The 72089-nt window shown below is 34.3% G+C and overlaps 1 protein-coding gene across 1 annotated transcript; it reads left to right on the forward strand.

The window, feature by feature from the left end:
* The first annotated feature begins 5153 nt into the window (after positions 1 to 5153).
* Positions 5154 to 59031, forward strand: ralylb (RALY RNA binding protein like b). The gene is made up of 7 exons (XM_088918908.1): positions 5154 to 6540; positions 35072 to 35147; positions 41939 to 41986; positions 46937 to 47100; positions 53898 to 54011; positions 54748 to 54917; positions 58049 to 59031. The coding sequence occupies exons 1-7, from the start codon at positions 6507 to 6509 to the stop codon at positions 58088 to 58090; spliced, it is 648 nt and encodes a 215-aa protein (XP_088775034.1). The 5' UTR covers positions 5154 to 6506; the 3' UTR covers positions 58091 to 59031.
* The last annotated feature ends 13058 nt before the right edge of the window (positions 59032 to 72089 follow it).

The following is a 72089-nucleotide window of genomic DNA, read 5'->3' on the forward strand; positions in this document are numbered from 1 at the left end:
AAAACATGACTTGAGCTTTAGAAATGAGATCGGAGCCCCCAGACCAAACTCCTCCATTTCTGAAATCTGACATATGAGATATAGACATCAGAGGGTATTTTCAGTTGTGGTATTACATCTCAGTTACTTTCAGATGCAGAAAAGAAATTGAATCCCTCAAAGCATGTTTAATCTATATTTTTTAGTTTTTCAAAATGAACCTGTTTAAAGTGATGGTGAAAAGAGGTGGTTGTCATGGAAGAGATCTACTAACTGTGGAGCTTTACATTTCAATGCATATGCTATATTTAATACCTACAAAATAAGTGTTTATATGAAAACAAACTTTGTAAACATTTGGCTTACTACTAAGAACGACTTTCATATCACACTTTAACCACCTTTCATGACAGTAAGACAGATGGCTTGGAATAGTCTCTTCACTATTGCTTGAAGAAGTTAGACTCCCTTTTAAATAATATGCTATTGCTTTACATTTTATTTAGAAGGTCATTTCAGGTTTTCATAGATTTTAGTTAAATTGCTGTACATTTAAAGTCAGTGTTTTTTTCCTAAATCATAGAATAACTTAGGCAACACAATGGAATGTTGAGTTTGTATAGAACATTATGACTAAGAAGGATAAAGAAATGGCAATTTATATTCTTTTTCCAGCAACATCATCAAAAAATGTTATTGATGACCACAAAGCATTTTTCAATGCAAGTCCTTTTGTTTGTTTCTTATTTTTATGTTTCCTGTCAACAGCAGGATGCTTGATGCAGTCAATAGCTCTGCAAATCCCTCTGGAGAGGAGTTCTGCTTGACAATTCACACCTAAAGGAGATTAAATAGGCTGGATAACATTATAAGTTACTGGCAACAAACAATGAAAAGTAAAAAAAACTAGAAACAATGGAAAAAATTAAAATGAAAAGGACAGGGAGGCTGTGTTTGCAATTGATTGAGTTGAAAGATAATGAAGGCAGAACGGACAGAACCTATTAAGCTTTCCAGATACTATACAATTTATGTAATAACGAGCAAGGAGCAGGTAAAGTTTTCAAACCTAACAGAGCAGGGAGGACTTTATCTTTACTGTGAGATGAGTCAAATTTGTCAAAGGCACAAAAGGTTTAGTTATCTGTAGACAGCAGTGCATGGTTTCAATTGAATTTATGAAGGAATTTAGCTTTTACTTTTCACATCTGAAGTGAAAGCACATAAAAAGATAAATAATGCATTGAAGAACTGAAGTGATGGTAAGGGAAAAGGTGTAATATCATTCCTAACGGTAGGGCAGGTAGGACATAAACTGATGTTTTTGCATCTTTCCAATGCCTACATTTTAAGCATTTTTAATATTTCAGAAAGCTGCAACTTGACTTTTTTCTCCTTGCTGCTTTCATTTTAGAGAATATATTAAATATGGCTTTGCATAAGACAATATTGTTGCATGGTTCTAAGTGCCTCAGATACTGAAGTACTAACTTTACCTGTGTCTAATTTAATTAGTGTATCCGATGGCCCTGTGAAGGGACTACAGTAACAATGAGGCCACTGCTAGAGCCTGAAAAGTTGTTAACTGGCTACAAAAGGAACAAAAAACTAACTTCATGTGTGAAAGTACCTGTTCACAGAGGTGTGTTTATCCAAATGCTGATGCAAAAATGCCACTTTTTTTCAAACAGTCAAAGTTCGGTGGCAGAAATGTCCAATAGATCACGATAGGGATGCAGTGATCACTTTCAAAAGCCTGAGGAGTGTTTTTCATATCCTGAAACTTTGAGTTTCATTAGTCTGAGCACTGTAATTCAATTAGCTTCATTTCAAAAGACTAAAAACTCATCTGCTACAACACTGCAAAATCCATGTCACCTCACTGGTATCAAAGCTCTTTGGTTTAATCAGAAAAGAAGAGTTTAGGCCAAAATGTTGGAAATCCTGAAATTCATTCATATGTGAATTGGCTAGAAACCTTTGCAACCCATTTTCATCATGCATGCCGAAGCATGCCAAAACCTTCCCGTGGCTTAGACAATGAACTATTTTCACTACTGTAGTTATCACATTACTGTATTAAGCTCCTGGCAAAAAGATTTTCCTGATGAATAATCCAGTGAAAATCTACCATAGGGAGGCCAATGTGATCCACAATGACCTTTTATGAATCCGTTCTTTTTTCCGACCATAGCAGGGCACTGTCGTCTGTAACAAAAACATTTTCTTGATGTCAATTCCTTTTTCCTCAAAAGTAATAAACCTTGTAGCGTTATCTTTCCCTGTAGTTGTGGCATGCATGGGTTTTAGGCAGCATAGCTCTACTTGAAATCCATCTGAGTCATAGTATCTGACAAGAATTGCTAATTGTGGTTCTTTCTTTATGTCCACACACAAAATTAAATGCTTTAACATCTTTTAACACTCATGTCTGTTGTTTGTTCTTTAGACATTTCATTTATATGTCTTTGGAAAGACATTAAACAAAACCTCCGAACAACTAAGAACGGCCTCTTTTATACTGCATATTCCCCATCTGTAAATGGCTGTCCGTGTTTCACAACAAATTGATGAATTACCTTTTTTGATAATGATTCTAGAAACCGGGTGAAATAACTGTATTTTGATTATACAATCCATAGCCCATACTGCTGTATGAAGTTTTTTGTTCCTAAATCATTGGTGCTATGAATACATCTGGACGGTATCATATATAAGGTGTGTTTCAGGTTTATTTATTGGTGGTTCAGACTGCCACCTAACAACATGTTATGTGCTCATGGCAAAAAGTGGTGCAAGGTTAATGGGTCCTTACCAAAATAATGGAATGGTACCACTTGCAGTTCACTCTGTACTGCCTTTATTCCATTATAAAGCATCTTTGACACCTCTACCAGTGGCACTGTACTTTATGAGAGAAGGATTCTGCTTGATATATTTCCTTGCACCCAAAAAGATCCTTGATCTATGATGGCTCAAATACTTAAGTCAATAGGGTTTCACATGTTCACAATGCGCATAATGACACATTAAAACAAATCTGGCTATATTGGTTGTGGCAGTTACTGTATTAACAATATAACAAAAATATAATCAGATCAACATAGCATGAACTTCTTCGTTTACGTTCACCTCGTTCTACAAGCTAAACATTATGGATACAGCATGACGCTCTGTGCAACTTTAGCTTCTTCTGTTGGCCCTTTCATTGATCCTTCTGCTCTTTAATTCCCGCATTGTGACCTCTATCATCCGTTCATACCTACCCTTCGCAGTGGTTAGGGTATGTTGGTTCCCTATTCAGTAATGATTGCAATCCACTTTGAAAGGGAACAGTAATTACTTCTTTACACAATGGGTTGTTGGCTTCTAGAATAAAGTAATTACACCATGTTATTGAAGCAGATTTTCTGTGACCCTTTAAGAAATGGTTGGTTGAAATCTTGAGGTCACTAGGCTACTAGAAAAAAATGAGCAAGATGGGCCCAATGGCTTCCTACTTTTGCAGTCAGGAGTTTGTCTCATGATCTTAGCACCACACGCTTTCCTGCTGCCTTGTCACAAACCCCAATAGAGTGGAGACCAGAAAGCTTGACAAGTTATGGAGCTAGAATTTCCATGGAAATTCCCATGTCAGCCCATGCCATCAATGCTTTTTAAAAAAAAAACAGAAAGCAGAAAGGATAAAGAGAAATTGGAAGGAACTGTATTACAGTTTTTGAAACCTATTACACTGCTGGTTGCCTCCTTTGTAACCAAAACATAACAGTTAAGTACTTAAGGGACTAAATGTAGAGAACAGTGTTATATTTTTCATATTTGTGGATCTATTTAAATTTCCTTTTTAAATTTCTCAGGTATTTATTTGAATAAACTATTTTTCATTATTTCATGTTGTATTCCCTCACCAGAGGGAAAGATGGAGTATTTAGCTTTTCTAAATTGCTTGTATTGCAAAGCAAACAATTTTAAAATTTCTGTCATCTACTAGCACAAACTCAGAGAAACTATCCATAAAAATGTTTGTTTGCAACAATAGTTTGTGTACATTTAGTTAACAAAACATTTCTCTGTCTCAGAAAAGTGTTAGGTTCCCTTCCCTTACAAAATTAATTACATTTAGGTCTTTCGCTTATTTGTGATTCGGTCTGGCCAACAGGTTTTTTTGAATGGAAGAAGAGCAGAGTAGGATGAAACAAAGCTGAAGGTCGTTAAGCACAACTTTCAAATTAGCCGCACAGCAGACTGGGGTTGTGAGACGAATCTAGCTAGTGAGTGATCCTCACTCTGTCCCCTACCCACTACCCAGCATCCACATCTCAATGTCGTCTTGCTTTTGTATTGTAATGAACACTCCCAGTTTTGTGTTGGCAGCATGGGGAATGACTCTACAGGCTCACTAATAGTTTTGTTGCCCTTTTCAGTACAGTGGGGCATGCTAGTCATGAAGCAGGTAAAATAGCTGGGAAGGCAAAGACAGCACAGGCATGCACTGGATGCAGATTCAGACGGATTCATATCTGATTTCTTTAATTTTGTGATTGCTGCCATTTGTTTTAGTTGAATTTAATTAATTTTAAACCAATACATTAGTACTTTGAATATCATTAAAGGGAGGCTTACGTCTTTTAACCATACATCTATATGCTGTAGTAGTGTACATCATATAGGGGTGGGTTTGGTTATATGCAAATTTGGCTATTCACACTGGTTCTCTGCACTGAACACCCACAAATGTCAAGCTCCTACTGTACAGTGATATTTCTATGTGTTTATTCACCCACTGTTCACATCTCAGGAGAAAAAGTATTTACCTGATTATTAACTTTGAAATGCTAATCATAAATTTTCAGTCTACATAAGATTACTTATGCACTTGTTCTAATTAATAAATTTTGGGAAAACAGGCTGCCTTAATATAGTGAAAATAAAATTATTTTACAGTTGCTTCTGTTTGTTCAGTATAATATATAGTCTTAAAGTGCCACACTGTGGCACACATTGTAATTACAGGGGTACAATTTTATGTTTTTTTTTAATTCATGGTGACCAAATGTTTAAGCTGGCCTGCATGTTTTTTTTCCATTCAATATACAAGTGTCTCAAATAATTATCCTAAGTTTTAAAATGCTTTAGAGTACATATTCTTGTGTTTCTTATCTTCCTGTACGCAGATTCTTATCTTCCTGTACGCAAACTGTCAGCTCTGTAATAAATTAACCTATTGATGACTTCCCATTTAAATAAACTTGCATCTGGATATTTCCCTGTGGTATGTCTCAGGCTTTTATGTGAGTGTATCCTTTCAATCCTTTTCCAGAATCTGAAAGTTCACCGTTTTCTGATTTGGAGTAGTTTACAATGTGACACAAGAAGTAACTGTTGTAGGTAACTGGGAACCTACTGGGAACTGGGCATGCTAAAACAAGAGATTGTTAGAATTGTACAATGCACTTAATACAGTTACTTAATTGTAATATTGTGTTCCGTTTTGGTCATTTTATTACAAAAAGATATCACTGCTTTAGAATCAGTCAAGAGAACACTGACATACATTTCTGATCTTAAACAAATGACCACATTTGACCTATCTTTTAGTCTTGAACATTAAATACTACAAAGGGGCTTGATTCTGAATATTCAAAAACAATCCACTGTCAAACTAATGAATATCTTTAGAATTAATAGTGAAAAGCAAACCAGAGGATAAAGGTGGAAACAGCAGCAAAGAATATTTAACAGTAGGAACAGGAACCATTTACACAAATCATTGTGTCAGTCTGAATAAAACTATTAAGCTGACACCCTGGCTCCTTTTAAGAAATGGCTAGATGAAATCCTCAGATCAAAATGCTGGTCATAACCAAAAGAGATAGATGGCCCCATCTCCTTTTTATCCTTTCTTGTATTCCTATGTTTTAAAAGTAGCCAAGGCAGATGGGGAAAACAGCTGAAAGAGAAGACAGTGATTGATGGTTCAAATCTGAGGCTGATTCTTAATGAGCAATAAGGCTGCTTCTGAATTCCACATTTTGTTGGAACAAAGTTATTAAAAATGCTTAGAATGAGCATTAAAATATAACGCAGCGAGGATCAGTGAACTCTCCAAGTTCCTAATTTTACCTTTCTAGTCATGATTACACTGATCTCTCTATCTTTGTCATTTCACAGGGATTCAAGACTCCTACTCCAGAAAGACGTCAGAAGCCCAAATTAGTTTCATACCTTATTCCAGCTCACAATGGCCATCTAATTTCCTTCTAATTTCTCCATTCATTTTCACATTTTGTTCAGCACATGCCCTGATATCTGTTCCCATTTCTTTGGACTCACTTTCTCACCACTCCCTCCCATTTTCCCACTCTTTCTTTTGTTCTTCTTATCCCTCATTTTGTGTTCTCTGCCACAGCCAAAACATTGTGCTTTTTTTCTTTTTACTTTTCAGCATGGAATCAATCTCTCCTTGGTCCTTTCTACTAAAACATGAAGACTGGCTAAAGGAGCTATGATGAAGAGTAGAAAGACAGATGAAACAAAATCTAAACTGCCCTAAGAGAATCAGTGAGTAGAAAATCAGTGTATACAGTAGCTTGACATCATGTTGTCTACTGCTGTCAGTGAAAGACAGATCTGGCAAATGGAATTTCTGGGGTCGGTTTATAAGTAGGACGATAGAAAAGTAGCTGGTAGAGTTTTCAAATAGTGACCTGTATGGTGGAGTGTAGTAAAAAGAATGAAACTCCAACCTGCTACAATGGGCTAAAGTTGCAAATAATTTTTTGCAAAGGAGTTGTCACTCAGGAATTATAAATATCTCAAAAGAAATATATATATATATGCCATTTCAAGTACCATAATTCCAGGACACATTATATAACATGAGACTTGATTTGGCACCCCTGCTGCCTCACACTGCTCAAATTCACTCTGCTCTTTGCATGAGTGGCTCCTTCAATAACTTCGCCTGGGTAAAATTATATAACGCAGACAGTAATGTATTCTGAACAAGTTTATTTAAAAAATATGTTTTCTCTTTGCTGCTTTGTGTCTGCACATCAAATATTACTCTTCTGTAAACCACTGGATTATGAACATATGTTAGTCTGCTAATTTGAAGTGAAACAAAACAGGGGTAAAACTAACAGAGAATGCCTGTCAGTATTTTCATTTTAGAAAAATAAATAAATTTGAAAGCTCATCATGTGTTCTCTCACATATAATTTTTTTTTTATTGAAGTACATTTACAATATATATCACTACTAATGGCAATTCATATCTGAGTGATTTTTACAGCCTCCCATTAGGCTTAAACTTAGCCTGATATCTAGATTACCTCCTGTTTTAATTAGAGTTGAATGAGATAATTAGGGGTTATTACCATATGCTTTATGATTTGGTCAGTGAATTTCCTCTAGTTTATGTGGCTGTCAACTGTTTACTGTAGGTGTCCATTGTATAATTAGATCTAGCCTGGCATCTAACCTTCATAAAAATGATCCAGATAATATCTCATCCCCAAGCATCTCAGCCCTTGCAACTATTACTATGACCAAATGTAGAAGTGTATTTTAGTGTATGCTATATATATGTATTTTAATCTAAAAACAATAACTATACTGTCTCTTTTTTGCCTCCACGACTTCAAAATAGGGTCTGTTAGACTTACATGTTAATATTCATGTCAATGAAATTTTCAAAATGAATAATACAGGCCACCTTTTCTTTTAAAATATGTTTAGTCTCTCTGTCAGTAGACTACAGCACACCACAGTTGCTCATTAGATCGCCATGCCCCCTGGTGTGCCTCCCATGTCTCCAAATAGGACCTCTCAAAGACACCAGCAGTAAAAGTCCTCTTTTAGATTGCACATCCAACTCTGTAGTGTGGACTTCTCTGATCTGAAGATTTGGTTTGGGGGTTATTTTAGCTGTAGTGAATGTAATTCCCCAAAATGATGGGGAGTTGGCTGTACGAGCTGGTTGGGCTTGAGTCAGCCAGGCTAAGCTCGGTGGGCCTCAGGACAGTGATCCATGACTTGTCAGTCACCTGTGATATTGCAGATTTGCCAGTGACAGTGGTGACCACTTCTTCTGTACAGACACTGCAAAACTCATAGTGCGTAAAATAACAAATACTGTACCTGCTCTTCCCCTTATGGTGGTGCAAGGACTTTGGCAGAAAGAGGATTGCAAAGAACAATAACTCCTTTTTTTCCATAACAAAGACAATAAATAAATAACAATTTTCTCCAATAGGACATAACATTTTTTAACCCACCTCCAGACAGTGACACAGCTGGTGTTTGGAGATGTGGTTGATGTGGTAAGAAATGAATGGGACTAATATCTTTCTTTAATTGCCTCATCTTTGCAAGAAAGTCCAGGATACCCTGTGGGGATAGCTTCCAAAAAAGTCTCACAAATGGGGGATATCCACAAATACTTTTCTCTGCCAATAGTAAAGACATTTGCAAAGGGTATTTGCTACTGACACAAAACAATCCCAGACCTACATTAGAAAGTTAGAAAATAGATGGACGTACATTTAATGTAATACCCCTCTTTGTCTTAATGTAACATAGGAGAATTCCTTTTATGTCCAATTGTGACCCTAAGACTTCTTTTAGTATGTAATTGATAGATATACTCCAGCCTCCAAAGTACCTCTGGGGCGCTTATTTACTTGTCTCAGCCTGATTTTGAGTTATATATTTTGACACAATTTTTATTAGGTCATGTCTCACATCCCAGTAGCATGCTTACATGCTTACATAGCTTATAATAAAAGAATTAACATTTTGTGAGTGACAATATCAAATGGTTTCTAAAAAAAACTTTTTTTCCAAGGCTGAAAGTGGAAAATATCATTGATGATATATTTCGCACTGACACCAAATGTAAATAAGGAAGGATTACTATGTTGAAATAATGATTCCAATTATTCCAAATATGTACATTTTAAAACAATTTACCAAATAATTAGAGTTAATATAACTACAGTCTGGAAAGTCTTGCATTAAAAAAAGGCTCGTAAGTGGGTATTTGAGAGGTCTTGCTGTCCTGCATCTGCTGTCCCTACACTTGTCATGAGTTGTTTTTTATTCAGCCATTTATCTCTGGGTATCTTGAACTTCTTCAGACTGTACTTAACCTTTACTGTTAAGCAAAGGCCAAGTCTGCCTTTTGTGCAAGGGCAATCTTTAAACTAGCCAATAAATACAGGACTTTGGCACTTTTATTACATTACACATATTCAAACATAGCCTGGCCAGTGCAACCTTCAGGCATCCCACAATGTTTGGATTCATTAAAGGTCTGTGATTTGGGGGACTTGGTTGTCTGTCATGTCCTTTGTCCATTGTATGCCCAGAACTTTGCAAAGACGGTGAATATGGAAATTATTTGATCTGTGTCCATGTGCCAAGCAGGTAGCTCAGATTTCAGATGAGTAGAGTAACTCACTCACTCAGAATGGAAGCTCTGTAGACACTAACGTTTGGAAATATGAAAAACCCTGTTTTTCCAGGCAAATGTTAAACTTGCCACACATTTTCCAATACATGAATCAAGTTCAAGGTTAACAGGATTGGCAATGGTGCATCCAAAATGGCAAAATGACTCAAAATGATTTAAAAAAAAAATATTTTTAAAAGTTTTCAAAACCACTTTGTTGTTGTGAATATAAGGGGGTATCAGTACCCTGTGATAACAACACAGTTTTTTTTACCATTTAGTTTTCTTGACCATTCCACATTTTGTCCATACTGTATATCAGAGAACTTATCCATCCATTGAGGCAGTATCATCTGCGAAAAACAAGTTACTGACTAAAAAGGGTTACACATTCAGCTTTTTTGAAGGAAACGTCTTCTGTTGAATGAGCCTCCGGCTATCCTAGACGTGATAAGGATCCAAGAATCATCAGCTCCAAGTGCCTATCTGAGAAGGAGAGAAAAGAAAATGCCAAATCCTGTTCATGCTAGTATTCAGTCCTGTTTCATTGCAGTGTCTAGTCCAAACTCAGGAAATAGCTATTTTACATTTTGTGTTTGGCTGTTTGCAACTTGTAAAAATGCAGTAAAACATTAGCAGGACAACACATTTTTGACAGTAGCTTATTAATTGTCACTTCTGATGACTAGATCAAAGACATCTGAAGGTTAATAAAGGCATATCTGACATTCTGGAGAATTCAGCCTTCATGCAGACATGCAAAAGTTTCATTAGGTCTTGTCTGAGCAGCTCTGGTGGAAAGCCATCATTTGCTGCTGTTTTGTCAGAGGTAAGATTATCCATAATATTTTCATCCTGACGGAATTTTTAACAAGGTGCACAAGTACTGGAGATCTATCAGACTATAGAAAAAGTGATGTCTGAAATGATAGTGTTATGTGAATGCAGGCAGCAATTGTATCACATTTAATTATCTATTGTTGCTTATCATTATTGATGATGCCATCCTCAGAATGCTGACATGTAGGGCATGTCTTTGTAGTTTCCTAAAAAAAAGACCAGAGTGTGTTCACAAAGCTTGTTCCACGATTTCTGAATATGTTGCCTTGTTTCTCACTGAACAGCAGCTTTGGCAGTTACATTATCCAGTGAAGCAAGGTAGTATTCTCTTTTTTTCAATAAGTTGTGCTAGGATGTGCTGTGAAGCAGAAAACCACTTATGTTGTTTCTTTTTTTTATAGTCCTGATGCTCATTAGATAGCACATTGTTTTTTTTTTGCAATATCTTACCACTAGTTTAGCAAGAGACACTTGTGACAGTTTTAACTGCTGCTTGCTGAAAATTGGCTTTAGCAAAAATGGCTTTTGCTAATGTAATTGCTAAAACAAAATAGATTTTTTGATTATTTAATTTGTATTACATTTTGGCTTTACATTTTGAATGCGTTCTATATATATTATGACAACGCCAATTCAAGTTTGCCAAATATAACAGTCCAGAAAAACAGCCTTTTGTGTTGTGAAAGATATTATTACTTTATCTGTATGTAGCAGGTGGGGGAGTCATAAAGACAGCTACAGTATAGAGGATACAGTATAAATAAAATAGGAAAAGGTGTTCTCAGTGCATACTTCGGTTCAGTCCACCAGATGGAGTGCACTAGCTACTAGCATGAGTGCTACAGCTGTACAGAGGCAGAAGTCATTAATTCCCTGTGATGAAACTGCAGGTTCAGTGGTTTCAATTTTTCAGCTCAATTGCTTACAGTTTTCTTAATGTATGGCTTTTAAATGCAGTCATGATTCATTTGAGTTATGCTTCCTGTTCGCAATACTAATAATGGTAATGACCCAGGTGCAGTAGCACCTGTTTCCATGCATAATAATGTTGTTCTCTGTAATGTTGACAAACAGAATAATTTTTTTCATCCATTTCCCCTGCTTCAAGAGCATGATAAGACACCTGCTCCTGAATATTTCTGCTTTGTCCAAACACTGAAGGCTTTTGCCAATTCCTGCTACAGTTCTTGAAATTAGTGAGTAAAACAAAGTTTATTACAGAAGCTTGTAGTACTTAAACAATTGTATGAATCACAAGAAATAATACAAATGTTTAGAGACCTTTCTGCTTTTTATTTGAATTTCCAGTAGTAGAAAAATACAAACAAAGGTGGATTATAAATTTGTGGCTTATATTGGAGGACAATATTTCACTTTGCAAAGTAAAATTTTATTTGCTGTTTTTGTAATCTTGTACCACAAAAAACCTCACTTAAGTCATTTCATTTTAAAGAAGCAAATTTATGCATTCACCATAATATTAAGGTATACAATTACTACTGTATCAGAGTTGGAAAGCAGTATGTCGAGAAAGGTATAATATACTTTAGATGTCTGACTTGAATTCACACTAAAATAAATTTTGTTTAAGCTTCTATAATCTATTGTAAAAATCATTGTAGTTCCCCGGAATTGTCATGCCAGATTAGGCCAATATCAAGAGGTTAAATATGAGATTTATATATGTGTTGTTATTATTATGAACATGAACCAATGTGATGGATCTTTCCCACTTTCACAGATGTTTGGAACTTTTGGCATTAGAATTTGCTTGTCTACTTCGGTTTCCACCCACCTATCAAAAACATGGTGTGTAGGTTGATTAGTACTGTATCTTTAATACGTTCCTGTGTGCTTGTCAGTATATATAAATCTGCATGCAGCACTAACCAGAAATAGTCTTTCTGTTAATGGATAGATAATTCTATTGCAATTTCTCCATAAATAAATTAGCATAATTAGATGCTATTTTTTACTTCATCGCGGTTCCCTGAATTTAGAAATTTTGTTTCTCATGAAGTAAAATATATATATATATATGTTTTCAAGTTAGTTTCTAATGTAATCAAAAATGAATTATAAACGGTCTCACAGTTGTCATTTTGTGGAGACAACCAGAAATAATTGATTGTTGGTGTTCATATATAAACTACTGTAGATACTTCCATATAAATGTATATTGTGGAAATGTAGGTTTTAACATGATTCTGAAATGAGTAGTAGTTTTATATATGAAGATAATTATTCTGTTTTTAAATAATGCATTTTATTGTTGGCATATAATTAATTTTAAAAGAGTTAGGTGTGTTTTATATTAACTGCTCTCACCTAGGTTGCATTCCTGCACCTGAATGTTTTTATATACAGTATATATTGCTACATCTCCAACTCTTCTTTTCTGTCTCTCCAGAATGAAGCATATTGACTAGAGTTGTATTTTTCACCATCATTCTCTATTAGCAATATTTCAGGTACTGTAGTTCATTACATTTGTATTACACTGAATCACCTGAAACTCACGTTAGACCAGTCACTTCTATTTCTTCTGTTTCTTGCATTTTTCCCCGATTCTCCTGGCATGGTAAAAGCATTTTATTACTTCGTTCATTGTTGTTTTGTTTTTCCCTTGGGACCTCTGGGCAAAGTTTAGTTTATACTTCTCTGCTTATGAGAAAAGGGCTCGTTCTTTTACTTACTGTATTTCAGCATATTCATCATTGTCATTGCACCTTTTCAAATGTTACTCTGTTTATTTCCTATTAAAGATGTTTTTGACCTAATGCTTGAAATCTGTTCCTATTTCCTATTTTAAACCATAAAAAGGTCACAAAGGGGGGGAAGATATTCAACCCTTCTCACTCATTTGGTCCCTAGCATTATAAAAATGAAAGAATTCCATCTATTTTTTTGTTAAAAGATGCCTTGAAGTCTTCCACTCATTTCCCTAGTCTCTTCTATTGTCTGTGATCTTGAAATTCTCAGATTTGGCAATGCCTTTAATTTTATATTCTTCATAGTTCATGTGGTGTATTTGTGTGTAATATATAATAATATACTGTAATATATACTGTATATCAATATGTAATTATTGGTTAATAAGTAATTAAAGGTATCGTTTGTTTCCTTCTAATAGGACGTTCCATTGTACTTCTCTTAAACTCTTATTTTACCGCGTCAAAGCCTGCTTTCCACAAATTGTAAATCTTAAAACACATACAGTTTTAAAGCATACTTCTGAGCACACCATACCTAAAATTACAGCTCCCAAATGGTTCTTTCACTTCAGTTCTCCTCACTTTGTCTTCATTGTTCGTGTGACAGCATACCTTCACACAGCCTGGAACAGACTTCCATGGGCTAACTGAGTTATAGCTCTGATTTGAAAAGATATGGCTGATGAAAAATAGCCCTCTTAGCTACAACTGGAAGGTGCAATTGAGAATAGCAAAGAAAAAGTCTTGTTTATATTTGTTAATAAGTGTATTACTGTATTTGTACGCGGATACTGTTAGGCTTGGCCGGAAGGAAGATAGTGCAACATGGTGCTGAAACACAGACATAGAGATGTGTCTATAGTTGAGTTCTGAAACTTAAATAACACCTTTTTGGGTGTTGGTGTGCTTCCTGAAGATTTGTGTCTGTGTTTCATCCATTTCATGTTTTTAATAAGAATTCTGCACTGTTGCCGTTATGGGCATGGCCTTTATATGTGTAAATATTGTCCTGGAGACCAACTTCATTGTCTAGCTGTAGTAACACTGTGATAACTGTTCTAATTTGTGCCGCTGTGTCATAATAATACCACCTGTTATACTTGAGAGTCCTTTTAAATAGGGCCAGGAAGCGTCACTCTTTCAGTTTGCTGAGTGAGCGCAGCATAATGTTGATTATGGTAAAAGCTCTTTTATTAACGACGCTGGCATGTGTTATTGACTTCCTGACCTTCCTGCTGTGAAATCCAGGAGAGGTATTGCACTGGTCTAGTAGTTTTTGAGTACCACCGAGTTAAAATTGATTACATCTTTTCTAACTGATTAAAGCTGTGCCATTGCTGTGTTTTAATAATATCTAATGTGTAGTGCTCTAAAGATGACCATGACTGTTTGTGCCTTACTTTGATCTCTCTGGATATAAATCAATGACTTTTAAGTTGGATGCAACTAAAACAAAATCGATGTGAGATAAATGATTAATAAATTGCACTGGATCTATTTTTAGTATGCTTTTGGTAGTATGATGATGAATACTGTATACTGTATATATAGTATGTTCATTAATGTACAGGACTCACCATACATAGAAATACAATACATGCCTAATTTACCTGCATTGCTATCTACATACTAGGAGAAGCAGATAATAAAGAAGAGAATAGAAACTCATTTGGAAATAAGTTTCATTTACCATTTACCATAAGAACATAGGAAAGTTCAGCAAAAAAGAGAGTGACATTTAGCCCATGTTCTACTTAAGATGAAAACGATGAAGATGAAGTTCAACATCCATTCATCCATCCATTTTCTAACTTTTTCACCCAAGTCAGAGCCTATGCTGGCAAGCAAAGGGCACAATCTGGGGTATACACCTTGGAGGGGATGCCAAGGCACACAGTCATACCAGTGCTAATTTTACCAGTATATCTTTGGACTGTGGGAGGAAGCCAGAGCACCCATAGGAAACCCATGTGAACAAAGGAAAGAAGAACATAAAAACTCCACATAAATAGCATCCCAGATTCAAAATCGAACCCAGGTCCCCAGCAAAGCAGCAATGCTAGTTCAACATCAATAATCTAAATGTTCTAACATTCTTAAAACCTATGAACTTCTTTTGGTTTTCAGTATAACTAAGCTCTCCATTTACTATTTGAATAAACTTTTGCCACAGTTAGTCAACATTCATGTGATCTTTAGCCCCTAATTCATGGCACCTAAAACCAATCTGGACTCTGGGTACAAAGTTGGAGCTCACTTGGACTTAGGACACACAATATTATTATTATATATCTGCATAAATTATATAATATAATTATAATTGTAAATATAACATATTCATTAGTCTAACATCTTAATGGAGAATCAACTGAGGGCTAGTCAAACAAAAACTGAATACGCAATTCAATTTAATTTATGAGAATCTTTTAATCAAACCCAAAATCTTTCAGAAATCATTGTCAAACATTTGTCATTTCAATAAGATTATGTTTCTTTCCTGGTAATGTCAGTTTGTTTTTAATTGAGAAACCTCCTGAGCATATCCTTCAAACAGACATTTGAACATCTGTGCAAAAAAACCCAATGTTTTTCTTTGTTTTTTCATTGCACTTTAAAGAAAATAAAGCTGTCAGTCTACAGCAAAGACAGCTGTTGGACTTTCTTTAGTTTGACATTGAAGTTTACGTACAGTATATGAGCTTCAGAAGATTTAGGTGTTGCATAATTCCGATAATAGAAGTGTCCCTCCAGGTAAATCATTTTAATACAGTATGTTTCACAAATATAAACGTGTCAATTTAATTATTTTGTTTTTTTTTATTGCATAATAATATTATCCACACATAATATATAATGAGGTCATAATACAACCATGTCCTCTTAGATGTTAGGTGTTTTATATTGACGCACAACTAAACATTGATCTATGCATATTGAATTACAGTGTTCAATCAATTAAGGGTCCTTTAGTGTGTCTTGAAATATTCTGACACAAGTAAAACCGTTAATGTTAACAGTTAATTTTACAGTTTCAATGGCAGGGGATTCAAACTTATACAGTTTGTCATTATTTCCTTTTAAATAAAAAGTTCAACCTTGGGCCCTCTTCCTGTTGGGGACCTTACTTATATTTTTACCTACAGTACGTAGTTATTAATCACATCCAGTGCTGAGATCTAAATAACCACAGAGAAAAAAAACACTTAGAACAGAAGTGATTGCAGTCTTGTGGTACCATACTAGGTCAATAAGAGTTTGTTTCAGTTCTTTATGTTCTAATTTCTTGTAAAGTTAAATCTACAGTACAACACATGATGTAGTATAATGTTTGAATCAAAACTATCAGTTGATCCTCATTTTAAAAATATGTCTATAGAATATTTTTTTCAGATCAGAAATTGTATGCCAGATTGACACAATTTCTTTTCAATACATTCAACTCAGATACATACTGATCACACAAACATCTACCCCATTAATTAATCTTTCAACTGGCTGGATTCTCGCCTTGGGGTCCACATCTGGCGATGAGTCTGTGTCCAGGTGACATATGACACTATGTTCGGGATACCCAAACCTCCGTGAGTGCCCCAGTACACTACCAGCATTCTGCCCTTAGATTAAGAGTTTTTAGGACCTTTGATAACATATACAGATTTCAGATCAGTTAACCTGCCCACTGGTGGTTGGCACATAGGGCGAAATACCTTTGGACTAAATCACAGTCCACAACATGCCTTTCATCACTAAATGCATTGCCTGGGGGGTTGGTAGTCATTGGCCCTTGAATCCCCAAAGATATATATTTCTACTATACCTGCAAATAATTTCCAGATAATTATTTAAAGTATTCTCTGGCAACCTGATGCAAAGAACGTTATAACAAAGACTGATTGACTTTAAAAAAAGTATATGGATTTTTAACATAGCACTTACCTACAGTTCAAGACTTAAACCTACTGTTTTTACAATGATCTTTGCAGATTCACTGGGGAGCGAAGTTTTAGTCTCACTGAATATCAGGTTTTAGATTAGTGAAAGTGAGAATGTAAGGTTTATTTTTAGATAAAATTAGACTTCTCATAGTGATGTGCAACCAACAATGAGACCACACAGATACACACTGGTTCTTATTTAATAATAAATGTTCCAAATAAATATTTTTTGTCTGTAATGGCATTCATTGTAATTAATTCTTCCTTTGAAAAAGATGTACAATACTTATAGTATATGGAAGGATTTGCAAAGACTAGCAAGAGTGCAACCATGCAATAATTATTTTATACCTTTAAATATAAAATCATATTTCTTCCAGTTTAACAGGAAGATTTGGGTTATGCTAATACAAAAGCACATTTCCAAACATAAATATGCTTTATTTAGTTTGAGGAGAGGTTATATTGTAGAAAATGGAGAAATAAAACAAATACTACATTAAATAATATGGATTGTTGTTCACTGTACGCAGTATCTCTTATAATGTAAGTCTCATAATGATAATTAGTTGAATATGACTATTAAAAACGAACTTTTTTTCAGTTTTATCTGATTAAAAAAATCCAAATGATATCTGAAAATACACTGTAACTTTAAAATATCGGCACTTATAAGGAAAAGGTGGCTTCAAAATGTCAGTCTGATTAAGCTTAAACATTTTCAATTTAATAACATGAGATTTTTAAGCAGTATGATAAATAGGAAAGACTTATTTCAAATATACGCAATGGAATGCACAGTTTTAGAAATAATAAGGAAACAAAAGAAAGGTGTGTATATTAACACAAATTAATAAAAAATGAATTGACAGTTCTTGTGTAAAAATGAAATGTTACCTAATACAATACCTAATACCTAGTAACATGCTTCAATGACACTTACTGTCAGGCAGCCCAGCAGAAAATGCCACACTGCCTCGAGGCCTATACAGTATGTGCGTAGACAGTGGTACCGTTGTAAGGTTTTAAATATGTGGTGAATATACAGATTCTTCAAAGGAAAACTAACATGACAAGACCATGAGTGATAATTAACTTCACCTCATACATCAAAATTAAATTTATCATAGACTATGACAGAAAAAAGAAAAAGACTAACCCCAAATGAAAAATGTAACTGACAATGTTTTAGTATTTTTGACAGCAAGGTGTCAGTTGCATACAGTATATACAGAAATCAAAACTAGATTTTCGAATAGATTTACTATTTTCTCTGCAATTAGCTTTTCTTCAGTTGGCACAAGTACTCAGACATTTTTTTTTACAAATATAAAGATCCATGCCACATAGCAACTGATAGATAAAGCTGAATAAATAGCACACTGCCAACATATCTTCTCTCTCCTTATGTTTCCCTAGCAACCCAAGTCCCCTTGCAACTGAGATCAAAATTATACAGATAGTATCAGTGCAGATTTTTACCCCAAAAAATAAGATGCATGGGGGGAAACTTTTTTTGTCTTAAACCTGACTAATGAGATTGAAAAGTCAAAAAGAACAACAGAACACTCTTGTTTGGATAATGTGTTGAAATACAGGGATTAAAGGTCTTCTCAGAAAGATATAATATTTACACTCCCATTTTCAATATTGACTAGTCGTTGAAGAAAAGAGACCCAATTGGCAATGAAGAGGTAATTAAAATGGGCCTTTCCTTGTGTGTAAACTTTTTAATAAAATAAAAAATAAGTATTTTAGAATAAAAAATGAAAAAATAGAGGACACGTTTTTATTGATATTATAGTTTAAAAATGTTTCATAATTCATTTTAGTTACTAAAACATGTTAATAAATTAAGAGCTGATTTAGCAGAGTGAATGGAGTCTACATTGCACTCTTCTAATAGTAATATAATAATATAGTAATATAAAATTTGTTGGTTAGCAATGAAGTGCTATTGTACACCTACATTTTTGTCTTTAATTGCTTACAACTACACATCTTTATTGCTGCCAGTTCGCTTTATGCGGCAGCATTGAGTTTAACCAGAAAACATTTTTTTTTATTGCATGTAAGACCCCCAGAACAAATGAAATGTAAAACAGATGTATATTTTGTGCTTGTTGTGCTTAGAGTAACATTTTGCTGTTGTGATTGTGATGACAATAATTTGTTATGATGTATTATTCAGTTTACTGCTAAGTGAACAAATGTGAATTGATGCCCTGCAAAGCACAGTGGCAAAAACTGAATCACTGTATGAAGTTTTTAGGGAAGAACAACTGTGGTTAAGTTTCACACATTAGAGTCTGATGTTGCAGAAGACTCACATTTTCACACTTAAAACCAAAGATGCTCTATTTGGCTATGAAATGTATTCTCTTATATGCAATTCTGAATCAACAGGAACTGCAAAGTTGTGTGTTAACAATTTCTATAACCTGATTATTGAAAAACATGATTTACAAAACAACAGCATGCAAACCACTAATAGTAAAAAGATCAGAACTTAAAAGATTAAATGGTATTACAGTGTATTAAAAAATAACCTTAAAATAATAATATTTAATGAAAAACAAAAGAACATAATGATGAGACTGTCATCATTTGGCCACTAAAACAGTAGCTAATTGATCCGAGGATTTCATTCAGCTGTTACAATAAAGAAGTGATTGTTTCCGCTTTGAAAGAAATGGTTAGATAACTTGTTTCTGATTCCCACCAGCATTTGTTTGCAGTTGAAAAGATTTAAAGGAACTAAAAATTCTATTTCATAATTCACTGTTGATTTAGGAAAAAAGCCATATGGATAACTTTGCATTCTTTGACGATACTGAAAACCTGTATCAGGTCCCCTCCGAGACATAGCATATAGATGGTAAATGCATGAATGTATCTGACGGCCCTTCTCTAGAAGGGTTCCAGAGCAATGCTGTCTTCTTTATTAACATGGTTATAACTTTTCTTAACGAGCGCCTTTTACATGAGGGCAAAGGGTTGCGGTGTGTGGAACAAGCCACCCAATCATGTTTGTGAAGCTGAAACTTTTGGCTTCCTTCAAGAAAGTACACAATGAGATTCTTGGATCATATAACTGCTACTAAATGGGATAGATTGGATGGCTACTACTTTTTTGAAACCACCTTTGGTTTGTCAAAACACTACAGCATTTATAATTATGAAGTCTTACATTAAGTTCCCAATCACTATCTTTGCATTTGTTTTATAGAGGTATACATTTATATACAGTATTACACATTAGTGTATATATATAGTATACAGAGGACATGGGCAGTAATGGTGTGCAACTTCATATACTGTTACTGAAGCTAGTAAAAAGGTAACCAGCCTTTTTTTCCTGGTGCTGCTAATTGCGCAAGTTCAATATCAAGGCAGATAACGTCTAATAAAAACGTACAAAACGCTATGCTTTTTAATGTATATGTGCAAAGCTAAATAAAGCATAAGTTTAAAAGATAAAACCAAACTTGTTTTAGGAACTTCAAATGGATCAATAGCGTGATTAACCGGCTATAATTTTCGTGATATACACTGTACGTTAAGATTCTATAGGACGTTTCCACTAATGAAAAACGTTACCAGTATTCATGGCAAAAGATAGGTTAATTGTTGTAGATTTTGAAGGTTTGGCTAATAAAACAGTGTAGTTTTATTTTTTTTTTTCAAAAGCCAAGTTTGTCGAGGTAAACAAAACTATTATGCTGGGAATTGGAAAGTAAAAAAAAAATGCATTTAGCCTCAGGCATTCTGTAACAGTCTGGGGTCTCCTGTGTTAATAAAAAAATAACAATACTACTAACTGCAAGTACAGTTTTACCAGACTAACGACAATTAAAAATAATATCACTGGCAAGCGTTTACATGTTCGTAAATTCTTTAACGAATGAGTTTCTTAAACCCTGATTAAAATAAATATTTCATGTATAATGTTTTCATTGTAGAGGGTCCTTTAAAATGAGAGGGAGAATATGATCTTTTGTAGGGGAATCATAAATGTGAATTTGTTATTCAGTTTTCCAGGGGGAAATATTTTTTCTATGGAAAAAATGTTGTTTTTTTAGTCAATAAATACCGGATATTGCAGACTTTCTATGAAGCCTTTACAACTGGAGATCTCAATGTTGGTGCGTACTGCAGCTGTAGAATGTTATTTGTTAAATTCCCAGCTAGTTGAGTTGTGCGCTGGCAGGATAACCGACAATTCACAAAGCAACACCCCTTTAGTGGCTTGTGAATGGTATAAACCCCGATAAAGGAGGACTGGTACTTACCTTAGTCTATCTTTGGGAGAAGAGGCAGAGCGCTCCGTTGCTTTTTTAAATCGCTGGTGTTGTGAAAATTGTTCCCAGTCTAGAAAACTGGACTTGATTAGCATGACTATGTACAAAGGAAAGCGTCGGAACCAAAGATGTGAGTAGACGGTAAAGTCCTTCGCTAAAACTGTAGTACAGTATTTTACTATAGAAGGTGATGAAGTGAATTATATTCTCTAAACAAATCATATGCACAGACCTGTTAAAATAACTCGGTGGTTTTTGATGTGATGAGCAAATAGTATCACTTTTCTCGTCTTTTTTTTCCCCAGTAGTTCACAGATGTATGGATGCTCAGCAACTCAGGCAGTTTGTCTTAAACCTACTATGCAGACGTGCATATAATTATCAAATAAAAAACAGAACCCCTTTTTTAATTTTAAGAAAAAAAATGGATTATTTGGTTTTGTCTTGTTAGATAATTTAGTAGGCCTGGGCTTTATAATCTTAGATTTCCTAAAGTGCGTTACTTAAAAGTTAAATTCACAACTTGTACGAACAGCGCTACATAGCCGGTACATTGTTTTTAAACATTATTAACATTATTGACTTGCGCCGTCGGTAGGAAGATTTTATTTGCGTTTTTCTACTGGAATTTGTGTACTAAGCTTTTCTTAAATACCGTTGTAATACAGTACATTGTTGTAGAAAAAAAAAACTGAACTCCCAACTATTTCTTCGTATCCTGATGGTCTGAATTGTCCTCTTTTCGGTAGAAGCAATAGGAGAAACCTATGTTCATTATTGGCATATTAGCAGGACTGCCAACTGAAGGTTTTGTGCGTGGGTTTGACGGGTTGGCTTTTATCAAAGGTGGGGGGGGGGGGGTGGTATTTTAATTTAGTTTTTTAGAAATATTTCAGATTATTCGTAATACTCATCTTTATTAATACCACAGTGTTTGGTTTCTTAAATTAAATTACACCACATTTAGCAATGCAGCCATGTAAACAGTTAAAATCATTAATGACGGAGAAGTTTGCGCTTCTGGACAGCACGGTGGTGCAGTGGAGTGGTTGGCATTACTGTCGTGCAGCACTGGGGCCCTTGGTTCACTTCCTGGGGTGCTTTCTGCATGGAGTTTGTATGTTCTTGCGTGGGTTTTCTCCAGCTGCTCTGGATTCTTCCAGCCAGCCAAAAACATGCTGGTACTGTAGGTTGATTGGCTTCTGGGAAAATTGGTGCAGGTGTGAGTGAGTACATGCCTGTGTTTGTACCCTGTAATTTACTGGTGCCCGTGCAGGGTGTACCCCTCCTTGCTCCTGTTGCTGGCTGAGATAGCTTGGCTCCCCCACAACCCTGAGCTGGATGCAATGGCAAGACACCTGATGGAAGTGTCTCAATTTTTGTCTCAGTTTATTTTTAATTCTTTAACAACTTAGTAATTTCCCTAAAAACAGCCATACATTACAAGGCATTGCATAAGGTAAACTCATTAGGACTTGTTATATGTGGCAGATGTCACAGAGTGAGTCCCAACTCACTGTTATTTTAATATAGTGTTTCATTGAGACTCACCTTTATATACATGCATTAGAGCACACCTTCCCCTGACAGAAGTGTACAGGTGGATCGCCAGTTTTATTAAGCTCTTTTAGGCTTTGGGACGACCACTGGATTTATTGCCTGCTGCTAGAGGATAGGCATGCTTTCAAGAAGTCTGCTGTATTTAATGGGCCTGCCAGTTTATATCCATCTCTTGATTTTGACACATACTGAACATTAATCTTTATGGATGACTCATGGTGTTGAGTTGTACACAATGAGCAAAGCACGGCAGGCGGGGAAGAAACACATTTGTCATCTTCAAGTCAGCTGCATGGAAACGGTGTTTCTTATGACAGGGATCATTGTACAGTCAAAACAGCACATCAAGTTGCACTCCGAAGGAGAACTGTAGAATCCTCATTGCATTTTGAATTTCTTCCGTGGTTTTAGCTTGTTCGTGTCTTCAGCTTCCAAGACTGGACCCGATCTTTACAGGAATGTGAGATCTTTGAGAAAAACTAGGGTTCTATGTACTGAATGTGGTGCTGGAGTTGCAGCAGGTGGCATTTTCCCCTCTGGACTAGAATTTCCAAAAAAAAAACAGTACCCTGGAGAAGTGATCAGGGACCCTGTGCTATACCATCCTTGATTATACAAGATGATAATATAAATAGTTTTAAGAGTGTGCCAGTACCCTTCTTCGATAAGAGTAACATACTTGCATGCATGATGATCCAGAGTTAAGTTTAGCACCATTTTGAAAGTGAACACAATGTTAGTACTTTTTTTTCTTGTTAAAGGAAATTTAAACTATTTATATCAAGAATTTGGAAGTAAGAATTTTCAAGTCCAACTTTTCTGAATGCTAGATTTAATAGGTTTTTCTTGCAATTGTCTTTAATTACAGAGACTTTAAAGTGTTCTCAGTTTACTAGTAGAGATTCCTGAAAAAAAGGAAAACCCCTGTAATGGAGCAAATTCAAATGCATATTAGTTGCACAATTTTATTGAGAGATTCTGAAGTATAAATTCCGTTCATGAATATAGAGAAGCTCTCTCCATTTTTCTAAGCTGCTGAAATGCATGACAAAAAAGCAAATCTGTTGGAAGGCAGACAGATCTTGGGATTAATAGTTGTATTAATCTTGAATTGAAATGTTTGCCTGTGTTTCAGCGATTGCTTGCAGTGGCGTAATTTGTAACAAACGTGTGTACCCACATGTTTACTACTCTTTCTGACAGAATTATGCATGCCTTTTTCAACTCTGCTCCAGACAGTAGTTAAGTTCCAGTTGAGTCAATCAGAAACAAACCAATAGGGTGAGACCATCCATCCATTTTCAAACTGCTTTTTCCAATTAGGGTTGTGGGGGAGCCAGAGCCTATCCTGCAAACTATAGCACGACTAAAATCTTTAAATGCTACAGCTTGGAGAGCAAGTACTAAGGTTCTAAAATGTCTTAGCCTATATTTTTCCATTTATTGAACACAAGTGACTAGTTAGTTATTTTTAAAAGGGTTGTATTCAATGTCCTTTTTTAATTAAAGGCCTAACTAATGCAAGCATGTAATTAAGTCTGTAAGTTGTTTTCCATTCTGTGGACATTCTTAGTAATGAATGCATCACACATATAAATGATCAAAGTATGTATTACGCAGTAAGGACAATTTCCTTAATGTATTTTTGTCACAGTTTAGTTGTAAGCTGTGTCAATGAAGGGAGAAAACAGTTATTGCCTATTAAAAATTTAACTGTGTTTTATGGGTGACTTAGAACACCAAGTCTGCTCCAGAGTGGAGCTGGATTGAAAATAAATGTAGTGTTATTGCTGCTGGAATTGTGTGTACTGTACTGAAGACCTGGCCATGGTGATTGGCTGTTTTCCCTATTAAGTATGTACAGTACCTGCACTGTATTTGTGGTAACTAATGGCAACATAGTCATTTATTATGTATAACTGTTCATGGATTTATACTAGCTTATATTGTGGTGCCACATCCCTTGATGTTTAACAAATAAAGGTTCAAACAGTAATCTTGTGATAGCACTTTATGAGCAAACAACCCTAATCCTGCAAGGCTTGTTACTATTCCAAAGTGTTACTTGGCATATGTTATCTTAAAGCAAAGGTGTATCACAATACTTCAATGTTTTAAAATAATATGTGGGATTATCCAACCTGAATAAGAGTAATTTGTTTACTTTTGGTTTAGACTAATCGAAGCAAGCAAAAAAGGTTTGCAAGAAGAATCAAAACAGTGTTCCAAAATCTTGATGATGAAAAAAATTGGCTAAATTTAATATTAACTGTTACATTAATTGATTTAAAATGTAATAAAGGATTGTTATAAATCAATTGATGTTTCAAGATGTATCCTAAGTTATAAAAGCCTTTTGACAGAGATACTATACTTTAAATTGTGAGGATCTAAAAGTGGGCCTTTTGCCTGTTGTATTTCTGTGTCATGTCCTGGTTTCAAATGATAAAATCAGTGTTAAACATCAAGAGGTCATAGGTATGCTGTATGTAAACAGTTACAAGCAGCTCTGAACAGTCATCATGTTCAGCATACACTGGCATTATCCAACTTTAGTTTTGATGAGCAAGGATAACTGACAATAATACCAATGCATTCCTGTTAGGTATTTCTCTCTGAGGAAGATTTGTAGATTCAAGCCAATTCAGCAAATAGCTTCACCAGTTGAAAGAAGCTAATTTTTCAATTTAGAGTGTTTCAGGGTATTGAAATATTCGGAGTGTTCCAATTCAGCTTGTTCCAAGCATTCGGTCTTTGTGGCTCTTCACTGTGTATTACATATCATGTGAAAGACACAGCAAAGCAAGATTAATTGGTTTCAGAGGTGAAAGCGACCTCTAGGACAGTCAGGTTTAAATCACACCTTGAGATGTGTTGCAGCTAAAGATAAGTCATAAAATGACTTTAACTAAGTTCTGGCATCTAAATAACAGTGATGCTTGCACAAAACCAATTAAACTGATAGCATAGATTGCTATGTCAACAAATTGCAGAATAGCCTTGTCAATGTACTGTATACCATGTCTCAGAATGCCTGCCTTCGGTATGTAGACGGAATCCCTGAAAGTATATGATACCTTCGGTAAAAAATAAATTCATTAAATCATTAAAAAATCAGAACAGTACACTTCCAAAATTTAAAACAGCAAGGAATTGTCCTTGCTTTGAGATATACAGTATTCTGACTCAGATTTCCTGTTGTACCTCTTAATTTCAAACAGAAGACGTACATAGTACACCAAGAAGAGCAATCCATCATGCTTATAATGTTTGGATGAGTAGACAGATGGCCAAAAGGGCATGTGAACCCAAGATATCTTAGCATGCCATCCAAAAATAATAAAACTGACAGGGCATTATATTGACTTTAAATATTTAATCAATGACTTTGATTAAATGCATTGCCTAATTTCTGTGGCCATCATACTGTAATAATGTGCAGTGTTAGTTTTGAAAAAAACTTCTGTGCATTAAATCACTGAATGCTTTTCGGTTTTTGAGGCTTATCTGTAATTGTAACAAAAATTTCCGTTTGCTTTTCTTCTAAGAAAAAAATATTTTTTTCTTGGTAACATTTCTTTCTTTAATATGTACAATTGAGCAAGTGAAGTTGTAGAAAAAGTTAGAACTTTAGTTATTGCATCCTAGTCAATATGATTTATTTTTTCTTGAAACATTTAGAAGGCATGGGATTTTTTATTGTTTTTTCACAGCAATTGTTCAGTTTTCCTTTGTAATTCACCCTTAGTTTTGGTACAGAGGAGGATATGTTTTGGAAAGAAAAAGACATCTTAAAGCATGCTCCAGGGCACCTCAGAATTATTTTGACTTATTTTCGGGAATGATCAGCAAATTTGACACTGATTTACAGAATTGGGTAAGAGTCTAATGAAGATGGGATTCATTTTTGTGTCTTGCATTTTTAAGATAAACCTCTGTGGTGTGGGTTTAAATGCTGTAGGTTATGATTACATTTGTGATGCATTTCAAATGTCTCCTGACAGCCTCAATTCATTTAAAGAAATTTATACTAAATGATGAGGAACATGATGTTGTGAATATTGACAGAATCCTTTTTCTATTGAACAGTCGCCTATTGGAAACTTTGCTTCAATCTAGAATCGAAGAGATCTGCAATCTTAGAGGAAGTCAGGGTTTAAGGTTTGCGTAGAGGGTGGGATGAGAAGGAGAAGGAGTCTTTGAAGAGACAAATTACAGCAAAGGAAACAAAAGTTCCTTACAGTAGTTTTCATGTATAAATCTTATCAAATAGAAAAAAAAGCTCCTAACGTCTTAACAAGAGTAATATGGTATGTGTCACTGCTGTCTCTTTCCCATGGGGTGAAAGGTATATTAGAAGAGCATAGTAGTAGAAAAAAAAACATTACATTACAATAGTGCTTGAAATTTGATAGGAATGAGAAGATGTGAAGGCAATGAATCTTTGAAGATGGACACTAACTGAAATACTCTTGATACCACCTGTAAAAATAAAATGGTAAATTATACTATCGATGATGTTAATGTTCGCAATAAAAGTTATTGTGAACTTATTTTGTATTTAAAGTTCAAAAGCTTAAATTTATAGATTTAGATCTGTAACATTTTCTGTTTGTGAAACACCCACATGCAGTAACACGTAGGAAAGAACAAGTACGAGGAGCCCCTTTGACCCATCTAGCACATTTGGATGCTAGCAGTCCTTCCAGGAATTACATCTAACCTTTCCATGAAATAAGGCAGGCTGTCTGTTTTTTCCAGACCCCAGCAACCCATTGTGTAAAAAAAGTGGACAATGACGCCTCACTTTGAGCATAAAAGTACTGTATATATAATAATTATGATACAATATGTTGATGTGGGAGAATTAGAACTCTCTTGCGTTTATTGTAATTTACATAATGTGATTTTACTAAATATTGATGGTGCATAACCTAATGATCCAGCAGCTTATACTGTACATTTGCCGGCCTGCCAGTTGAGAATTCTGCAGCCAATTAATTCTCCAATTTTAAAGAAATACAAAGGAGTTATCTCTCATTACTCTCATTACTGTTAGGCAAATTCAGGACAGAATTTGTTGATTTATTATATGGTATGGATATTGCATTTTTTGTTAAATACTCTTTCAAACAGCATTTTTATACAGTTGCATGTAGCTTACAGTTTAAATTTCCCCTCTTTCAATTATGTTTTGCCTCTGGTGCTCTTCAGGCATTTCATCCAATTTACTTTCAAGGTGACCCCCTTTTACGCTGCTACGATTGTCGTGTAGTGGCCTTACAGTCAAACAATTTTCTTTGTGCACTGTTGACCTGCTAAAGAGCAATTTACCCATCATTAGTTATAATTTTCTGAAACATCACTTATTGTTGCAAGTTAGCGCTTCATATTCAATTACCTTGAACACTAGGTTTTTCCCAATTTGTCTCTTTCAGCAAAGGTCTGTAGAATTAATTCATAGACACTTGGAGAGCTAGGGCTGAGCCGCTCTGAGGCTGAAGGCAGGTTTATTCAGCAGCACTTGACTGAAGGAACAAGAGGTGGGGGTGGGTTAAAGGAATATTTGCTTAATATTCTGGTCTGTTTTTTCTTCTAAGTAGGTATTAACAATAGCCAGCACCATATACATGAGAACAACTCACAGGGGAAACTTGCAAAACAAGAAAAGATGTACAACTCTGTGACTAATGACAGATTCATGTGTTGCCAGTCTTTCTTTGATATGTCCCCAGTCCAGATTTTTTGAGCACAGTGGTATACGCCATACCTTTTTATCCATGTCGATAAATAATATGACTTTAGTCACGCCTGTCAAAACATATGCTTTACTACATTTTTGTATTATGTTCTGCTAAAATGAAAAAAAGATATATGGCTTAATTTTCTACTGTGGATATGTACTTACCGAAAAGAAAACATTTTATCCACAGTTGAGTACTAGAACTATGTAGCAAAGATCAATCTGAATTAGTTTTATGGATTTGTCTAGTATTATTAAATATTTTTAAATTAATGGTGAGATTTTCTGTTTTCATTAAAAAGGTTATACAGCACTAAACAACCACAAAAATATTGGTGAGGAATGTATATATAAATCATGAGAAAGACAAGTAGAAGGAATTAAGAATATGCTTTAGTCAAAGTGTAGGGGAGAATGCAGTTGGTTTGCTTAGCCAAAATGGCTGTCAAGGCCAAAGTGATCCCTGCATGGGGAAAGATGACTGACTGCTATATTAACAAGAAAGTCCATGGGCTTAATAGCTCACATATGGTATGTTGCTGTAAAAGTTTGTAGGATGAGTCTTCTTCTCTTTCCTACGAATAGAGGACACTATATAATGTGGTTCCCAGGAAAGAAATATAACTTGACAAGCATAGAAATCAAAGTTTTCACTCATGAAGACTATGAACAGATTGCAGCCTATCAGTGAGTTGGAAGATGGTTTGTAAAACCAATAAGGCTTTTTTGTCGAGACGATGTGCAGAGAAGCAATAGAAAAAGCCCACAGAATCCTTAAATCCATACTGTAAAAGGGTGCAGAATTTAAATCATGGGCAGAAATGATAAAATTATACAGTGCCTTTTTTAAGTACATTTGGAATATAGCGCTACAAGAAAAATAAGAATGTTTTAGGGGCCATACAAAGGGGGACACCAAGACTAGTATCTGATCTAGAAAAAATAATTTTACATGGGGACTTCATTAGGGTGTTAAAATCATAAAAGGTACAGTATTGAATAAGCCAATGTAAGGACCACATCAAGATCAATAGTGATTACAAAGCACTGATTACGCAAAGTTTGTAGCTTTTGGTCCAGAAAACAGTAGGTACCACTTTATGGACAGAGTTGTGTGTTTACAACAGATAATACAATCACATTGTTGGAATTAATGAAAAAAGAGTTTGTTGCGTCTGTACTAGCAACCAAACAAGCAAAATGGGTCATATGGTCAACTCTAATTTTGAAACATGTATGTTCTTGAAATAAGATAAGTTCTTATGATTTAAATTATATATCTCAAGGTTTATTAATTAATAAGGTTGATGTTCAATCCATGTCCTTTTTTTCAAGGAGAGGATAGAACACACGTTTTAGAAAACAGCGAATACTTTATTGTTGGCTCTTGGAAACAGTCCAAAAATATTAAAATCATTGCCAACAGAACTCATTTAGGGTGCTGTTTTTACTCCATTTTTAACATGCTTGGAGGCAGATTATTAAAGGATAATAATTGTTGCCTAGGATTCATATTTACTTATCACTGCTATGTTTTTATGACTCTATCACTCATTTTTTAATATTTTGCAAAATGGGATGTTGATTAGGTAAATAAATTCTAATTAAATCCAGGACTCTTATCAGAAAAAAAGAAAAGTTTCATTTCCTCATATTCTGTAGGACTGCTTGATGTTCTTGTACAATGAAGAAATATTAATGTGTTAAGTTGTTCTCCCTCTCCCTTCCTCCAATCCTTTGTAAAATAATTGAGCTCTTGAATGTAAAAAACTATTTTACTACTCTATATGATAAGCAGGGCTTGTACAAACAGTTTATTCAGCTACAGAATTTATAGAGTGCATAGGGTCACGACTGTTTTTGTTACTTATTTTTTTACATTTATACATACCTCATCCTGGCCCGCTGCCATAAAATTGGAAAAATAAATCACCAAACAGGAAAAAAGTCACAATTTCCAAGTTTTTTACTAACAGCTGCACACTAAACCTGCACATGACATTGTTTTAAAATTGTTTTAATTTCAGGCTTTCTGTCATCTTGACCTACAAATCAGTCTATTCGTTTATGTAATTGTGATAGTCATGCTGGATTTTTATTGATGTGCCAAGTGGAGATTTTCTCTCAAGTAGTACAGCACTTTTTTGTTCTGGAGCACAGTTTGGGAAGCAAGGGGAAAAAAAGGAATTTAAGCTTTCAAATGTAATGCAGATTAATGAAGTGATATAAGAAATGATGAAAAGGCTTTTCTGACCTGTTTTTTTATTAGTGCTTTAAACTCACAACAACAGTTTAGTGGCTACCACAGAGAGTTTAGTAAAACATAAACTTCAATAAAATGTCAATAGTTTAACTAACCATTACTCTCAGCGTTTATCCATTTAGATTAATATATTTTCTTTTTTATACTTTGAGTGTTTGTGAAAAAAACATCTGTAAGGCAGTAATTGATTTATAATGAAAAATAAAAGTAATTCACTCGCTTAGTGTTCTTCTTTTATTATTCCCAGAATTGCCTTTCTACATAACCGCTTTTACTTTTTGTTAATGCTGATACTGTATACTCAAGGGATCACTGTGTCCGAAATGCTTGCAGCCTGCTGACATACAGTATTAATGTGCACATGTCTCTTTTTATTATATAATTATTTAATAACATGATTTTATATTTGCTTATTTTGGAAGAACTTTGAGATCATTTTTAAATTTCCATTTGTCTTCAAAAGTGTTTCAATGTGTCTCCGAAAATCATTCTCCCACTTGTTAATATTAACATACAGTATGTGTAACAGGCAACTGAATAATATCATGTACCTGTATTTTATTTCTATTATATGGTAAATCCAGTATCTAGCAACATAATGTATCAAGGGTCCGGACAGGTTATATGGTTTATTGAAGCTCAAACCAGTTTTATGTTTAAAATACAGACCAAGCAACCACTGAAAAAAATCTTAACAGATTTCAGGACCATGGAGAGCATTCTTCGTGGAGAACAGCTGGTTTCATTTTTACTGCTACCTCTATGACAGTTGTGACAATCTCATTTGCTATGGCGGACCAGATTTGATTTAAATGGGCTTCAGGCCGGTCATACATACCATGAATTATCAAGATACTGAGCATGTTCTTTACATGGTATTATTTATTTGTAATGTTTTGTATTCTTTACAAGAAATATCTCCAATGTAATGTATTTTAGCATTAGCTGAAAAATATAACAGTTGTAATTATTGTAAACTATATACTGTACATTTCTGTTTGGCTGAAAAGAATATTGTCAAAATATCTCAGTAAGTAACTAGCAAAAATAAATACGCAGTGTAGCCATATACACCCAGCCCTTGCTGTATGAATTCTACAACAAAGCATGTATTTTAATGATTGTTTTTTTGCTGAATGAAGCCATTTGCATTACAATTCAGCTGCTTTACTTTGTAGCTGCTTAGTTTTTTTAAACATTTGAGCAAAATGTGTTGCTAGTGCCTCAGGTGTTACAAAGGCAGAGGAAATAAGGAAAACAAAAGACAAAATAAAAAATCAAAACACATTTGCATTTCGTTCAGCTTAGCTCAGCTCAGCTTAGTTAACAGTTGCTCAACATCTTCAACAGTTTCACAGTTTTTACATATTTTGTCTTGTCAGTTACTATATAAAGTTAAAAGGGTTAATTATTACAAACATGCACTGTTGTTCTTATTTGGACAATTCAGCACTCTTAAGGTAATAGTAAGAATATTTACTTAATGGACTTATGATAAGCTTCTACTGTATATCTATAGAAATGGAATTGTGAATTTTGACAAATCAATTTTAATGTGATTTGTCTCTTTCCAAACAGTTTTTGGGGAATGAGTTACTTTGGAAAACCAAGAGATAGTTGTATATGTATATCAATTGGTAAACTGCATGTCTGAAATATGGGTTATAGAATCTGGGATTATTCATTAGCATTACCTGTAAGCTCTGCTCAAGGGACATGTAAAACAAACAGCTCCTGTTACGATAAGTGAGAAACAGCTCGCTTTTTTTCATAATTACCAGTTTCTCTTTTTAATTAGAAAACAGAATCCGTAAAAGGAAAGGTAAAAGGACATGAGATGTCAAAAAATGAACAATAAAAATCTGGGATATGATTTATTTTCTAGATACCACTTGTCTTAGAACAGCAAAAAATCACCTACTGTATTATTGTTTTTTTAGCAGCATCTACTTGTAACAATGCATGTTGGCTTTCCACTCTTTTCTATGAAAAAATATAAATGTTTCCACTTTTCCTGAGCCACAAATGAACCACAGAAAAGACAACTGTCTTTATTTGCTTCAATAACATACTCACAAGTCCATATTAATGTGTTCAAAAAATCTCTTTTGTTGAACAATAAAAAACACTAGGGAAAAGCTTGAGTGCGACTACCAGTAGTTTGTCCACTCATCTGCCTTTCAAAATGTTGCCATTTTATTTAAAAGGAGAATTTGCTTATAAATGAAAAAAAAATCATTTTTCTATCTGTGATCGAGGCTAAAACCTTTTAAAGCTATGTGAGTTATAGATATCATGACACAGCTATACATAACATTACAAATCTGTCTGGGTCCTTTATCTCTTCTAATAGCTTTGAAAGTGCAATGGTTTTGACCTTGAAAATCACACCCAAGGTGATCATAGGAGATAGAACAAAAAACAGACAAGATAGAATCATTATTCTTTGGTTTAAAAGAGATGAGCGAAGGAGCAGCTATCAATCAGGTTGAGAAAATGTTGCCCTTCTGAAGACCCCAATATTTTAGGTTTTCCATTTTTTTACATAAATCACAGCAGTAAATCACTTTGCCTACGCTGGCAGCTTGACTTATTTCTCCTTCCAGAACATTTCTCTTTTTATGACTTCATTGTATGTCTCTCAGTGCGTTTCTAAGATATCTTAATGATGCTATTATTCTGTTTACCCAAACATAAGTGTTTTAGATAGTGTTAGGTAACCTGCACAAGAAAAAAAACAATTTATAACTTTATTAATAACTGTAAGTTTAGTTTGAAAATTGTATTCCTTTCAGGGTCACCACACTTTACCAATTTCAGGAATGCAGGTGCCTTTATAAAAGTACCTATATATCATGAGTATCAGCTTGTTATGTACTGTAACTGCTAGAGGTAAATACAGAGCAAAAGATTATTTAAAGCGTAGATCAGATTGCAAGTTACAAATTACATTGTACGACTGTCTTTAGAGGTTCTACAAAATCTTCAAAGAAGACTTTTGAAATATTCTAATTACAGTGACTTTCTAGCAAAAACAAAATCAAAGAATGGGTAATGATCCTAAAGGAAATCAAAATTTACATTTAAAATTTTAAATAAATGCTGTCTATTGAAATTTTACAGATTGTAAGACAATTTCAGTTTTTCATTATTAATCTACTGAAATGTAATAATTTATGGTGATGATATTTGTTATTAAGGTGTCAAAATAGACTGTGAGTCAGAATTCCTAATAACTTAAAACATTAATCATTTCTGAAATAAAGGTGACTAGTTACTGTACTGCGGTTTTCAAATTGAAATTAAGTATTAATTAACTAATGAAAAGCTTACGAATCACCCAAGAAACATAGTTATGGGTTTCAAAAACAGAAGACATGAATTTTATTAGATGCAATTTGCTTGTTGCATGTAGTCAAACATATTGCATCATTATTTTGTTGCCTTTATAAGCATTTTGCCTCCTTAAAATTTACAGAAAATTATGAAAATGCATTTTGTAATATCAGTGATTAATTAATGGAATTAACATGCACTGAAAAAATGGAGTGTGGTGTGAATCTTGTGTTGCAATTTATCTGTCTCTTACCTCTTGGGTGACAGTTAATACATATCTTGTGAATGGTAACTGCATGCCACTGGATATTAGTGTATTCTGTTTGCAACAGATGGCTTAAATAGTATACTCTCATTTGCACCCTAGATTATGTTCTTAAATAATTGATTATTATATTAGACTATAGATATTTTTTAGTGATATATTGTGAAAGTTAGTTGAACCTGGATTCATTCGAGAAAGTGGAACGACTATTGAATGACCTACACTAGATGGATTAACTGAGTTCAGGTCTGATTTTCCAATCCTACTGTAATTTTTACAGCTAAAATATGCACTAAATGACAATGCGCTTCACTCTAAGAGAATATTTCCACACCCTATTGGTAACGTAATACAAGGTGGTTGTATATTTAAGATTAGTCAAGTTTAAGTTTCAGATTGAATATGCTCTTTGTAAAAATTACAAAATAATTGTGTCTGAATTAATGGCAAATCCTTAAAGGTGACTGGTTTTATTTGATTGTATTTATTAATGAAACTTGTAAGTGGTAACTACTGGTTTAGGTTCACAGTACACTTGACTGTTTTAGATAGAGCCACAATATAACTCATCTGCCATGCCTGTGCTCATTCGGAAAAAGCTTTGGACATGATTTGAGAAATATGGAAGAATATTTTACAAATGTTTGCATATAAACCTACTGTGTTTTGTTTCTGTTGTAGACATTAATATGGCTGGGGAGCCTAAACCTTACAGACCTAAAGCTGGATCCAAGCGACCTCTTTCAGCTGTTTATAGGTGAGATGATTTTATGAAAACTGATTAATGTATTTGTTTTATTTCCTTCTCAAATGTCTCACTCACTCTTCCATTGTGTTGAGAGCCTTTTCTTACAGCAGGAGAAAAAAAAAACTTAGTTGTTTTGGTCCATTAACTCATATAAGTGAAAAATTAAATTAAATAGGACAATATGTAACTTAAAAGATAGATAGCAAATATTTGGACCAAATGTGTCGTGTGTCCTTTTAAAGTATCCTAATTCTTTACACCTTTGCCTTCATATATTATTTAAAATGTCATCTGCAATAAAAACATACAGTATTTACCAGTTTTAGTCAATATTGATCATACAGTTTTAGTCAATATTGATTTATCTGGCTGATGCTTTTCTCCAAACTTACATATGTACCCATTTATACAGCTGGTCATTTTATTGCATTTTATTGCAGCCATTTGAAAGAAATGTCTTTCTCTACGTTACAACAACAGACCCAACAGGATATAGAAAAGTCTTCCTAGTCCACACCCTTGCCAATGATTATTTAGTCAATGAGTTATAATAAGCTTAAATTAAATTGAAAATCAATAAATTACTGATGAATATATAAAACCTGAAATAGTGGGCTATAGCTTTCCTAAATAAAGTGGCTTAAATAAAACATTCAGTCTTTCTGCCCATTGCAAGTTACATGCATGTTCTGTGTTATGTAATATATGCAATAATAAGGAACAAGTAATAGGTTTATTCCATGCTGAAAAGAGAAGAAAGAAAGGTGTACAGCCGAAGAAGGCTCTACAGCCGAAACTTTGTGTTTTCTTTCTTTTATTTTCAGCATGGTATAAACCTATTACTTGTTTCTTTGCAGCCTACGCATAGTGACGCATATTATAGTTCTGTTTGTCAATTTTTTAAGAAAAATTTTGCCCGCATTTTTTGGATTTGTCAAAATGCAGTTACATTTCTTTTTACATCCTTACAAATTCAAAACCTACTGGGAAAGAAAGTAGTAATAAGTCTGCTGTTTTGACCCGATGTGTGATCTCTCTGTGTGTGATATGCAGAAAGCACAAGTTTGTTTTTGAAAAGTTAGCAGTTTACGGAGTGATTTCGCACTGTCGTTAAGAAACAGTGAATGTTGTAAGCAGACAGTAAGACAGAAGCCAAAGTAAATGGTGCTGTTATAAAATGGCTTGACAGTTTTAACACAAAGACGGTGACTAAAAAGAAGAGAAGACCTCTTCATCGATGAGAGCAATCTTTTCTTGATATACTGTATACTTAAAGAAGATGAGTATTTGTACGTCCTGGAGAGTCCTGGAGTGGGAGCATAGATTTAGGTTACACCATTGTTCTTATCATAAACATTAAGGCAGAAATTAAATAGCTTATCAAATATGAATGTTTTATAAGAATAGTCTTTATATTCAGAATGATTTGCATTTGGATGTTGACCTCTTGCAGAAAAAAGAAACCCTAGATACATAGATTAAATGTAATATTTCATTAATGTGCATGAGGAAATTGAGAGTTCTTTTTAGTAACGCAGATGAAATATAAAGATGAAAACCAGAATTTAAGTTTAGGATGCAATTGTGTGACAAAAAAGAGTAAATGTGAATGAAAAGACAAATTCCAAATGGACAACAAAAAAATCCTGCAGTGTTTTAATTTTTTTCTGTCAGGAAATCCTGATAAATGTTGCTTCAAACGCTTCAAATCTTTAAGGAAGATCTAAAAAATCTACAGTTGGTTTGGAAAGCACTGTTGGCCAGCCTAGCCTAGTATGTTTAATAGAGCAAAACAAATGGTGGACAACACCTGTTTCCCTATGTCAGACATCATGTAGAAGGATATAATATTGTGAAGGTGAGATTAATTGAACCCGTTTGATTAAAAAGACCACAAACATTGTAACAATTCTTGTTGATTTATTCCTATTTCAGTAGATACCAGGAAACAAAGTCTAACAAGTCTAAAGGTGCATTTATTCTACCAGAATTATTCCACTAGGAGTGTAATACAGTATATTCTGTATCATAACAATGAATTTGTATTTGTGTGATTAAGCACATGGTGTTTCTCCACAAAGAACAGCTTAAGTATGCACACCTAGTGATTTAAAAACATTCAGATTTACAGGACAGACTTGCTGATGGAATTGTAATTAAAGAAAATTACAAACTATATCAAAATGCTGAAAAGAGAAGAAAGAAAACACAGCATTTCGGCTGTGGAGCATTCTTTGGGTGTGCTCCTTCTTCTTCGGGAGCCTTCTTCTGACTTTTTCACACCCAAAGAAAGCTCCACAGCTGAAACATTGTGTTTCCTTTCTTCTCTTTTCAGCATGGAATAAACCTATTACTTGTTCCTTTGCAGCCTACGCATGCTGACGCAGCTACCCACCTGAACTATACATGCACTTTACTTTCTTATTTTTGCATTTGACTCAGTTTATATGTACTGTATATCACTGCACTCTTTCTGAATTCAGTATTTTTCCTTTCTTCATACAAAGAAAAACTATTCTGGAATTATTCTTAATTATGGATGCATGATTTAGTGTCAATAGCCACAAACATCACTGTTTATCTACATGATTATGTGTGTAAGCTGCAGTAATTAAATGACTAATGGACATGATTAAAGTACTGCAGTGTCATTATTGTTTAATAAGTAGCTTAGAAAGGGCTATATTGATCTCTTGGTGCTAGAGGATTGAAATACAGGGTAGAACACCCAGGCCTTACTTATCAGAATCTTCCAAGGTCACCAGAGCTAAACAGATCTTTGTCCTTGTTCAAAATGTGATTCTGCACAAAATTTGATTGTTTAAATGTGGGCAGATCAAATGTGAGAATTGTTGTGTTTACATTGTAATATTTGGCTTGGTAGAATATAGCTTACCTAAGACAATCCTCTTTATCGCTTATCGCTTATATAATGATAAGTAGTCCTTATTGATGACAGAGTACAGTAAACAAATGTCATCAGAATGTTGTAGAACTTCAAGAATATTGAAATTAAACGTAATATACTTTTGCCACAATTCAAGTTTAAAGTGTTTTGTACTCCATTTTTGATGAAGAAGGTAGTGTGGTAGTGGTGTGTTGATAACGACATTTGATGTGGCATTTGGGGATTTCACATGTGCTGAATAAAACCACCAAATGTTCTGGCTGTGTCAAAATTTTCCTCAGTGCTTGAGAGAATGAGAGAATGCATTTTGAAATGTTTTCAGGAGCATTTATACAGTACTTCAAAAATGTTTTATTGTCTTGTCCAATTGTTCTTCAACCTAATTTTTACTTTTGAACTCACATCCCAAAACTGATCATGCCCAGCCTTCTTCAGCTTGTGGGATCTGAGAAGATCAGGCTACAAGGTGGTAATGTGGCTGAAAAAAAAGTCAATGTGTCTGGTCAGAGCAATACTACATGTTCATTCACGTTTAGAAATGTCTCCTTGTTAATTATTGGAATACAAATGTAGCAAAATGTTCCTTGTTTAAACATAAGGCTGTACTTTAAAAGCAAGTTTAATATACTGCAAGATATTAAAAACGTAATAAATACGGTTGGCTTCAATGCTCATATGCTGTGTTTCTGATGCTTTTCAGCATCTACAGTATATAAATAGAATAAAGACACCAATGTCTCTTTGCACTAGAACAAAGCAGACAAATCCGCACCTTGCCTTTTGTTTTTTTTTAAATGAAGCTTCAAGGACACATGACAGAAAAATTATTGATAGAAAGTAACACCTCTTCTACCTTGGCAAATGTATGGTAATTGTCTTTGCATTCTCAGACACTGTGCTGTTACTGCTGGTTGTTTATTATAAGTGTTTTTGTTTTGCTATGCCCCAGTAGATGTTTTAATGCTTAAAACAAAGAAGTGAAGTAAAAAGAAAATAACCAGTGGTTCCCATTAAGTGTTAATTTGATATATTCTGTACTGGACAGAAATATTGCACCAGAATTTACAGAATTTGTGATTGCTACACTGATCGCAAATGTTGACAGAAATAATGTTTATTTCTCATTATTTCACCTTGTGATTAATTTCCTTTACGGTTCTCTTCATACAGAAATTGGAAAACCAAAGATTTAATCAGGACAACATAATTTTTTTTAGCATTTATTTTAGCACCACAGTTACCTAAAAGTAGTCAAAAAGTATGACAATAAGGTGGTGTCATATATGGAACTGAGCAATTTCTCAATTGCTGCCTAACTCATATTTGATTTTTTAAAGTTTTGGATGAAAGCGTTCATTTAAATTCAGTATCACTCCTGGTAAAAACACTTGAACAGACTGCATTTACTTCAGCTGACTTATTTCCATTCTGATTTTGGCTGCAATGTGTTATTGGCTAGAAATGCACATTTGTTATGTGTTCCTTCAATAACATTTTTCACTTGTTTTTCTTTTATAAATTACTTCAGAGAAACTCAGTACAGCTTAATTTGCTTCAAAACAACTGAACATCCCACAGAATTCCCAGTTATGCAACCTTGTAATAAGAGCAAGTGACATTTTCAAACTAAGCTAAAACGCATCTTGAATGGTAACACCCCTTGTTTCTAAATAGCAAACCTAAGTGTAGAAAACCCTCTGAAATTCTGGGCTGGAATTCTTGTTGAATCTTGTTTTGTATAGATCCATTTACTTATTAATCTGTAAAATTAACTTTTACCATTAGATTACAGTGTTTATTTAATTAATCACAGGGATTTGATGGCCAAATTAAAATGTGTTGGTTAGTAAACAAATTATTTCTGTGTCTGTGTTGGAATACTTGCACTGTGCTGAGACTTTGGTGTAAAACTGAGCTCAGATCTGTGTCGACAGTCTCTCTTGCCAAGTGATTCTTCACAGATTAGTCTTAGTCTTAGACAGAATTAGTTTGTCCAATGCCATGGAAATGCAGAACTTTAATGTTCAGTCCTTGAAGGGGAATGGGATCTTGAGATTTTTATTCCGCCTTAGTTTGTAGTTATATAATTTAGATATTGGTTTGCTTATGCAAAGCGGTAATTGAGACCTTTATGACTTGTAAATATGTTGTTGTCACGGACTGGATCCAGTTATTCGATCATTTGTTTCTGATTGATTTATTTATTGATTATCTGATTATTTGGTACACCATCTTCTAAAGGCATGTTAAGTTAGTCATTATTCCCATGTGTATTTGCATATACTGTACGTATGAGACCTGTGGTGGACTGACATCCTGACCAGAGTTAATAGTTCATTCCTTGTGCCCTATAATTCCATGATAAGCAATAGGTTGTGAGTTGCTTATATGTGACATTTTAATGATGGATGGTCAAATGATTTAAATACTATAGATATCTAAATTTAAATACCAGAAGTACAATCAGTACATGTATTATGCAACTGTCTAGCATTGACATAATTTGTGTTATTTCACTATCAATAAATTAGTTTTTGAAATAAATCAACTACATTTAAGGTACGATTAAAATGTTTTGAATTCAGCAGTTCAGTAGCTGTATATTCCTTAATGTATCACAATAATATCATCATAATATTTATTCATTTAAAAAATATATTTATTAGGTTGTATAAATATGAAATTTTCAGTTATTTTAATCGAAATGTTTTATAGATTAGATTTCTACAGTCCTGATCACTGTGTCATAAGTGTGAAAATAACATGAATTAAAAATGTGACAAGTGAGTGGAAACAATTTATATATACGTAATTAGTAATTTTATTTGATTGTTTCAGCTAATTTCTTTGGAATTTAGAGAACTAAACTATCAAATGCCTATTGCATTATTCATTTTCTTCAGTGCTGGTAGACTTTGTCAGACTTTGTTAAACCAGACAGATGGTCCTTCACAATTAGTCATACTGTATATTGGAGTATTATAGCAATTTTATAGAGATATTAAATACACACTTTAAAGCCATATTTATAAAACATTGACTACTCTAATATGCAAACATTCAAATGAAATCTTTCAGTGTTATGTTAAGTATCTTCCAAGATACCAGCTTTATATTGATTCAGGTACTGACTACTGATGTTTTGTATTAAGTGTTAATGTTATTCTTTTTTAAAACAGCAATAACATTAGTGTGCAAAAGTGATTCATGAAAGTGGACTGTGGAGTTCACGAGTAAGATACATTTACTAAATTATTGGAGAATGAAGATTATTAATTCCAGGTTTTGTGTTGAACTGATGGTCAGTTTTTGCTATCCCAGTCTTTTCTGTAGAACATTTGAACAATTAACCTTTTAACACTCACTCATTAAAATAGAGTCTAGATAGAAATGATAAATCCCGACTCCTTCAGACTTCTGACAATTCACTGAGCAGAAGTTAATAAGGAATATTTCCCCATACACAATAATGACACTCTATACTGAACATGACTCACAGACAGACAAAACATTAATGAAATTGTGTGCTGTATAACTCCAAAATCAATACAGAGAATTTGTTTAGATTATGGAGTAACACATTCTTTTTTTTAACTTGTTCAAAGGATTTTAAATGCCTAACTAAATGTCTAATGAAGAGCCAGTTTATGCACAATCACATCATTGTCTGTGCTTGGAAATTGTCCTAGTTAGTGCTGATTAATTAATCTCTTTTTGAATACGATTACACTTGCTTTTTTAAGTCTTTCTTCTCCTTTATAGATTAATCTGAAAATATTATTTAAATACCAACTACTAAGTAATAATAATGAAAATGCTTTAATTCTGTACCCAGATACACAAAGGAAAATGTGCATAGCATTAATGTTTTATTTTTCTTATTTTTTCACAGTGGTTATGAATTTGATTATGACTACTACCGGGATGATTTCTACAATCGGTATGTCTATCATGTTCATATGTATTTATTTTTTAACTGAATTTTTTTTTCACGTTTAAGGACATGAGTAAAAAAAATATAAGCTACAACTGTATTGTACATCATGAATTGCAAGTTCATGTCTTTGACATGTCTAGATTTTGCGAAAAAATGAATTTATTATTGCCTTGTATTATTTAGAGATATCACTGAATCATTTTATGGTATCTTTAAATATTTAAGTATGTCTGTAATATTTTGTAGATAGTTTTCTTATATTAGTTCAGTAGCATGTCTGTTGTCTCTCCCAGAGTTAGGCTGTAGCGTGACCTTTTAGACCACCAGTTCATTAGCGTTATATCTGAACATACTCATTTTTCTTTTGGAAGGACAGTTCCACAAGTCAATTAATTTGTGAAGTTGGTTGAATTTAGAATTCAGACTTTCCAAGATAAAGACCTTATTTATATTTAAGTTGTTACAGCATATATTTAAATAATGACCATCACATTGGATTTCACCTTACTAGTGTGAAGGCACAGGAAATAGGAAAAGTACAAAGGAAATGTTTGCAGTGGGCATATATCTATACTGTTTATATTCATGACTATAGTTTGTGGTACTTCTTTGGCCACTGTTAGGCTGTAGCATTAATGTTTTATTTTATTAGAAGAATGCTACTTCTGAAAGGTTATAATTTCTTATGTCTATATAGCAATAAAAAGTGCTTTATACATCCAGGTAGAAGGGGGATCCACTTTATGCACCTGTAAAGTGCAACTACCACCGAAGTGACTTCCGGCAGCCATTATGGACTTTCCTCCCCACTACACAACAGATCAGGCAGGGATGTAAGAACAATTAATTTAAGAGGGACTTTAGGAGGACCGGAATGTCAAGCTCAGACTGGTCTTTAGTCAGAACACAGCTTATAACACCTCTTCTGTTTTGAAGACTACCATGGGCACCTGACTCATGTCAGGACCTCGATGTAATGTCTCCTCCAAAGAACAGCTCTTCCTATAGCACAGCACAGTGTGACTGATCACCATTCTATGGAGCTGGTTTGGGAATTTCGGTCTAGAAACATTGCCACCAGCACCACTAGGCTGATTTGCTCGGATGTCTCCCATTCTAGTACTGACCATGCCCAGCCTTGCCTAGCTTTTGAGATCTGACTAAAAATGATAATGCTGCAGCACAAGATGGTGACTACCTGACATTAAAATGGATGTGATTTTAGACTCGGAAGTGGGAAATCTGTCATATTACTGTAGCTGCCTTTTTAGTCTCACATATAAAATTACTTATCTGTTTATTTCCTACTGATATTAAAACTTAAAAGAAAAGGTATCAACTTAAAAATAATAGTAGAACCAAACTGTTGACAAAAACAGCAAGAAAATAACATATTGTTTCTATTAACTTAAGCTATGTGAAATAAGAGAGTATCCTGGTAATTGAGCGTTCTGTCCTGAAGCAAAAAAAGGTATTGCTGTAAGGAGTAAAATGGAGATGAGCTGTTTATTCTACAGTGTTAATTTGCACAACAAATACCTACAGACTTTATGCTTTGCTTGTAAGTGATATGGAATAGATACAGATTATATAGTAAATTGGTTTTCTCTTACCTAGTAAAACATTTTCTGTTTCTTGAATCAGATATCTCTTTTTTAGTAAACAGATGAGATTCTGTGGAGAGAAGAATGATGGAAGAATTATATTAGCCTATAAGGTTAATCCATTTCAATGCATTGCTGAACATGCATGAAAGTAAAGCTGCACATCATTAGCAGTGACATTTAGCGTGTTGAATTCACTAAAGAGAAAGTATTTTAAATTTAACAATGTGTGGTCTTTCTTTTTACTCCAAAGACTAATTGTTCATCAGCTCTTGCATCTGCTATGACATTTTGTAAATGCCAGATTGCTTTGTCATACTTTATAGTCTATGAAGTATATAGTCTACAGATAGGACAGAAGTAGGGCAGAAGTCATTGTCTAACATTTTCAGTATTTTTATATACAGTGCCTTGAAAACGTATTCAAACCTTTCCTATGGTGTACCAGTTTGTGAAATTACAAAAGATGCACACATATTTTTTAAAGAATTCTGTCTGTTTTTTTTCATAGCTTTCTGATTTACATACTTAAAACATTTGCTCTATTTAAAGCTGCTGTTCACCACCCTTAAGAAACCATCTGTTTAAGGACATTTGCTGATTTATGTTTTCATTCCAAGAAACATTGAAACAAAATATTGACAAACTGCCATAGTGGGATAGTATAATACTTTGGCTTCAGGTATGTAAATTCCATCCATTACCTTTAATTTAAGAAATGCACTGAGTATTAAGGAAAATAACAATGAGAAATTTTGAGTGTTTTGACAAAGGATGTAAACAGTGTACTATAAATAAATTAAATGTCACTGGGAAGTACAGATATACATCACAGGGCTTGCTGCTTCTGTTGAATCCTGGCCAACTGTGAACTCACACAGCACTGTTGGCATTTCAATACAATTATTTGGAGAACCCCAGCTGACCTGGGAGTTCTTGGTCACAAGGAACAAGTGACATAGCATACATTCAAATCAGTATATTCAGATATTTGTTCTAAACTGCATTCCAATTGGTTATAGCATAATATATTATCAACTCAGATGTCTATTTTTAAATCAGTTGGCTTTAACAGCTATTTCTGAGAGTGAATATTGGAAATCAGTCATTACCCTCCTGAATTCCTATCCTGTTATCTGGAACTGAGCTGTCCCACTGTGTGTTTGTGTCTGGGTGTGCCCTGCAATGGACTGGCGCCATCAAGGGTGTATCGTGCCTTGTGCCTGTTGCTTGCTGGGATAGGTTCTGGCTCCCACACTACCCTGAATTGGATAAGGTGGCTGGTAAATGGATGAATTTTTTAACTCGCACCTTTTCAGAAACAAGAAAGGGAGGTCTGAATCAATGTTTACCAGCCCTGGTCCTAAGGGAGCTCTGTGTGTTCTGGTGTTTGTTCTAGCTGAGTTCTCAATCACAGGCTAATTGATTTCAGTTTTCTATTGAAAATTTTCAATTTGCTTTCTGTTCCTTAGAAGACAAATGGCCTTTGTAAGAAAACAACACTGTGCAAAGATTCTGAGTTTCAGTACATCCTCTTATACAGTTGTGATAGCTGAAAAGTAACCAAATGACACTCTTCAGAAAGGGAAAAAAACATTATTCCCATCTGTATGCCTTCACAGAAATAAAGGAGCAAATGAGTTGAGGAAAAATTAAATATTGTAAATTGACGTTGTTCAAACAATACATTTTTTTTTGGAACCAAGGACCTTAGGTCACCTGACCAGTTGGAAGAAGACAATTGGTCAAGTCAAGTTTTAAAGGTTGTGAAGCAGAGGTGTCCAGAGGTTGGTTTAATCGGCTGTCTATATGTAGACACTATAGTGAGGGAGACCATCTGTTGTTCGATCTCACCAGAAAGAGAAGGAAGTGACCCTGTGAATGTAACCTTGGGGCTGGGAACTGTGTTTTTAGAAGACAGTTTTGAGAAAGAGTCTCAGAGAGTTTTTGGAAAGCCAGTAAGCAGCTTAGTTGCCAGGTTATTATTAGAGAATAGAAGAGCTCTAATTGGTAGAGGAGCCTAAGATGAGCTTAAGCTTTTGTTTTGTGTTTTGGGATTTTGATTATTTTCCTTACACTATAAATAAAAAAGCACTGTTTATGTACCTTGCTGCTGCATTTGTCAGTATTCTTAAGACCTGACTATTAAAAGATTGCTTGTACCAGCACCCTAACCCCCTGGTCTGTCAGACTGACCAGTGTTTGCCATTCATTGCTGTGTTTATATCTATTCTATACCAGCTAACAGTGAAAAGTCCTGAAACATGCATGGCTTGAGTTTGCTTTAATAGAAATAAAAATATATATAATATATATAATATATATATAATAGTGTATTAGTTTAGAAGTTAATGATTAATCTATAGAGTTATTTTTCATTTTTGCATGATGACTACAAGAAAAGGAGTTCTTAATGCATTTGACAGGAAAATAAATAATGTTAATAATGTTCACAGTAATGATACAGAGATATGTTTTTCTCTAGTGATTGTAACAGTTAACAGCACATTATTACAGTATTTTTATATTGATTTATACACCAATGTTTTGGGTTTCTAGAGTTACACTTATATTACTGTAAGTCTCCCTTAAGTCATCAATTTCCAAACACAGAACAATTTATTGTTGTCTTGTTGTCACAGTTGTCTATTCTTTTATCATGTAGACCAATTAATTTAATAAATTCAAAACCCAAGTGTGTTCACAATCAAGATTTTGACTTGTGTTTCAAGAAATCCAAGTCACTTTTTACTTTACGTGGGACTGGTTTCATAAAATTACTCGATAACTTCCAGGTTGTTAGTTTTGTTGCTTGTGTTGCTTTATACTTCTTCCTCACAGTCGCTCACTTTCCCACCTGCTACACGCTTTATCACTACCAGGTTACCCAACCAGTCACTGCTACTGTTCTTCACCTGACTATGATTGTGGTAGAATGTTTCCCACGAGCTTTGGGGAGTTACCCACCAAACACAAAATAAGACAAAAGGGGTTTTCATAGCATTGATATGCTGAAGCAGTATGCTGTTAATACAGTAGTGTGATTCTGTTTGTTCTCTCTGTTACTGAACATCTATAGCACATGGCTTATTTGTTTACCCCTTCCTTCAGATACACTAAAGTGTTTGATATTTGAACTTATTTTAAATTACTGGCAGTTGTTTTCAGGATAGTATGCTTTCAATAATGAGTTCTGCTATTACTGTGACTATATGGTTCTAAAACATAAATCTAAAGAGTTCGTTTTTAAGTCATTTTCATGGAAAATGCTTTTTAGATAGCATTTTTAGATATTTGAATGGCATTTTCTCTTAAACTTACAAAACAAGATTTATTCTTTTCTCTCTAGGATTTTTGATTACCATGGTCGGCTGGCCCAACCACCTCGGGCTGTGATCCCACTGAAGCGTTCCCGTGTTGCTATTTCATCCACTCGCCGAGGAAAGACCACCTTCCCAGCCAAAGGATCGTCCAGAGTCACTACCAGCAGCACCTTGTCCTCGGGACTCAAGTGTAAGACATAAAAATTACTCTGCTCATCTCATTTCATTTTAAATGCCAGATCTAAAGAAACTGAAAGAAAAAATATACAGCAGCTTCAAATATGAGACTACAGGTACAGGGGTTACATGAAAAAAGACAAATTGGCACCAGAAGATATTCAAGCTGTAAAATAGTGATTATGACGCCAATGCTTTATATTGTACCTGTAGAAAAGCACAAAATCTCAAAAATCTACTCCACCTGAATCAACCTTCCTTAGCCACCCCCATCGTTTTAATGTTTAGACTGTATAACTTTGGAAAAAAACTGTGTATTTTTGTATATTTTATCTGTATAAGATTTACCAGTAATTTTGCTTCCACCAATCTAATGGTAGTAATATCTGAAAAACATTCATTATTGTGGGGTCTCAAAGCTGGTAAGTGACTGGGCCAACTGATCTTAAAATAAAATCTTTTCTGAAATGTCCAAACAATGAAATTAATTGTTTTCTAGTATAGTCTAGTTTTCATTGTATTGGCCTGGGAAAAATGAGTTGCTGAGCTTGCATTAGAAATGCCAAGTTAGTTTCCATTTCAGCAGTTTTCTTTAGACAAAAATTGTGTGTTTTGTGAGGCAAACACTGAGGAATTTTCTTTAATGTACGTCATCACTTTCATAGGTAGCTATAAATAAATCTATGTTCACTGAAGTTTGAAAATATTGAATTACTAAATAAGTATAGTTTATTCCTCATATAAATGAGCACATATTTTAAACTAAGGATACAAATGTCTGTGGGTCTATGATTAGCTTGCTGTAGTAAAATATTTACTAATGTCATTCACATAACAAAACATTTTTTTTTAACTTGGCCACACTGCTACACACTAACTTAATTAACATTAACACTACTGACTCTGACCATAACTCAGACACCTTTATCCTTGCTCATGTCTTAATCCTAAGTATAGCCCCCAAATTCAAAGGTGAGTAATTCCTTCTTGTTATGTGTCTTGGAGACAATAAGGAAAGCCCACACAATGTGTAGCTCTGAAGTGCATCTGACAAAACATATAATTTAGACTTAGTGCAGCTAACTACTGAAAGCTAGTGTTAACTGGAGATTTCATTGGCAGGAACATAAATATGTCTGAAAATGCAATAGTCAGTATCAGAATGACTAAGTTTCCTGCTAGTATTTCCCATAAAGATGACTCTTTCTATTAAATTTCATTAATAAGGTGGTTGATGACAAAAGCATTCACAGTAACTTGTAAGATTATAACTGTTTATAGTGTAAGACTTCCTGTATGTTACTTTCACATCAGCATCATTTGGTTTGTTCACTGTTTAGACACAGTTCAGTCTACAACAGGGATGAATACACAGTTGTGTTGCTTTGTATCCCATGTCTCACTATTGTAGGAAAACATTGTGAAATAGTGTACCTGCAGGTGAGCACAATCTTCTCAGTGGCTTGTGACAGACAAGCATCCATATTTTACTCTGTCTCTGGAGTTTTTGCTTACATGCAACAGCTTATAAAACTCAAACCATAGCTCTCACAAATGAATAGTGCAGTTACTGGACAACAAAAAAAATATGGAATGCCACAAGCAATGTTTTACAGAGATTAATGCATCCATTTTTTTTTCATTTTACAAAGACAAATAAACCGTAAAAAGATGTAATCAAAGACTTGATGGAAAATATAAGGGTTTTAAGTCAATTTTGTGAATAATTATTTGATCAACATTTTTTTTAAAAAACTTTAAAAATAATGCGGTAAATAAAAAGAACAATCTACAGCTTTGCTATTTTTTCAAAAAAATTTTCTCTTTTCAAAAGAAAGAAATAAAAAAATATTTTGTAGTCAAATACTTTTAAAATGTTGTTTGCCTTTAAGACATTCTTTGTTATGAGCCAAATGCTGCAGCGAAAATAATAAAGCCTGAAAGAGCAGTGAGGCAAGGCATTTTTATGCTTGACATCCCTGTGGAATTATTTTTCTTGTTTTGGTCTAAGAAAGGAGATTGATTCTGATCCTTTCACATAACTGAAGTCCATGTTGTAGACTTCTGTTGACTTCAGGAAGTGAGATGAGGTTGAGCAGATGCATGTGTGTGAGCCTCCTATCTGTAAAACAATACAGAGAAAGCAGGAAGTTCCACGGTGGACTTACAGTTAACACTGAGTTAATGTTCTTCAATTAGACATGCAATTCAGATGAAAATATAAATTGCAAATTGCTCTTTTATACTGGGAAAAACATTTTTGAATTGTAAGGTTACATTAATAACAATGTATACCTAAAATAAGGAACGTAGTAAAAAGATTTGGTCTAAAAGAGTCTAGTTTAATTAATTTTTTTATCCTTTTTAGATATTTTTAACATTACAGGCTTGTATCGCACAAGATGTGTTAATAATTCACTCTTTGCCCTAGTATATACAATTTTCTTAGTTTATGTAAGGCAGGAAATTAATATGTAAATTATCTTTGAATTTGGTAATGAATAACTTGATTTGGGACATACAATATGTACTCCTTTCAGTCACAATCATCAAGTGTGCAGCCAACCTCTTGTTCAGTCATTGTCTAAATCTTCAGTAATTCTTGATTTCTCCTGGAATAAAAAAAAATGTTTCTGTATCCCTAATGATTAAACCACATGGATTCAGATCCGGTGTATATCCAAGCAGGTCTTTTATTAGGGTACAAAATAAATGTGTTATTGTACAATATTTGTATGGAATAATACACATGCATATTTACACATTAATATGGAAGGCTATTCTCATTGTAAAGCTGTGCCTTGCTGCTGTATTTCAAAGTAACAATGTTCCTGTGTGTGGAAAAATAAGAAAGCATGAAGGATAAAAAATAGGATAAAAGGTTACAAAAGCACATTTACAATGTTTAATATTCTCATACATAAGCCATAATTAGTATGAAAGTGATTTAGCAATTGTGAAATAAAAATGTACTGTACTTGTTTATTGACATCATCTGAAAACGTGTCACAAATTGAAGTTAAGATTTATAAGATAAACAACAGTTTCTAATTTATAAACATATTGTTTTCCCACACTGGAATAGATTTATCTGATATCTTGCCAAAACATAAAAAATCACAGACAACAGGGTTTCAAGATTATAGATCTTATTCATGGAAATCATTAGATGATTTTTGTTTTAGCCTATAACAAAATACTGTAGATGACTATACAGTATATGGTTCTGGCAGTTAATATGTCAATATACCAGCTTAGACTGTGAACCCAAAACTTCTTTTAAAATTATCACGTGAATAGAGAAAGTCAGTACTGTATTTTGAGATATTTACATATCTCTTCTTTTTTTAAATCTTCCTGATACCCATTGAATTAAAACATTTTTTCTATTTTCAGAGATGTTTGTGAATGGAGGTTTTTCTGAAGATTATTCAAATCTATTGTTCCTACAGTACATAGTGTTATATGAGTCACTTGTAGATGCCAGTCTATATAGTATTAAAAAATGAACTGAAAAGATGATTGGGAGTTTATTATGATCATGGAAAATAGGGGAATGGGGATACTATGTCTTCTGAGATTTTGTGACTTTCTAGTATGTTAAATTTAGTAAAAGACAGAATTATAGGATAAAATCTCAATGTATAGTTCTAAGAATACTAGTATAGATCACTAGTATAAATTAATTCCTGGAGTCTACATGGAGACATCAAACTTTCAAGTGGACACTAAAATACGTATGCCAGTATTAAACTAAATAGTGAATGTAAAACAGAGGGTTAGAAATAAAATTTAAAGTTTAGTAGAGCTAGATCACCAGCAGATCTTTCACACTAGAGGGTGGAAAGTCTAATATGCGGCTGTTTCCCTTCCTATATAAACATATATATACAGTATATTCTAGGATGCAATCTATCCTGGTATCCTAAAGGTGAAGAAAGATTATAAAAATAAAGAAATTCAAGCAAAGAAACATTTATTTTTATTATGGAGATTTTTATTATTTTTATTATGCATGAAGGTATGTGGAATCTGTTCACATCAGTGTCTGGTTGTTTAAAAAAAATATTAAAGTTCTTCCCTTTTATTGGCATTTAAAGAAAAGTACTGTAAATCTCAGTAAAGAGGTAGCTGAAGTGTTTTCCCGTTGACACAATTGGAAGCCCGGTTTTTCCCACAGCATTGGACGAATGAATTAATTAGCCTTCTCTACATACTTAATTCATTTAGCATAGAGCAATGTAATTCCTAGTATTGTTAAGAGAAATCAGGGTTGAAAATGTGGATTGAGTGAATGGTTTCAAAGACAAGGCAAACAACAAAGTCGAAAGTGGGCACACATGAAAAGTGCTACTAGAAACACGAACTGGGAAGAGCACTGACTACCTGTTTTCTGAAAGTTTATCTCATATTTCAACAGTATTAATATAACCTGATCTCCAACCCATGGGATGAAAAACTGATCAAGCTGTTTAAGAGCCTCCTCAGCCATGAACAAAGTGCTTAGTGGGAGGTAATTCTAATAAATGTGTGTAGAAAGTAGAGAGAGGCAAATGTAGAATGCCCTTTAATAAAGCCTGTCTGATTGTGGTTTACTAATTAGGTCATATTTGGCATCCAACCAATAAATCTTAGCATTTAGAGGGGTAAAGGAGCAAATTGTAAAGATGGGAGAATTAGGGATATAATAGCAGCATTGATTCTCAGTAGTAGCATTTCAAGCAATAGGAAAACTCATTGGGGTTAAAAAAGTTGAGGATAAATACCACTATATTTATTTTTCCATCTTCTGAACTGCCTTCTTTAGTTCAGACAATATACAGTATACAGTATATATACTGTAGGTACGTAGAGTATAGTCAGTTTTTCAAGAAAAATGCTAGGTAAACTAGAGATATCAACTGTGAACTATATGATTTAGGATAAAATGTGAAATGTAGAGTGTTATCTGCACTGGATTAGACTGTGACCAGTATTGATCTAATGACAGGAATATCTTCAAAGTGTTCATTGGTGCAGAGTCTCAAAGATAGTAAACTGCTAGGTTGATTACCATTAAAGTTACAATTCTGCTTAGATGTACATTTAAGAAATTCAGCTTGATGTCTAACAGAATATTTCATTATTTTCTAAAAAGGTTGATTTCAAAGGCAGTAGCTTCAGAAAAAGTGAGATGTAGGACATGATTAAGTCTGTGCCTATTATAGAATTGCATGAGGTTACCCTTGCCTTCAGCTTTAACAAGCAATTCCAACTCCTCCAGTAACTACATGAGCAGATTGGTCATCTAAGGAGAATCATGCTTTCAGTTTCTTCAGACAGGCAGTCTGAAGAAACTTTCTAGTCCCTGACTTCTTGGCTGATGCCCACTTTTAATGTCTGTACCCCAAGGCTTCGGAACTGTCTCTCTCATGAGATACTGCAAGGTGTCTTTTTAAAAAGGGGCTTACATAATATACTTCTGTATTGTTTTGGTTACATTCTTCAAAATGTTTTTGTACAAAAGATTTTAGGGAAATGTAATGTTTTTTTGTGCTTTTCACTAACCAAATTTTACGTACCAATTATGACTGAAGGAGTTACAACAAAAATCATAATAGAAATTCATTAGGAAGGTTAGATCCCAATCTCTCACACTTCCACTAGAATTTTTCTGCTGAGAGGTGGCTTCACCCTGTCCTCCGTGGTGCAAGATTGTCTGTGCTCCCAGTGTATCATCAGCGCGACTTCAGGTTGCAATTCAAGTATTCAAAGCATCAAGGATGCATTGGATTTCTTCAGAATCAACAGTGCAACACTAAACAGGGCACACCAAGTGAAAACTAAGGGAAATTACGTCTCTTCTAACTCGTGACCATGTTTGGATTTTATTTTTTTAAGCTGACTTCATACTTTGACATTTTTTTGGGGGGGAGGGAGGGATGAGAATTATGAAAGCTTGAATTGATCAATTCAATTATTCAAAATCCTCAAAGGCAGTTACAGAGGCAACCAATTGAACTTCTTCAGTAAACAACACTGCAAGTGTGAAGAAAGACTTTTTAAGCCGTTTCTTTACATAACTGGTTGTGGGAGTATGGAACAAGCTATCTTGCCATATCGTTGAAGTTGAAACCCTGGATTTTGTCAAAAAGTAGCTGGATGAAATCCTCAAATCAAATAGCTACTGCCTATCAAATAGACTAGCTGATCTGAATACCCTACGTTTGTTTGTAATCTCTATGTTCTTATGTTAATTCACTCTACCATTAATTCTGTTTTTCCACATGTATTTCCATACACTAGTCAACATTGAAAGTTTCAAACTTCCAATTCTAGAGACCTTTTATATTTCCTTTCGCTGCTGATTTGTTAGATGATGGCTTTTTAGATTTTTGTGATGTGGAATAATTTGTTGTTGAATAATATGAAGCAAACCTTGCAAAGGAGTTAAATTTTGAAAAAAAAAGCCTGTAGATACTGGCACATATGAAAATGTGAAGGCAAAAGACAGTGCTTTTTGCAGTAATGAATGCAAAACATTTTGCTTATTCATCCTAAAGAGATATAAAACAGCAGGATTCTTGGAATGGTTTTGTTTTTTTAAGGGAATTTGAAATTCCATGCAAGCTCTCAGCTGGATCCAACAGCACCATGCATTAGTATGTATGCATAAATTCTAAAAGAAATGAGTCTGAAACAGATATGAGCTAACATTATCTAAAATGAAGGAAAATATGCATGAAAAGGAATTAATGGGTTTTTTACTCTTACTCCAGATAACCACCAAGTGTGCATGTTGCTTTAATGTAAATAAACTTGTGTTTGCAGTGAAAACTGATCAGTTGCAGACAATCAAAAGGGAACTGCTGCAGATTAAAATGAAGATTGACTCTTTGTTGAGCAGACTGGAGAAGATTGAGAAGCAGCAGAGATCAGAGACTGGTATGTAGAACTCATCCTTAGAATTAGCCCACAAGCAAATAAGTTAAATTGCACTTAGTTATCACTTTGACACATTTGAGATTTTTAAGAAGTCTCTAAATCTTATAATAGATTAATGTGATTGCAGAAATAGTTATTAAAGTTATCAAAGTTGTTTATTCAATAGTGATTCTAAAGCTAATAACTAAAAAGCAAAATGTAACATATGCAGAAGAAGATAAGTATTATAATAATATACTGTTGCTACTGAAAATATGAATCTTTAAAGCTTCTATACCTTTAAAAAAATGCCTTTCAAATGCATTAACAAACAGTACCTGTAGTAATTTTGTCACTTAAATGGTCATAAATAATAAACCTTTCTGACACCATTCTTTGTTGCATATAATACATTTATTCATCTACCTAAACTACACCTTTAATCAATAGAAAAAAAACAGAAGGGAAGCCTTAAGAAAACGCTAGTGCAGGATTTCTTGCTAAAATAATGGTTTCCACAGAATTCCTTGCTTCATTTCCATTAGATTAGCATGGACATGATGAGATCCGATGCAACCACTTCTCCATATAAACATTGAAAAGCCTTTATTTTAAGTCCCAACCAGTGCTTCTTTGGAAGACTAGCTTAACTTACATTTGATTAAATCCTTGTCTTCAGTTTGTGCTGACTTTTAGTGGCTATGTCCTGACTGATTTGCATAATCCTGCTTTTATATATTTCACTGCATCTTTGCAGAAGCTCAGAGGAAATATGAAGATAACTGCGAGTCTCTTCATGAGGGATCCATATCTGAGAATGCAGACAACTCGACTGAGGAGGCTGGGGAAGTAGCACTGGATACAGAAGCAGGGGAGATGACTGACGGTGCTGAGGATGACTATGATGAGGAAGGCAGCAATGATCTGGTAAAATAGTTTATGTTCCAATGTGTTTATTTAGCTGATTATACCAGAAAATGTTGTATGTGTTTCATTGGAATAAAGCTTAATTTTAAAAGTGGGTTAGAAAATGTGTGAAATTTTTGCACTGGGACAAAAACTGCAATCAGGAAAAAAAACGATATTCCAAAAAGGAAGGAATAACAGAGTTGAGCAAGTACAGAAAGATACATTTTAACGAGAGTTCTGGATCAGTTCGCCATCCAGTTGTGATTCAGATCCATCAAACTGCTTTGCCAGGGTTGGCATAATTTGACCAGGGTTATTGGAAGAATGTCTCATTATGTCACTTTATCTTGTGGCATTTTAGCTGGCTGCCCCTGGTTTAACTATTGTGTTTGGATCCTCTTCAGGATCCTTGGTGTCTTATGTTCTTTCCATTCCAGGAAAGACTGAGCAGACTCCTTCTACTTTCAGGTCTTCCCGGTTCCTGTTCTAGTCTCACAAACATTCCTTCTGTTTCACCACACTCTCTGAGTCTCTTTAGTCTTCTCACACTATCTTTAGGTGTGTGTCTCAACTAGGCAATGGAGTACTCATTCTGACTCCCTCCATGGTCCCTAGTCCTCTTACTCACTTCATTGACTCTCTCCCCTCTTCACTGATCACTAGGCATAGAGCTTTCTTACTTTGTGGTGCCCAGTTTCTCTTTACTATCACATATGTTACACTGTTACATATGTTTTCACTCTTTGCTCATTATCCCCTAAACTAATCTACATTATTTAAGGTGTACTAATGATTCACTATGTGCAATTTTGATGTCTTCTCTCTTGTCTCTGAGAAGATACCCTGCTACCTTGCTAGGCAATGCACCATTTTTCCAGGTGTTAGTATCCTGTCAGTCCTGGTTGACAGGGTTAAAAGCCCTTCTATGGCAATTCAGCTGGACCAGGCAACAGGCTACCTGAACACCCTGTTGCCTAAGTTGCCTTAAAAGCCTCCTGGCTACCCTAAGAGGTGTGGGTAATTCTACGGTGAATTCCAACAGCTCATTCCCTCCCATGGAATTCCATTCCTTCTAAGTGCTCAATAATTGCAGCTGTTTCTCAGTCTGCAGCAATTTATAGTTACTGGGTGGCCATTTTGGCTCAGGGCCCTACCGACAGGCATTGGTTTTGAGCCAAGATGGGGGCTTCCTCCAAGAGCCACCTCTCACTACATTGCAGATGCCTGCAGGCTTGCAGTGATGTCAGTAAGAGTTGCTCCTCCTTGAGTCTGTGCTAATTCTCTGTAAGGCACTGTGTTGATTTGAGTATGTCAAATAGACTGCTCTGGTGGGCAGAAAACATCTCTGCAGGTCGTCATTTATCCTGTATAGCACTGTAATTCGAGCCATAAGATGAGTCTTAAAACAATTTGTTATTCCAAATTGAGTGGCCAGATTGGAAAGTTTAAATTTTAAGAAAAATACTAAATATAAAAATATAACTGCAAAACAAGGGGATTAAAAAAGAGCCTTTAGAAAATGCTTAACAGGTGACTAACTTTTAAGAGCTTGGGAAAAGCAGATGGTTATAACATTTATAGGTAGCTGGGTGAATTTCCCTGATATTCTAAAAGTTTGGATGTGAAAGCCAACAGATATAAAGGCCTTTTCAGTTAATAACATTGGGGTGTTTTACTTCTTAACAATTTATGAATATTCCTTGATGATGTGTGCTCTTAAGTCCTCATTTACCAACAGTTCCTATGTAATAAGACACATCTCAATGAAGGATAATGTGCATGCTGTTAAATTCCATATTCATCAAACATAATAAAATGCATTTTAAAGCATAATATACTCATTAACACACCTTAAAATAAGATGATGCTAGATCACTAGCATCTGCAAAAATATGGTAATGTACGCAAATGAAGTGCAAAGACAGCACTAATGGTAGAAATGATATGCACACAGTATTCAGTAAACCATGCAAACCATAAGGTGGTGAAGGGAAGCAGGTGTTATGAGATGATAGATCCTTCTTAGATAATACTGTCTATCAGTACAAAGGTTTTTTGCTCATTGTCGACTCATTTCATGCTAATAGGAAAGGGTATCATTATCAAAGAGGAAAAAGTGATGGACAGTAATACCCAGAAATTTGAGAGCAAGACAAAAATGTCTATTTGTCAGATAAAAAAATACTCATAATGAGCACAGAGTTGTTGATATATGTTCTAAATCTTTCATTTTGCATTTTCCTGCCTGTTTTTAACCTGTGAAGTCACTCCAGATTCATAACACTGTACAACAGGATTTTTGAGGCAAACTAAATTCACTGTTATTTTGCTAATGCCTTTTTGAGGGCGCAAATATTTGAATGATTTCTTCTTACTTTTCAGCACATATATTCTATGAACAATATATTTCACATTACATTTCAGATTTTTTATTAAAATTGTAGGAAATATTTTTTGCTGGTCAAATTTTCTTTTGCTGTTGTTTTTATTTTACAAATAGCATTTGCTTCTGAATGCTGTCTGCCATACTCTTCCCTCAAACTTCCTCAACTTTTGCTTCGTTCTTTGTAGCCAGTGGTCTATATTATGATGCACTTTATATTGTATGTCCAATATGCACTTATTAGAAGAGCTTTGCTAGTATCTGCTGCTTACCTTAAAATGAGACCTGTTTTGCTCTGCTAATGAATTTTGTAGCACACATAATGATAATGGAGTGTTTCACTTAATGAATAACACATTCATTCAGTTTCAGTTTATAAGATGCATGTCTTTGGATGGTGTTAACCTGGTTAATATCTCTTCTATTAAAATCCTTAAGTGAATGGGACCTTTAGATTTAAAATGGTAATGTGTATATTGTGTTCAATTTAAAAAAGAAAATCTAGTTGAGCACAAACAGTCTGAAATAGGCAACTTTTGTAATGCAACTTTGGTAATGATTATCGGTATTCTCCTTTATGTTGTATTAAAAGATGCTACTCAATTAATGTAAATGAGTGATTGAGTATTGTAAATATAATAAAGGGAGCAGGGTCCCATAATATAGTAAATAGAGTTTTTTGTACATAACATCATTGAAGATATGTATTTTGTATACATTTTAATTAATAAATACATATAAAAATATTAATGTGTTTGTTATTCAGATAGACAGCCATGTATCAGACATAGAAGACAGCAGTAACTGAGAAAAAAAACAAAATGGTAAGATTTTCTTTTTGTTTCTATTTATAAATATAATCTATTCTTTTTTCTTCTCCTCATTATATTATTATTATTATGCTCAAAAGAAAAAAAATAAATTGCATGTACAGTATAATTTATTAAATAGGTGAAACTTCAGTTGTTTAAAATTTGTGCTCAACCCTTGAATGGCAAAATAATAATTTAATAATTGCTTACACCTATATAACACTTTTCTGGAGACTCCACTCAAAGTACTTTATAGTTAATGGGGACTCCCCATGTGCAGCAATTACCTGGCTGATGTGATTGCAGCCATAGTGTGCCAGTTTGATCACACACCAGCTATCAGTGGGGAGGAGATCAGATTGATGAAGCCTAGGAGGTCATAACTGGTAAAGGCCAATGAGAAATTTGGCCTGGATGCTGGGGTAACACCCCTACTCTTCTTGAGAAATGCCCTGGATTTTTAAAGACCACATAGAGTCATGACCTTGGTTTTACGTCTCATCCGAAGGACATAACCTTTTTACAGTATAGTGTCCCCGGCACTACACAGGTGCATTAGGACCCACACAGACCGCAGGGTGAGCGCCCGCTACTGGCCCCACTAATATCACTTCCAACAGCAACCTTAGTTTTTCCCAGGAGGTCTTCATCCAGGTACTGACCAGGATCTCACCTGCTTAGCTTCAGTGGGTTACCATTTGTGAGTTGCAGGGTGATATGGCTGCTGCACAAATTTAATATTTAGTGTATATTGTGTATTGGAAACCGTGTGTATTGGAAATGACATTTTTAAAACAATGTTAGATGGGAATAAACCTTTTACTTTTATTTTTCATTGTTTATTAAGTGTTCTTCAGTCTTTATTTTTTTCTTTTGTACCATATATTTCTGTTTATAAAGACTAGTATGTGTTTATTAAAAACTGATTAATAGCCATTATTTTTTTGAAGCTGTGTCTTATTAAATTAAACACAGGTATATAAATGTTGGAATCATCCCACTGAAGAGTATGAATTACACTCATAAGTTGACCATTTAATATAAAAATACAAATTTGGAGAACAGATCATCTGTAAGTAAATACAATATTTCTTATATATTTGAATAGCTTAGATTTTTTGGAAGACAAGATTCAAACATGTACTGAGAAATATGAGACATCTTCAGCCAAGCTTGCAAAATAGAATGAACCCAAGGCCTTATTTTAGATCTTACGATAATGAGCTCATCAGTTGAATGGTCTTGGATTTTTTTCAGACAGAATGGCAACCAATAAAGACATTTTCCATGCATCCATTATCAGAAAGCCTGTTATTCCTGATAGGGATCACAGCAACCCAGAGCTTATTCTGGAATCATCTGGGACAAGATGGGAGTACATCCTAGATAGGACTACCAAACTATTGTAAGCTACTGTACTGTATATACACAAGCAATCACATAAGAACAGTTTAGAGGCACGGATTAACCCAGCAAGTATATAGAGTGGGAGGAGGCAGCAAGTTAGAAGGAAAGCAGAACACCTAGAGAAAGTCTAGTAGAGTCAGGACTCAAGAGCTGTAGGGTAGCAGGACTACGCAACATGCCACCCATAAAGTACAAAAATTACCAAATTGAATGTGCATGCCAGTTATGTGTCATACTCATGTAGTTACGCAGTAACACAAAATTCTGACATTTAACTCTGACTGTTTCCTGACCTAGACGGAAAAAAAAACCTCTCTTTTCTCTGCTGTCAAATAAACATTCCACATTAAGTCGGTCAAATGCTCCATGTTGCCTTGGCTGACAATACAGAAGGAATTTTAAATGTCATGTACACAATGAAAGTGCAAGTAATAATGACATTGTTTCCTTCAAAGGATGAAATGTTTAAGAAAATGTATTAAGTTGGTAGAAACGAATAACAATACTGTGGTATCAGTATTATCTTATGTGATTGTTTATATCTAGACTGAGTGTTATTGCATCAAGATTAGATTTAGAGGAGATATATGTATGCTGTTATTTCGTACATCACAAAAAGATACACAACTTGTCATCCTAAAGTATTTATTTTAGCTTTACTTTGTATTAGTTACAAAATACTTGCAAATGTTTTTTTTCAGCTTCATTATTCAGATTTGGAGAAGTTTACCAGTGTTCATCAATGAAATTGCAATTGGCAAAAATTAAAAACTTTACCTAATAATGTATTAGTGGTAAAACGGATAAAGAAGTTTAGTTCCTGACATCATCTTCTCTCATTCAGCTTTGAGAACTGAACAACTACAGAAATCGTGCAGATCATAAGAGGATTTGCAATGAGGAAACAGCAAAAGATAGTAAGCTTACAATTTAAGCTTTCAGGGAGATTGAGCCTCTTTACTTCTTAATAGAGGTGCTAGTGTAATATTTAAGTTTAGTTTTAAATGTTGCAATAGTTTAAGTGTGATGTATCATATTCTTTAAAATATACTTCCAGCTAAGTGAGTTCTATAAACATTGTCAGAAGTATGAAGATATGATGTCCTGCGGTATGAACTGTTTCAGTTTATAAACAGCATTAATCTAATTGAACTGTCAAAAAATCTGAATTTCACAGCTGGAGAAGATGCATTTCCCTTCAAGGTAATGAACCATTCAGTTCACTGCCCATTTATTCTGACTACATTAACATTATTGATGTATTCCTCTGAATGAATGGGGTATTAACATATAAGAGATTGAATTCATTTACGTTCAGGAACTAGCCTGTCTTAATTTATACCTAAACCTAATTTATACCTAATTTAAACTCTAGTTTTTTACCAGTTTTATATTTAGTATTGTAACACTAATAATATTCCACATTGCCTTACATTTTTACTGTTATTGAAAAAAATCAAAATAAAAGTGTAAGGATTGCCATTAAACATAGATACATTATTTTGTACTGTATAATCCGTTTCAGTTTGCCTCAGTAAAGCTCTTACTTCATTTCCAAGTATATTTTTAGGTTTAGTATATATTTTTTAGGTTTTGTCAAATCTTGGTCATCCAAATAAATAGTATCCTACTTCATATTCCACTAGATTTCTATTCTAGACTAGATTGCTTTATAGCATCAAGTAAACTACAAAAATGTGTAAGTTCATATTCAGTTAAGTCATACACTGTACCAAATAAAAATAATAGAACAGTCCTCCAAATGTATGATTTCAATGCATGAATATTAGAAAATATATACATCTGCACACGTAATATACTGTACAGTAACTTGCCACAGTGTATTGCAGTGCACATCTAGAAAAAGCAAGGCACACACTGTTGTTACGTCCCAGTGTGTGTTTTGTGTGTGTTTTTTCTGTTATGTCCACACTGCTGACCCTTGATTGTTCTACCTTCCCCATTGGCCAACCATCACACCACTGTTTCAATATGATGTCATCATCAATCAGCCCTCAGCCAATCAGAACTCATTTTATTCACTATATAACATGGAGGTTTTCAGCAAGGAGAGGCCTTTTGTTTGACTTTGGTCCCGTTTGGTTTTGGTTATTGCTTCGCTTCGCTTCGCTTCGCTTCGCTTCGCTTCGCTTCGCTTCTGGTTATTGCTTCGGCTTCGTTTGTTGGTGTGTTTTGCTTTGTGTGTGTGTATTTTCGTATAGCTTCGGCTTTGTTGTTTTGTTGGTTTTTTGTTAGTTTCTTTGTACTTTTGTTTGTTTATGTGTTCATCCTTGTTTTGTCATTACCTTGCCCCAGTGTTACATGTTCAACTTTTGTGTTCTTTTGTACCCTGCTCCTGTTGATTACTCTTGTTTTCCCTTATTTGTATTCCTGGTTCACTTGTGTTTTTGTGTGAACTTTTGTGTATAAGGTTAGTTTAGGTTGCTGGGTACACTTTACACACTTAGTTGATTTTGTATTAGTACACTAGTTAGTACGGGTGAGTGCCGTTTGTCTTGTATGGTTTTGGGTAGTCAGTGCAGGTTAGCTAGGATGTTGAAGACGCCGAATACCGTGTGTTTCGGGTTTTCTTTTGTAGTCAGATTAGCTTTCCCTCACTGTCCTAGCCAGCTCCATTTTTGTTTGTTATTTTCTTTCCTTTGGCACCACTCTAGTTCCTTACCCTTGTTATCATGCTTCCTAGTCCCTCACCAAAACCCCCCCTGCTTCCAAAAGAATTATCCTAAATGTTACACCCCTTTACCCCTAGACACTTGGGGTCGTAACACTGTATTATGTAAATCTCAATTTTCATTAGAAGAAAAAAGCTAATATTCTGCTCAGAATCAAAGCATTAAAACAATGAGAAAACATGTTTTGATAAAAAATGATATACATGTTACCAGTTAATATACTGTATGTTTCTATATTATACAATATAGAAGTAAGCAAAGATACAGTAAGTACTTGACACAAAAGAACTCCTTATGCTAGTCATATTGGGATTGGTGTTGGAAATGTAAGTTGGCAAGCCAATACCATACTATCTGACATACAGTATATACAGTATCACTGATCATGGTAATGTAATTTGCTGGGTCTTAGAAATTTTACTTGACAAAAATGATGATGTAAGAGAAAGAACCAACAGCCTAAAAAAACTAAAAACTCCTTTTGTAGCAAATTTTATATTATGCCCCTATAGTTTGAGGACAGAACAATAATAGCATTTTTCAAATACATTGCATTTCTAATAGCAGTAATACTGCCTAAAATTGGATCACATTATTTATCATATTTTATATTAATTATATGGGTTCTTATTGAAAGTCCCCAGGTCAGGTTGAGGTTGTTAAGGGGTTTCTCTGCAGCCGCCCACTTATCAGAAGTCTGTCTGCTGTTAAAACAGACCTGGAGTATGGGATAGCCTACAAGACTAGTGGTAGTGGGCTAGGAACAGAGCACTGGAGTTGATAATTTTTAGCTGAACATCTTTCCTTGGAATGGATGATACTGTTGGGCTGAGACATGTGAAAGTTAAGGAAATCAAAGTAGCAGGCTAAGTGGTGAATGGTTGATCTAGGTCGGGTGTACCTCTTGCTTTAATTTCCAAAGCTGAAGAAGACACTGCAAAATGAGTTCCAAAAATGAACAAAGCATCCACTGACGCTCACCAGATACTTTTAAGATCTGATGAGACCTGAAGTAAATTTAGGGGCAGGGGAGCTAGCATGTACATACTGTAAAAATATTTTTGTGTTTATTTTCATCTAATACCCACCAGGCTGATGCTCGTATCTTTGGGATGCTGGTTTAGAGACATCCCTGGACTCAGGGACTTGCAGTCTTTGTAAATGATAGTTTAGTAGAGCCTTTAGCTTCTATGTTTTTGTCTACAATATTGTGTCACCTTAAATACTGTTTATACATGGAAACAAACATACTATGCTTAGCCAGTTTTTATTCCTGACTATTGGAGGCATTTTATCTGTTATTTTAAATTGGGGTTATTATTTATTTTCATTTATTTTATTTCATTTCTAATTTATTAGAATTTGTGTTAGTGTAGTCTATAATCAGTATTTCATATCACCACTCTTGGTTTATTACACATGTAATAAATATAAAGTATGTTTGGGGCAGCATCTCTCATATTTTGCATAAATTACTGTATGATTTACACTGCAGAGTTTTGCAGTGCTTCTGTTTATCAACAGCAGAAGGCAGATCAACACCTGCTGTTTTCGGCTGGCATATGTAATCAGGAAAAAAAAAACATTTATACCTTCAATCACTTTTTGGATAAATATTGAACACCATCACCAGATGTGCGCTGTGCTCTAAAGTACATTTACAGGGATTCTATGCACATTTCATATGGTCCACATAAGATTTATTTTTGTGTGGTTATTATTGTAATTGTATCCTGTGTGCTCAGTGTTGGTATATTTTGCGGTTAGAAAACAGAGGATGGAAATATCCTTCATCCTCATCATCACAAGCCACAATGCTCTCAAATTGCTTTTGTCATTTATAGGGCTTGGTGACATTGCCAACACATTTGAATTAGGAGTCTGCGCTTTGATACTCTTTCCCATTTTAATAAACGGTGTCCTTTGCCACAAACATAATTGGCATTCATTGTTACGCAATGTATTGGGAAACATTTTTGTTTTACAGCATGTATAGGAGTTGCATTTTCAATGCAGCAGCACACTTAACCCAACAATCCACACACATTAGCAGCCAAACTTAAGGTAACCGTAAGATGGAATTCAACAGGTAATACAATTTATGTTGTATGAGCAGCATCACACTGAAACAATTCCTCTATTAAAGGGTATAATCCTGATATTGTACCTAGCACTTACAATATCATACTGGTGTATAGAAAATGGCCCCAACTATTGTTGGACTATGCCTGTTGTTGCTGTAATGGCCATGGACTCTGAGCATATAGAATAGAAGGGCCTTAAGCAGACTTAATCATTTACGTAAAGCTATGTTGAAGTAATGATGGAGTCTAGACTGAGAATAAACTGTTCTTTGTGCTCTCTGGTCCTGCCAGTTGCTGTTCCTGTTTCAGTGTTACATTCAGTTAAACCTGTTGTACATGCTTGCACAGGTAGACACTCTTGCTTTAAAGTTTTTAGTTAGAGGTGATCTACCAACTCCCAATTCTGCGAGACAAGAAGGGAATCTGTTCTTTCTGTTATACTATGTTCTGCTTTCTGGCTGCAAGTACACAATCTAATGAAAAGTGTTCCAACACCTCTGTCATGAATCTCCATGAGCACTTTTAACTGCTGCAGTATACAGACACCAGCCCAGGTTGCAGATTTACCTGTCTACAACAAACCATGCCAATACCAGTACATTTGGCATGTTTGTCTTCTATTACTCCTTGTTCAATAAACAGAACAGTCACATTTGCATACATTTTTTTTATGAATATCATGCTTTTTCTATTGATGTGAGAGTTTTAGACCTCTTTTGAACCATAATATTTAAAACAGACTTTTTTACAAACACACTTTTTTACTTTGAAACAGCCTTTTGCATTTCCTGAGAGTTAGAACTACCAAATAAAATCTACTGATAGTTTGTACTTAAAATGTAATCTTGTTTTTATTGTACATAAACCTGGATGAATTAGAAATGTATTTTCTTAAATCTCAGGTGGATTTAATTACCATGAATGTTGTATGTAGTAATTGTATTTATATGTGGATATATAATGACTGAAATTGTGACAAATATTTTCTTAGACAATGGGGATTTAAATTATTCAGTACATAACTAAATCAATTAATACTCCCCTTCTGCATTCACTGCTGTATTTCAAATAGAGTATGTCTGGAAATAATTAACACAAGATAATTAGTCAGAGTACTAAAAAATATTATGTAGTACTCCATTAAGGTATAGTTGGTTTTCTTAGTCTTATTTGTGATTTAAACACTTTTAATCATTGATATATTATTTTGCAGGAATGTTTAACTCTGCACCCGTCGTGTCATTAATTTCATTTCTCTGTATTTCAGTGATCAGAGGATGTACGTCTGCTTTCAAAACACCACTGGTTGTGAAGAAAGTCACAGCTGTCATTTGAGGAAACTGGTAGACCCATGGGCAGGCAAGGAATGTTGCTGGAGAGGAGCAATTCCTTAAAACAAGCAAACAAGAATGGTGGCACTTTCTTTCCTTTGGCACTTACAGTACATTTCCAGTCCCTATCAAGCTATCAAGCATCTAGTCTACACTGTCTGAATGTAAAAATTCATGATCCTAAACTATGTACACTTCTAAATATCCCTGGACCAGATTCACAAAGAGCTTGCCAGTGTGCACACCAATTTGTCTTTTTTTATTTTTCAAAAATGAAACAAATATCTACAATACTCACAGAGCTGTTGAAAAACAGGTTCCAAGTTTTGTTTTTAATCCTTTATCTATTTAGATGAATCCACTGATAGCACATTTTCATTGAAGTTGCTAACCTAGAGATTCATTTGTAGAGCAAGGCATTTGCTGGGGCAATTTTAAGTGAAGTACTCGAAGGTACAACAGCATCATCCCATCAGCGACTATGTGAAAATACAAAGCTTCATAAATAGGTCTGATTCGTAATTTTTTGACGAAACTATGCATGTTTCCTTAGAGATTTCAGATTTTTTCTCTACTGCAGCTTACCTTAATGGCTAAAACTTCAAAACGTTTTGTCAAAAAAAAAATGTTTAATATGTTTGCTGATAGCAGATTAACACGTTTGATATTTGATCAAATATTATTGTGTGTACATAGGCAAGCTCTGTTGTACCATCACACACATCACCTAGAATACTAGGTCAGTTTATGTGTTCACCTGCCAGATCCTCAAACATTAATGCAGAATCTTTTTTTAACACAAAGGCAATGCCATGACAGTCATACTCAGTCTGGCTATCCTTGTGTTCATTGGCTGGCTGCCTTCTTTGGTGTGACACAATTCTACAGTACAAAGGTCTCTAAAGGTGAACTGTCCTTATGCCAAGGTGTTTGGTCAGTATTTTAATGTCTAAGGTCTGGAGTTTATACTGTAAGTTTCTATTTATTACCTGGTTCATCTCGCTTTACAATTGCCAAAGGTTTAGAGCAGGGGTGGCCAAATGTTCTAATTGTAGAAATCACATACACCAATGTACAATATACAGTATGTCCAACAGCCAGAATGCACATAAATAAAAAGGAAGAATTTTAATCACTCTTAAAATTATCCCCACAATTATTTTAGTTCATGTTTTTTTCTAACTATATACATAATTGTTAATAATGACATTTTAATAAGTTGCTCTTAAAAAAAGAGTTAAATAAGAAAACCATTAAAGCCATTTTTCTTTGAATTAGGACCTATTATTTAAACTGACTAAATACAATTTGTCTGTGTTTAAAAGTAGAACTGTTCCTTCTGTTAAATAGTTTTGAAATCTTTTCTTGTAAATGACAGCTGTACTGTCCTTACTTGTACTAACCACTGATGTAAAAATGAGAAATCACTCAGGACATCTAAACTTTTATTTGAGACTTGTAGCGGGGCATTCATATGTGCTTGGGAAGTGCTAAACCAAAGTACAATGATATCATTGAGGAGATGCCACTGGCCATAGTGTGTCTGTAAAGATACTGTAGAATATGGTTTATTTGTCATTTCTCCTTTACTGGATTCAACACAACAATCACTTCTGTGATTGTCTTTGAAAAAAAGTTCAGGATGGTTAAGGATGTAAAAATTAAGGGATAAGGGTACTTAGCGCACACAATATGTGACACTAAAACTCTAGTTGAATCTTCTTTCTTTAAAGCCATAATTCATACCAGAGGGTGGAGATACTGACACAAGGCAAACTCAAATCTTTGAAATTCTACAACTGAATAAAAAAAAATTCATCGATAGACTACCATGTAAGATTAACCAAGTGCTCAGCTGCTTCACTACTACCAACCAAACATGCTGTATGGCTTTTCTTATGTTTGTATTTAAATGAAAAGAACTGACAGAAAATAAAATAATCTCTATATAAATAGCGATACAAACTTTGATACTTTCACAGTAGGATCACTTATTATATATACAGTACTTTCTATCTCTTTCCCTTTCCTCAGGAAGTGTGGCTCAGCACTTCACTGAGAGAAAACAATGAGCCAGCTGGGAGCTGCAATTTGGCCACCCTTGGTTTAAAGTTTGAATTTATACTGTTCATTTGGAAATGGATGACTTAAGCTGAATAAATTGGATGGAAAAAAAAACAGATATAACAAAAGGTTTTTAGGATTCTGTAACAAGCTACCAAACCATGTTTTAGAAGTTTGATTCAAGAAATGTCTCTTTGATCCTTGGACCCATACCAACCAGCCAAGCTAGATGGGCCAAAATTAGATTCTTATGATCCCTAAAGTAAAATAGTAAATTCTTCTAATTATTGGTTACAACTTCACTCTTCATAAAACCATGTTTCTCCTGGCAATACCTTCACTAGACATTTAACTGCCCCTTTACTTTTTAATGATCCATTTCAATGTTTTATCCCTGAATGATGATTCTGAAATATTAAAGTATTTTTGTGTGGTAGTACTTAATTCATGCTAAATAAAGTGTACTGTGGTTACTGAGAAGTTAAATGGGTTTCATTATTGTTTTTTGGATATTCCCTTAGTACTGTTACCTTAATGAAGATAAATGGCTTATTGGTAATGAATGGATTGATATTTCCTCACAGCATTTTCACAGGTCACTCTTGCTAGATGGCCTGTTTTTTATCAGATGTTCAGCATATAAAAATACCAACAGGAAATATCAAAGGGTTAACTGATAATGCTGCATGTACATAATAAATTATATGAACAGCTGCCTTTCAAAAATAAAAAAAATTAATAGATATTCTCTGTTTCTGTTTCAGTATTTCCTTAAATTTCCCTTTACTCATTTTATTTAGTATTGAAATCATAATGTGTCACAATAAGTTAGCATTGCTAGTTCTTTAAATTTCAGGTAAAGATATATATTCCAATGATCATTTTCATTTAAAAATATGAATATTGTTTATTTTGCTAAATTAATAAAATAGTACTTAGAATCTTACATATTTAAATACTACAGTAGTTTAATGACTTATACTAGTTAATACTAGTTTATTTGGCTGATTTATTCAAATGACTTACTTGTATACCCATTTACAGTAAATAGAGTTGGACATTGTTTCTGAAGCACTCTGAGAGAAGTACCCAACTCAAAAGTACAAGAGCAGTGCCCCTGGGACTAAACACTACTTTTCACCGATGCCAGCATTTTGTAAATTGCCAAACATTGAACAGCACAGATGGTTCTCCAGTTTATTTAACAAAAGAAATTGTTTTCCCTGAATGAATGAATATTAAAATCAAAGCATACCAAATGGGTACTTTCTCTTCCAATTAATCTTATGTTTTAGTTTCAATAATAGTCTGTGTCATCTGCAATCTTTCTTTTAACCCATTTCTTTGTATTTTGTATTAGTGTCCTTTCATCTATGCTCAGTGCGGTGTTTTGTGCTTCTTTGACATGAGGACTAGCGAATCCAGCAACAAGAACTATTTCTGAAAAGCCTTCTTTTCATCCATCAATTTTACACCATAATGCTTTACAACTAGCCCAAAGAGATGTAATGCACCACTCCCATGTATCCTTCCTGGCATAAAAGTGTTGAGAAGTACTAATACCTGAATTTATTTTAAAAAGTTAGCATGCAAAACTATAAACTCTTTAAATCACAATTCATAGCATGGGTCATGCAAGAATCAAGGCATTAAAAAAAGACCACAGATGTGGTTTGTAAGCTTCTTTAATAAAGAGAATTCCACAGTGAACAGAGCAGTAAAATTGTTTTGCAAACAACTTAGAAACTGGACAACAAGTGTTTTTTTCATTAATCCCAGTCTTTACTTAAGGAATCACGAGACAATTTAGAGAGGATAAATATTTAAAAGCTCAATGAAGGATTTGTAAAAGCCTGTGGTTAAAAGGTGATGAAGAAATCAGATGCTGTATAGAAATGTACAACTTTTTTGCAAAGCTATTTTTTATGATGAGCATGTTTATTGTTAAACTGTATTGTTATTTATATTTGTTGCAGCTGTTGTATGGCATTTATTTTCATTGTGTAGGAAAACAAAATAAATGTACTGTATGTACCTGCCTTTTTATGTTTAGTTGTTTTGAGTGCTTTCTAGAAATAAAGGCATTTAAGGAATTCAAAGATACATATAAAATGTTAGAAAACCACTAAAGATTTCATACACTTTATTGAAGAATCCAAACAAAACATTGAGAAAAAAATACAAGGTATATCAACATGTATAGTATTAATGTAAACATTTGCATTTTTACACTTTTGGCTTAAATATTAATGGAACCTTGTATTAGTCACAGTATTCCCATTACCTGGAAAAAAACACCACATTTCCTTCATTCTCCATATTTGTCAAACCTGTATAGGTAGAGACTTCCTAAGCATAGAAACAACAAAGTGACATTGCTCCATTAGTTCAAACAGAGATATGGCTGGGTGGGAAAACCAAGAAGATAGTTGTACCGTGGGTGTGAAAAGGTAAGGAATGCATTTTTAATAAAAAATAAACCCACTACATTAATACATTTCATACATTAATATGTTTGTTAACTAATTTTGTGCATGAAAAACAGGAAAGTGTTTTGTTGGAGGTTATGAAGCCACATTTTCAGTATTTTTATTAACGTTTCTTATTTTATATTACTACTGTATCATGGATCATGTAATAAATTTGTACAAGCAACACATGGTACTGTGCCGTGAAAGTAAAAAAAGAAAATTGAAGTGTACAGGTAACACATCGTGGTAAGTCACTAAAACCTGGCCCAACACTTGGCTTCAAAGGCTTTCTGTGATCAAAATAGATCTAATACAAGATTAATTAGGGTGGCATGGTGGTGCAGTGGTTAGCATTGCTGCCTCACAGCGCTGGGGCCCTGGGTTTAATTCCAAACCTGGGATGCTGTCTGCATGGAGTTTGTATGTTCTCCCTGCGAGTTTTCTCCGAGTTCTCCTGTTTCCTCCTCAAGTCCGAAGAAATACACATAGGTTAACTAGTTTCTGGGAAAATCTGCCCTATGTGAGTGTCTTTCACAAAAACTACCCTACCTCATATGTGAGTGTCTTTGTGTTTGTCTATGTGTGCCCTGCGATGGACTGGCATCGTGTATGAGGTGGATCCTGCCTTGTACCCATTGTTTGCCGGGATAGGCTCCAACTCCCTGTGATCATGAATTGAAAGACGCAGTTATAAAATGGGTGGATGGACATGATGAATTATACAAAACGATTATTCTAGAATTGCTCTTCCCCTCTTCAATTAGCTTCCCCAAAAAGCTGATCTTGTGACAGTGCATTACTGCAAGGTTGTTGATGTTGCAATTAAATGTACAGGCAGGCCAGTATCCCTCCAGCTACATAAGTACAAGTTGACCCCCATGAGGTTTCTTGGGGTGAAGCGGACTAAGAATGTTCTTAGTCTATTGTCTATTGTCATGAGTGGGCATACCCTGAATGTACCAGCAGAATAAAACACAAACAGTTCAGGAGAAAAAAAGAACTGAGTGGAGAATCAAAATTAATATCAAAATAGTTATTAAAATACATAAAACATTTAATGAAATATTAATAAAATACAAAATATTTATACTTGTTGAAAATGAATTACATCAGTTCAAATTAAAGTCTTAAATCTAAATTAAAGATAGAATGTAAAATCAGAATATCAAATTAGGTTTAATCAGTTTCAAAAAGCGTGTGTGCAGCAAACACCTAACTATTCATTTCATACATTAGCAGCCATTTCCTTTTCATCATCTGAACGTTTTCAGTTTTTGTCTCTGAGACACTTTATTTAATCCTTTCTTTTTCTGTTGTAATATCGAAAACAATTAGCATCTATTGCAATATTCGCTTCTAAAGACAATTACTAAAATTCAGTCGTCCTGCTTTCTTGTCATCTACTTAAAATGTTTATGGTGTAACCTTTTCACAAAGATGCATTATAATGATAAACCTTCGGGATCACAGTGATTCTGTGAATTACAGGTATTCTCCAAAAGTACCCTTTCTCAGGCTTTTTACATTGCTCCTCCCTAACATCTTGTAAAACGTTACCATTGTAACTAGTATGACGCTGGGCATGCAAAGCAGTCCAGGGCGGAAGGCGGCAGTAGTTGTGCTAATGAAAATTTGTTTATAGCAACAGAAACTACGAATGGATTTTCCTTATTGTACGTCTTTATTAATCTATTTTTTAAGCGAGCTATTTATGTGAATCATAAGAGTTGGGTTTAACTGCTAATCCTAATTTATTTAGGAATAAATCTGAAAAAAAAAGATAAAGCACAGCACTTTGCTTAAAATGAATAGCGGCATATTACTTCGTCTGGTGTGTTTTGATGACGTAAGAAGTAAGCGCCCAGTGAGAGCGGTCAATTTAAGCTGTCAGCGGTAAAAACGAGTAAACAAAAAACACCTCAACTGAATCTGGGTTGGGTTAAGC

This window comes from Atractosteus spatula, chromosome 6, assembly GCF_055471065.1.
Source record: "Atractosteus spatula isolate fAtrSpa1 chromosome 6, fAtrSpa1.hap1, whole genome shotgun sequence".
In the NCBI taxonomy this organism is placed as follows: domain Eukaryota; kingdom Metazoa; phylum Chordata; class Actinopteri; order Semionotiformes; family Lepisosteidae; genus Atractosteus; species Atractosteus spatula.

What these genes read in the sequence shown, in the direction of transcription:
- ralylb (XM_088918908.1), top strand. Translation starts at nt 6,507, where the DNA reads ATGAAACAAAATCTAAACTGCCCTAAGAGAATCA. An exon ending in CGGGATGATTTCTACAATCG is followed by an intron (nt 41,987 to 46,936) that starts GTATGTCTATCA and finishes TTTTCTCTCTAG; the next exon opens with GATTTTTGATTACCATGGTC. An exon ending in AGGAAGGCAGCAATGATCTG is followed by an intron (nt 54,918 to 58,048) that starts GTAAAATAGTTT and finishes TTTGTTATTCAG; the next exon opens with ATAGACAGCCATGTATCAGA.